Source organism: Mchenga conophoros, linkage group LG20 (genome assembly GCF_057382185.1).
Source record: "Mchenga conophoros isolate Kocher_MC1m ecotype Shallow Benthic linkage group LG20, M_conophoros_male_GT1.1, whole genome shotgun sequence".
Taxonomy (NCBI): Eukaryota; Metazoa; Chordata; class Actinopteri; order Cichliformes; family Cichlidae; genus Mchenga; species Mchenga conophoros.
The window spans coordinates 19,421,892-19,492,601 of record NC_140545.1 but is presented as its reverse complement, the minus strand read 5'-3'; the positions used below and the strand labels follow the sequence as shown (position 1 = coordinate 19,492,601).

The following is a 70,710-nucleotide window of genomic DNA, read 5'->3' as shown; positions in this document are numbered from 1 at the left end:
TTTTATCAGTCTTTATGGGAAAAACAATTATCTGCAATCAGAAATTAAGACATTTCTGTTAAAGGGCATTTACTTTTTAATCACAGAACACACAAAACACAAACCACAGCTTGAATAATGAAAAACAAAAACTGGATAAGAGCTGAGTATCTCTTCAGCAGACAAATATGCACAAAAAAAAATACGAAGGATATGAAGCCATTTTAACTCAAATTCTAATATTAGAATATTTTAAAACTCTAATTAAGTGGTTTTGATGGTTGAACTTAGCCAAACGGGAAATTAAAAAGTTCTACCACAGGGGTCAAACTCCAGTCTCGTGGTTTAAAGTCATGTGTTTGTGCAACTCACCCAAACAGTTTCATCAAACTGAAAATGTTCAAGTTACTCTAACATAGGCACACACATTGACAAGAGTGAAATGAGACACAAGGTGATATTCTTGGTGGTTTTATGTCATATTAGTATAATGTTGACACAAATGCTACAAAAACATAAGCTCCTTGGCAGAAGTAATAATTTGACTGGCTTTTAATGATTTGTGAAGTAGTTCTGATGCCTGTCCTTCTCATTACATGCACAGTCATTAATAATCAGGCTCCATCTTATCTTAAAGATGCCATAGTACCATATCACTCTCTCTATCAGAATGCTGTTCTAATCTAAGGTCTTTAAAAGTAGAACAGGAGGCAGAGCCTTCAGCTTTAAGGCCCATCTTCTGTGGAAGCACCTCCCAGTTTGGATTTGGGAGACAGACGCCCTCTCTGCTTTTAAGATTAGTCTTAAATCTTTCCTTTTTGACAAAGCATTGGGGCAGGATTGGCTGACCCCAAATCTTTCCTTAGTTATGCAGCACTGTGGGCTTCCCATGATGTGCTGAGTGTTTCTTCTTCTCTCACCATTTTCACTATATTTTATGCACCACTCTGCATTTAATTTTTAGTTATTAATAATTATTAATACCTATTAAAGGCTCTCTTTCACAGCTTGCCTTTGCCCTGGCTTCCTCACTTTACCCCTAGTTGGTTGCCCCTCCTTGAACTAGTTCTGCCAGGGCTTTCTTCTAGTTAAAAGGGAGTTTTCTACAATCATAAGGGGCCCAAAATGTGAAAAGAAAATATTCTTCACACATTCTTCCCACCCAATAAACCAAGACCAGCAGTGATATGTATGTTGATAAAATGTAACCGTATGGCAATTATAGTGCTAGCATTGGAAAATACATTTATTGAACCGAAGGCATTGTGTATTATTGTACCTACAATGATCATTTCCAGGCCCCCAGTTTTATCTTTAGCCTCCACGGAAGTATCTATGCATGATTTACAGTTCATAACAATCCCATGTTTGTGTTTAGTTTACCTTCTTTAGCTCTCCATTAAACCACATTTTTTTTTCTGATTGGCTGCCCCCTGTAAACAGACGCTTTAGCCAGCAGTTGGGTGTGGGGTGCCTAGATAATAGGGATAGCCACTCTTAGTGACATCATACATATCCAAGAGTGGAGACTGGTGTCTGAAACAGAGCAGTCTGAAGCCTGGGATTTTGGTTTATAGGTGTTACTTGCACATACACCATTATTTAATACTTTGGAAATGTTCACTATCAAGGTTCTGAAGTAGGATTTTTTTTCAGTGCACTGATTCCACATTTATGGCTCTCCTAATTTACAGCCCTTACATTTGATAAATGTAACAGATCTGATGGGAATAAAGCCTAATGTGATTAAGAAATGAACCAAATTGTGTTTTATTTGTGTCACAGATGAATCTCAAAAAGCTCCTCTCAGCCTTTTTGTAAACATCATGCAGGTGATGTTGAACATAAAGAAAAGAACAGGCAGCAGCAAATATTTTATATTTTAAACCCTTTTGATAACGGAGAACACGAGAAGCTGCTCTTCTGTGAGGATGAATAATTTGTTCATTTGTTATTATTCATTTATTTAATAACATGCGACTGTCGAGAGCTCTTGTCTTGTCAGTATCAACATAAATAATCAAAGGGCAGCCAGAGTGTTTGGTGTTGAACAGGAAGCCCATTACACTGTAATGAAGAGCCTGCTTATTTTTTCTTATCCATTAATCCTCCCATGTTTGAATGAATTAGTCTCTTAGAAGGTCCTTTAGCAAAAGTACAAAATGCTAGAGAGCCGACTTTATTGCGACATGAAGCTGGAAGACAGGGGATGGGTGAGCACATCTCACACTTTTCAGTACCCTCAAAGCAAAACTTTTGCTTTTGTTTTGTTCTTCAAAGGAGTCTGATGCGCACAGAAATAAACACCCTGGAGGTCTTGAGGTAAATAATATAAATCCATAAACATAACTCAATTTTTTACTGACCTTTAACTTAAAAAAAAAAAAAAGAACAAAAGCTCTTCGTGTTTTTGAACGCGGGCACCAATTTTGTAAGATGAAAAGGGAGCTGAACTTAGCCAAGCTGATACTTGATGTATATGCACACACGTTCAGTTTCGTTAAAGTGTGCAATACAGTACGCAAATATTTACCCCATAACTGCTGTCATAGTAATCTTTCTTACACCATTTATATAATTTCTTTAACTTTTTCAGGATCCAGTTATTTAAGTTGCATCTATAATGTATATGTTTGTTTTTAGCTCAACTTGTGATGCTTTTATTCTGAAGGTTTGAGTAACTCCTGCAAGCAAACAGCAAGCATGAGCATGTTTTGAAAGTCATGCTAATCAAAATGCACTTTAGCAGGATATTTTTAAGAAAACCTTTGATGAATGGACACAAATTTTTGTGCATATGGCCAACAAGAAATTTATTAGTTTTATCTTTGTTATTACTTTAGTAGAATTTCATTTTGCCAGCTGTGTCTTATATTAACATTCTCCATCTTGCTATTGCAGTGCATTTAGTTTTCAGCATTGCTTTTGAGACAAATCTTTGAATAAATCAGTTTGTCTGCCTGTAGTTCAAGAGAACAGTCATTTGACAAAGAGAGCACACCCTCACATTTGGCATTTGACAAGTCCTGTGGGTCTGAGATCTAGCTCCAAGAATATTGGACATATTAAAACAACTTAAACAGCCAACCCTATATGGGATTTACAACCTCATGCATTGAAATGTATCAGTTGAGCCATCAGCTGATGTGTCCTGGCATTTAATTAAAAAATTCATTGAATCTTGTTTTGACTTTATTTTTACTCCTTAATTAATTGTCCCTCCCTTTGACTTATCTCTGTGTTTATGGCTTCATATTCCTGGTTTGTTCTCCCCCACCAAAGGCAGGGAGTGTGGTCAAATTTTGTGTGATTGTAAATGGTAATAAAGGCTCGAGCTGATTTAATTTTGATGAAAATCGGGTCAAGCAACTAGTCCCAATGTTGACCTTGAAATTAAATTTTATAAAGCCATATTGAGAATAATATATGATATGAAAGGGCATGGAGAGAATTATACAACACTATTTTTATTTTTTCAGTACAATTACCTCTCTATTATTCCCTACAATAATACCCTAAACCCACATTGTATGAATATATCTTCAAATCTCAAGTTTTTCTGGCTTATAAAAGCCAAAGACTTCAGTCAGCTCTGCTCCCTCACATGGGTAAAGATAATAAAATATACCATTTAGTATGTAATGCTTTAGTGTCATAAGTCAAAAGTTAGACACTGGCATGTTGTTATAAAAACAGGCTAATGTCAGCATGTTGAAATAAAAACATCATAAAACATTAAAGTTTTAAGATAAGATGAGATAAGATAACCTTTATTAGTCCCACACGTGGGAAATTTGTTTTGTCACAGCAGGAAGTGGACAGTGCAAAAGTTATGAGGCAAAAATTAGAATACAATAAGAATAAATACAGTACACAACTGTACAGAATAGAATAAAATAAATATACAATAAGATAAAAATAGAATACAAATACAAATACTATATACAACTGAGTAAAAATACAACGATGACAGAAAGGATTATTGCACTTAGTATTATTGCATATGTATGGATGTGTGTGCTTGATCAGTTAAAGTCTTTATTATGGAGTCTGACAGCAGTGGGGAGGAAAGACCTGCGAAATCTCTCCGTCCCACACCGTGGGTGCCGCAGTCTCCCACTGAAGGAGCTGCTCAGTGCTGTCACAGTCTGCTGCATGGGGTGGGAGATGTTGTCCAACAGGGGGAGTTGTCTTCTCTGGCTGCTTTTGTTATAGTAACTGAGTTTCCTTGTGAGTCTTCTGTGCTTTTACTTCCTTTATCTGAGTTTACTCCTTTGTGAGTGGTTGTTTGGCTTTAATTTTTTTCCAACCGAGCCCTGTTCCTACATCTGTATCACTGTGTAATTAGTCCTCCATGTATACAGTCTTGTCTTTTCCTTTGTCATATTTTCTGTTTTCCCTTTGGAATTCCACTTTTTTAAATAATAATAATAATAATAATAATAATAATAATAATAATAATAATAATAATAATAATAACAATAATAATAATAATAATAATAATAATAATGTTTAAATTCTTTTTTTTGTTTACTTTTCCTTGTATGAACAGATTGAGTACTCAATAGGACTCGTAAAAATTTTCAGTGTGATATTTTGCACTGCTTTTTACATCAAACAAATACACAGGCTGAATCTTTCCCTCATCTCTGCAGCTCAAATAAAATTCATACTGCTTGGATATATACACTGAAAGAATATATCATATATCCCCCTGTGAGTTTTCCTACCATGTGATGAGCCTCTCAGAATCAGGGTCTGATTAGCATCAGAGACCTGACTGAATGTGGAGGTTGTGGGTGAGGTTGCTATGAGACGGCCTGAACTTCATTCCTGGACTATAGATTAAAGTAATGATGGGTAAGAAGTATGCAGCTGTATCGCAGCTGTACTGTTTGTTCATGTTTACAGGAGCTGAACAACTCTTTGTGTTTGTCTGTGAAACCCTCTTCCTTCCATCTATGACTGTATCATAATCACAGTCAACATGTTTAAGTTGTGCTTTAATTTAATGCCCTCACTTGTTTTAGATCAAATTCTTCCAAAACTGGCTTCACGGATTTACTGGAACTGGTACATTACAACACATTTCACTGCACCTGTGGCAGGCAGTGGCCATTTCATTATAATGTTACCAGATACTGATACATATATAGATACTGTTGGTAAAATAAAATACTAAAATAGTGATGAAAAGTACCTACAGTTAGGAAAATTTGTTGAATTATGTAGAACCTTTGGTATGACTTACCGTATTAAGTAACACACAATAAGACACATAAATGTTACTACAGTAGATGCCAGATGTTACAAGTCTGTGACTTTTATTGCAGTCCTCTTGAACCAGGGGTTTGGTGAAGGTTGAAGTAGAATAATGCTTAATTTGAAATATCACAATTGTGTCCATTTATTGAGTCATTTGCCTATCGAGAGCCTACAGAGAGAGGTTTGGAACCAACGCAAACATACTCATGTGCAGTCTTCCAAACTCACAACTTCACAGCGAAGGGAGTGGAAGCAGGTTTACCAGGAAAGGAAGAAGTGAAAAGAACAGTCATTGACTGAAGTGAATCATTTTCACTCAGTTTCACTTCATCTTTTTGTATATTATAAGATGGTGTGAAAAAAATTTGCATCCCTTCCAGATTTCTTTTTTTTCTGCATGTTTGTCACACAGGTTTCAGATCAAACTCATTTTAATATCACACAAACATAATCCATGTAAATACAAAATGCAGTTTTAAATGATGATTTCATTTATTGTTTATTTTTCATTTATTGTCTGGCTCTATGTGAAAATAGAATATGTAATCAAGCATTTGTGATAACTGGTAATGAGTTTTTTTTAACATCACTAGGAACAAATTCTAGCCTTGTTTGCAGAGTTGCTTTAATTAAGCCACACTGGATGGTTTTTGAAAGTATGAACAGCTTGTTTTTGGACAATCTGATTTATGTCCAGACTTTAACTACAACGCTTTCACCTGGGATGTTTCATAACATTTTGCTGCTGCATAACAAACAAGTATGGTTGGGGCACAAAGTGATGTCTGGACATTCTTCTTCAATATTTTCTGGTAGAGAGCAGAATTTATGGCTCCATTTGTTACAGCAAATCATGCAGAACCTGAACAACCCCAATCCATCACACTACCACTATTGTGGGTTTTTTTTATTGTTTATGTGATGTTCTTTTTGCAAAATGTTAGATTTACGTCTGATTTAATGGGACACAAACCTTCCCAAAAGTTAAATTTTTGTCTGATCACAACAGAATATTTTCCCAAATAATCAAGATGCTTTTTGGAAAATATGAGTCTAAACAATAAAAGGTGAATCAAATGGACCATTATGGCAAGGCTGGGATGGTCAATTTGGTAAAGTAAATCCGTTGGGCATCTTTCTTTGCCTTTAGACAATAATTCTGATGGCAAAAGAGCCAAACGGGACAGGCAAAAAAAAGAAAAGAAAAAAGAAAAAAAAAAGTATCTCATATATGTTTGCAAAAGGTTTAAACTGAAAAAGACCCAATTACTTTTTTTTAAATTGACATTTAGGAATCACTGTACAATACCATCAACTTCAACAATTTGTCACTACGTGCATTTTTCTTTTTTCTGTATTTAAACAACTAAAATATCCATACAAAAGGAATGAAAGAAGAAAAAAAGAGGAAAGAAAGAAAAAAAATATGAGTCTTTGTGTTATTTTTGGTCAGCAGTGGTTTTTACTGGGGAACTCTCCCATGGTCTCTTTCTTATTGTTAAATCATGAAAGCTTACCTTAAAGTTACAGTGTGTAAAATCTCACCACTAGATGTCAGTAGATATAAAATGCATGTTCACGTCTGTTTATTCTGGAGGAACCTGTAAAACTTGGTAAAAAGAAATCCGATATGAGTCAGTGACACTCACGTCTGTCTGATGACAGCAATACTGAGGTTAGTTGTTGAGGATCCTCTAAACGTTTCCCTTACTCAGGTTAGCTTTCACTAATATTTTAAAAAATTTAAAGAATACAGAAAAATACGTAATCAGGAAGGAGGTAAATTTTTCACAGCATTGTAACGTCACTCTCCTCCACAGCTCGCTGATGGACCAAGAAGAGCATACGCATCTCTGCAGGTACATACATTAGATACACATTTCAAAGCTGCCCATGGAGTAGTAGCAACATGCTACCACTACTGAACCATCATTTTTATGATATGAATTTTTATTACAAGTCACCAGCTGCACATATGGCCCAGGTTGTCGACCCCAAGCAAAGAAATACAACAAGAATGACCACTTGACTGTTGGTCTCCAGCTATCTGTGTCTGCAATGGAGTATAATCAAGACTTGATAGAACAAATCTGCTGAAGAGGTCAATGTGAAGAGCTGTGGAGCATGTGGGAGGACAGAGGTCTGATGGAAAAGGCAGAGTGGCTGAAGCTGAGCTGGAGAAGGTTTGCTTGGATGGTTTGTAAAGACGAACTGATTTGGTATAAACAGCAGACACTAAAGCCTTGATTATACTCAACTGCCGACATGGACAGCTGTAGACCTGAATCCCGAGTAGACTTTCCTCTCATACTTCCTTCTTCACTTGAAGTTCGCTTGAAGTCTGCTGCCTGGGGTGCATGTTTAAGTGATACACTACAGCATAAATTCTCTGTAGCCAAGTCCAGAGGATCACAAAAAAAAGAAAAAAGGCACACAGATCATCATCTGATGGGGAAATTTACATCACTTGCACCTGAGTGGACAAGAGTGGAACGAAGCGGACTCGCCGTCATGGAAAGTGTGATCGAAACTTAAGTGCAAACTAAATTGCATCAGAACAAGAGGCCTGGCATGGCTATCAGTAAAGTAGTGAAAACAATGTAGTAGAGAAGAGCTCAAAAACCAGGGTAGCTTTTCTGCATGATGATGAGTAGGTGAGTCACAGGTGTGCATACTGATTAAGAGGAACTTTGAGAGCAGGACATCAGGATGCCAGACTACCATACACAAGAGGATGAATAGTGTATTCCTGGGCTGTGGTCAAATGGTTAATTTTGCATATGAACCTTCCTCAAATGAGTGAATCAACCTGGAAATATCTGAACAGCAGCCATAACAACAACTAGTTTTAATGTCTTTTTTTTTCACTTCATGCCATAACCTGATGACTTGGGCTGGACCTTGAATAACAACATATGTTAAATCTGCAACATTAGGTAGCCAATGATAAAATCTGCTTCTAATTAGGGGCATTTCCAAGATTTGTTTTAAATGCAGTGACATGGGAGGTGTCTGACAACCTTTTGCAGGCTCAAGAGAAATCAGAAAATTTACATTCATGCATAAAATCCAATAAAATTTCCTGAAAACTGGTTGAAAATTCACACATCTTTTTTGTACAGTTCGGGTGAGGTTTGACACACCATCCAAACCCCACCCTTAGCCCCGCCCCCTTTAAATAAGGTACTCTGTAAGCTCTACGACTATCAAAATGATCCGAGTGAATTCAGTTAGAATCAGGTCTGTCTGTTGCTTTATTGCCAGCCTTCAGGGTTAAGATTAATGACTTTTACTTCAGACACAGAGAGCCATTATAAAGGTATGAGTCACATTTGATCATGAGCAGCTAATCAGTGTGACAAGCATTTCATTTCACTTTACAGGCTAGATATTCCCCTTTCTTTAAAAATCAAACCTGTGTAGGAAATTCATGACTATCACCGATTCTCTTTTATTTGATCTGCATGAAACAACACAGTATTAACACGTTGGGCAAAGTATCTACAAAGATCTTTGTGTGATCTTTCTGTAGTTTTACCACTGCAATAATAATAATAGATTGCATTTATATAGCGCTTTTCAGGACCCCTCAAAGCGCTTTACAATACCACTATTCATTCACTTGCTCTCACATTCATACACTGGTGAAGGTAAGCTACAGACTGACAGAAGTGAGGCTGCCATATTGCGCCATCGGCCCCTCACCAGTAGGCAAAGTGTCTTGCCCAAGGACACAACAACCGAGACTGTCCGAGCCGGGGCTCAAACCAGCAACCTTCCAATTACAAGTCGAACACCCAACTCTTGAGCCACGATCGCCCAACTGCAGATGTACATTAATAAGCAGCTTTGTAAGAGTCTGGTCTGAGCAATGCTGGTGCCTTTTCCTCATGAGCTGTCTTTTTGATGATTTCCTTTGAGATTAAAGACAAATGTTTAGAAATTGTAAGACTTTTTTTTACTGCCTTCAAAAAAAAAGAAAATTATATGACGTATATGATGTTTTTTTTAACATGTCTGAAGATGTGCATTAATATGTGAAGATACAGATGTGGCATTGAACATGGCACACTATGAAAGCATACAGAATGCTTCAGTTGATGTGCTTTCACCATGATTGAGTAGAAACATTTCAGTGTTGATTAACGGTATTTAAGGTGTTGTAATGTGAACTTTAATGAGACCCTGCTGTATGTTCATATTTATGTTTGAGACAATATTATTGCGTGAATTTATACATAAAATTCTAAAGCACACACAAACGTGAGTGAAGCAGGTCATTTAACCTAGATAAGAATTTCAGAATCAGAATCAGAATCAGAATACTTTATTGATCCCTGGGGGAAATTATTTTTTGTTACAGTGCTCCATTTTAAACCAACATTAAGACAAGACAGACACTAACTAACACTAACACTAACTAAGAATAGTACAATATATACATATATATACATACATACATACATAAGTCACTTATAAATAAATAGTTGGAAAAGAAACATGTGTAGTTGTAGCAGCAAACAGTGTGTTAAGTGGATGCGTTGTACAGGGAGATGGCCACAGGCAGGAATGATTTCCTGTGTCGTTCAGTGGTGCTTTTCGGTAATCTCAGTCTCTCACTGAACGAGCTCCTGTGACTGACCAACATGTCATGGAGTGGGTGGGAGGTGTTATCCAACATTGGTATTTTAAAGGTAAATTAAAATATGCAGTAGTTTGTCTTGTAAGTGCATCCGCAGTTCTGCCTAATGCTGCTTCACGTGAATATCCATCAGACAGACAATGTTTTCAACCAGCTGACAACATGTACTTTTACTGATTCCCTGCAGTATCAAATAAAAACTGTCCATAAATACCTGTATATCAAATAAAACATGACAAATCACAATAATGAAATCCATATATATACACACAGGAAACATTCTGTTTGTATGTGCAATATCTGTGATGATTCAACTGAAAGGTAGATGTTTGCGATTTAGTGGTGTCTGGATGTGCAGGGTGTTGTGCTGTGGAGTCTGATGGCTGATGGCACCGAGGATCCCCCTGAGCGCATTAAGACACTTGTCTGGATGAGTCTGCAGCCAAAGATGCTCCTGAGCTGTCTCAGCTCGGCTACAGAGGATCAGAGGATGGATATTCTTCAAACAGAGCGGTCACGCATACTCTGTCAGTGTCACCGCCACTACCAAAGTAGATCCATGATGTCCACATTTATACCTAAAACTGTCTGATAGTGTTAGACCTACACAAAAAAGCTGTGTGTTGATGTAGTGTTGATGAGCTATTATTATTTGAAGTGTTAAATAGGTTCTAGTGTTCTTATATATAATTAAACAAATACTGGTTTTCTATTAAAATGTGTGAACACTGATAATAAAGTTTGAAAATGATTTATACTCATGATTTAGGTAAAATAATAGTTGAATATTTTCTTTATTTTTTTTTCAGGACATTTTGGGGCCTGAGGCAACAACGCAGAGCGCATAGAAATTACAAAAGTAGGCCAAACTAAGTAATGTTGCATCTAAGGGTGTATTGTTGTTGCCTGATGGACAAAAAAAAGCAGTTAGCCTTTGGAACAGTACAATAAAGTGTATGACAGCATTAGATACTGATGAATATCACATGCAAAAGAAGAGTGGAGTCGTCAAATCACATCCAGAATCAAATTATATATGCTTTTTGACCACAGCTTTTTGTCTGCCAAAATTCATACAACCAGTAAAAGCTAGTTCTAATGGGTGTTCAAAGCACTCCGGGTACAAACACCGCTCTCTGAGAAACAGTCAACCCGGATCAATACATCTTGCATTGCAATCAGAACAGTCTTAAAAAACACACACTCACTCTGAAGTTTTTATGAATCGATTGATTGTATTTTTTTTTTCCTTTGGGACCAACAGAAACATCAGTAGAGTGCTATAAATGAATATTTTATATGTGCCTTGAGGGGAGAATTTTTCACTACAATTCTTCTCTTACCTGTATCGCTGCTTTTTACTCTTCACTGTTGCCAAATATTGCTCACGGGGAATTTTTTAAATCACTGGGTTTTTCTCATATCTTGAACAGCAGTTACCTTGCAGTGTAAATTTCCTGAAAAGACTTTTGTTTTTATTTTATATTATGGTTTGTAATCAAAGAATAGAAGTCTGCTTTAATGCAAATAAGCCAACATTATCATGAGTGTGCAATTTGCTGACATATGTGAATCCTTATATGGAGGCTATAATTATTATTCCTTATACTAAAGCAATACTTGTTATTCTGTCACTGATAAATTCAAAAAGTGTGAAAAAAGAATCGAGCTGAAAATGTAGAGGTACTGAACTGAACAGTACTGAACAGGCCGATCACAATATTTGTGGACTACATCAATGAGGCAGTTCATTACTCAGTAACTCAATGGAGAAGCTAACTTTTTAAACTACAAGTTACATTAGTTTTGCATTGCCCCTTAAAATGGTCTGAAGTGCATTTTCTCAAAAATACCAGTTAGTGATGTAAACCTGAGGTTATAGTCTCACATCTACACAAATCCTTGTCCAAATTAGGACATGCATACACTCTTTCTCTTAGTTTTTATGTATGAACACAAAACTTGATGATGGCTTGAACCCAACAGAGTTCAGTGAATGTTTTTGCAGATGCTACAAGGGTAGATGAGTATATGGAGGATCTCAGGAGAGCTGGTGCTAATGGGGGTGGGCGGGAAAGAAAAAAAACATCTATCATGTGGCACATGAGAATGAACAGTAGTGGCTGGGTTATAGCAGAAGCCTTGAGGCAGAATTGAGGTGCAGATGAACCAGGTGTTTGTTCCCCAACAATGAGACCTTAAACATAACAAACTACATTACAAACACAGATCACTACATGTGGCATCTGGTTTCAGCAGCCCCTGCTGCTAATATGCAGCTTTTCATAGACAGCTACACATTAACCTGCAAGTCAAACCAATGTTTGTTAAACTTTATTACTTAACATCAGCCTAAAAAATTTGTAATCAATAATATAATATAAGTTTTTATTGTCATTGCCATTACAAAATTTGCTGTGTACACGAAAAACAATATTTCCACACACCCACACGCTCATGCTGGAAAAACAATACATGCAAATAACAATTAGACATCCTCACATGCTTGTGTAATCACGCCAAATACCAATATGTCACACCCATTTCCACACTTACACATAAATCACCCACCTCTGTCTACGATAACTGCAAAGTACTCTGATAGGAGCATCAAATCCTGTGCTGTAAAAATAAAATAATAAATACGACTATTGCACCTGATGTCTACAGGTTATTGCACACGGATACGACATGACATGCAATACTGCACATACTGTTACGAAGCTGTTACACCTGAGCCTGACCAGTGTGATGTAAATGTTATAGTCAGTGGTGTAGTCCTGAGATTATTAAGATGCGGATGCTTGTAAAGTGCTGAGCGCTCTTAGCAAGAAGTGTCTTCTCGATGTCAGACAAAGTCATCACCTTAGCCTACAGGTTATCATTTAAAATAAAAGTTTGTATACCTAGTTTATTGCTGCGTTAATTACACTTTGTGCCACCTGGGACCTTTAAAACATGTTCAGGATATCTGGGAATCTTAGACTGAACACCTTAAGGAGTAAACTAAAATCCAGTATTCTTACAGATTACTTTAGGTATCTCTTAACTTCTATTCTATGTCTTATTCATCAGTACAAGATGGGAAGCTATGGCACTAAATACAAATTGCAGTTGTGGCTTTGCTGACATTTGATTATAAAAGTCACGGTAGCTCAACGGTGGCTCAAGGTAAAAATGTCTGATTAATCAACCACTCTGAGAGGAACAGAATGACAAAGGTGCAAAACAGCAATCAATACCTGGTGAGACATTTCACTCAAAATTATCATAAATCATAAATGTCAGTTTTGTGGTGGCTCTACAAGACACCAGAATTCAATATCTGGACAACATAAACATCTGTACAAGATTTCCCTTTGGGCGAAAGAAGCCGACAAACCGACCGACAGATCATCAATACCGTCTCTAAAGCTGAACCACTATATCGGCACTGCTAAAAATAAACAACCTTCCATCTTTTATCACCAAGCTCTTTTGTCAGTTTTCATCTAATCTCTCAAGTTTTAAAAAGCATGGTGTTGTTTGATCTGCCAAAGCAGACAAAAGACATATAAGACCAATGAAAGCATGACAAGCTGGTACTGTCCTTATTAGACGTCTCACTGGAGGAACTTAATTCTGAATGACAGCTCCATTTCACTGCCTGTGTCAACCTTATTGCATCTCAGTGTCCCGCAGTTGTATGGCCATGGCTGCTGTCATGATTAATCTGCTCCATCTCCCCTGACATCTGATTTTTGTGCCATAACTCAGCCGCTGACTTGAGGTGAGTGTTTTTTTCACACTCTGCTGTTTCTGCTCGTGTGTCTATAAATAAGACTTTTGCTGCACTGTAAACTGCCCGGAGCAGATCCCTGTTGATTGAGTGCTAACTTACTACTTAATCTCACAGTAAGTACATGCTCTTACTATGCCAGCCTGTGGAGGGAAAATGTAATAACTAAAACGTTATACTCGGCGAGACTGTCTTTTGAAAATAAAGGATTATCCGATTTGACAAGTGTGGCATCTTGTTTGTCTGAATTTGTTGCCTCGGCCCAGTTCTCCCACAGAAATAATGAAATAAACTTGAACTCAGTGGCATCTGAAAGCAGAAGAGACATAAAAATAAACCCACTAACTAGTCGTGCTTGGACTAAAATCCTTCTCTGTATATGTGAAAATGAGCACAGCTTCATTTTGATTTGTTGCCGAAAGCAAAATGAAAATATTATTACTATTTAATAAAGAACCAGTTATGCAGACCAATCTTAGTACTAATGAAAGAATAAAAAATATACTGAGACTATAGCTTCATAATAAGCCTGTGCATACATATCGATGTATACAATTCAGGTTTGATAACAATAAAAAACAGCTAAAATATATCAACTTACTTTCTGCACTTGCCCTACAGCCTTAATTTTTACTTCACTTGACCTCCTCAGTAAAACGCACCTGCTCCCCTACGTCTCACTCTCTTCACTCCCTTTGTTACTGTTTACTTTTTTCCCCCTCTGTCTTATTTTTTTTTATTTTATTTTTTTACAGTACCTTGATTTCTAACTGAAGTATGAAATATTTGCCTTAAATAATTTCCCTGATCATCTTTGCACTGTTCTCATAGATTTCAAGCTGCATCATTGTTATGGTTGATTTTACCTCCAGTGCTGAACTGCCTCCCTTCTCTCTTTCTCCTTCCATTTCGCTCGTGTTGTCAGCACCTCCCCCCTGGAGGCATAGCTTCGACCGGTCTCTTCTGGCTTCCTGGTTGGTACACCTGCAGTTGGTCACTCATCATCTACTTTTTGCAAGATTTTTCTGCCAGTTATGTGGCACTGACTGTGTGTGGCAGCATTTTTTCAGGCCCCCTCGTGGTATTTCCTGTCTACTTTTAAAAGTTTGAAGTGTGTTGTCCTAATATCTCAGATCTTCTTTCAGTGCATCAGACAGTGACCAATGCCTCCAGGCTCCTCTGGTTTGGATATATGTCTGCCCACTCTGCACCTGCCTCCCCTTGGACCGTTCATTCATTCATCCATCCATTCATCCATTCTTTCCCCCTTATCCAACTCAGGGTCACAGGGGCTGGAGCCTATCCCAGCAGCCATAGGGCGAGAGGCAGGGTACACCCGGGACAGGCTGCTAGTCTACTGCAGGGCTAACACATAGAGACAGACAACCATTCACACCTTTGGGTAATTTAGAATTACCAATTAAAGTAAACCCACTAAGTGCATGACTTTAGGAAGGAAGTCAGATTACCTGGACAGAGAACCCAGGTTCACCCACACAGGGAGAACCTGCAAACTCCAAACAGAAAGACATTGGATTAGAAACCAGGACCTTCTTGCTGTCTGCCAACAATGCTAAGCACCATGTTGCTGTGCTTCCCCCTTAGACCATTATTGTGTATTTGTGAATAAAAATTTTAAACTATTCTTTTTTAACTACCGTTTACTTACCTGCCTCACAAATCTTCTTGTTTATGTTTTTTATATTTATGCAGAGCGCCTTTTAAAGGAGACTGTTGTTGTTTTGCTCATATTAAAAATGGCCAAAATTTCAAATAATGAAGCCACTGTCTGTAGTTTAATTTTTTCTACTCTTAGACATCAGTTTGCAGATATCATTAAATGATCATCTATAGCACAGAGCCCTGTCTGAGCGCACGGAAGTCCTACATCTTTCGTTTATCAGGGCAGGTGATAAAAAGAGAGCTGGGTTGAAGGGAAATTGATAAGCGCTAGAATGAATTGTTTCAGGCAGTGGAGTTTTCTGAGAATCATGCAAATGCACACCAGCAGAAAGCACAAAAACAAGGAAGATACAAAGCAGAAAAATAAAACGACAATTCAAAAAATGCACGATAAGTCTGAGAAATCGATAAAGGTAAAAAGGAAAACAGGGCAGGTTAGTCGTCATTAGGCTCAGGTAGGAGAGAAACACAAAGGAAAGCAATGAAAAACAGTGACAGTGATGACAGCACAGACAATCCCAAAGGAGGGAAAGGAACAAAAGCAGACAGTGAAACCAAAACAAGTCAAAAGAAAAAAAACAACCTTCAAAGTAAAACAGGAAGTAGCTAACAAACAAAGAACTATCAATGACCCATGAAGACAAGCCCTGATGACAGAGACAAGGGCACAAGGAGGGCACAAACACAAAGAAAGCAACAAATATAACAGGGAACAAAATACAACGAGCACATGTAGGTCCCCTATGTAGCATGCAGCTTTGAGATAAAACATTAATTTTAGCAATTGCAGTCCAGATGTAGATATGAGCTCAATAAGTTCAATAAGGAAGTTCTCTGGTCATTCATTTACCTGCATTCACGCTGCTCTTTTTTCTGCATTACTTCCTCTTTCCCACGCAGTCAAAGATATATATGTTGTCATCACTCTGGCCCAGTCTTTTTCTCACCTGCGTTCTGGGAGCCAGTCAGCCTCTGTTCCACATAGTTTAAATCTCAATGCTCTCCTGTCATTCTGCCTTTCAGACTTTTACTTCCTGCCTCCTCTACATCTCCACATCATCCTGACCATTTCTGCCACCACCAGCGTCTAAACTCCAGGAGGGTCCTCTTCTATTCCTTGCCATTGTTGGACTCCACTATGCTATGTGGCTTCATTGCAGTCTAATTACCAAATACATTATTACTCTAAATTTCAATAACTCATGCTCAGTTCCTTCAAATCTTGACTTATTGAGATTTGTAGGCATAATGTTGCCTGCATGCTACCACCTTAGTTTAGCATGCTAAGATTCTGATTAGCACTAAAAACAAAGTATAGCTAAAAGTTGTTGTTAAATTTCAACCTCATGGTGGCAGTAGAGGAGAAGCTCAGGGATCACTTAAGTCAGTATGCATCATCCCTTTAAGACCACAAGTACCTTCACAAATTTTAATGCAGGTTCATATTATATATAGCACTAAAACTTTAAAGGCACCCACTTTAACATGGTTAAAACACACACACACATTTAGAATACTGTTTGCAACCCATCATGAAAAGGATTAAATTACATTTTTGTGGGGAGATCCTATGAATAAACACAAATCAGAGCCTAAAACAATATTGTTTTGGTGCAAACTGAATTTAACCTTAATGAAAAGTCACACTGACTGAAATAAACTCTGAACTGTGCTGTGGCTCCAGCAGGATCCTGGGTAGTGAGAGTTGAACTCTCAGCTGGTCCGGCCTTGGACTTGGTAGCAGCTTTGTATTGACGCTGGGGGCAGATGGTCTCTCTCTCTCTCAGAGTCAGGCGTCAGCTGTTCACAAGCACAGATGAGGGACTTACTGCGGTGGACATTGATTTCACACACAGCTCTCAGAGAGAACAACATAAACTTTTGACAAACTATGGACCTCTCTCTTCTTCCCTGGGGTTAACAGCTAATGAGGATATTTTGTTTTTCGCAGAAAGTTTACTTCTACAGTGTGAAGATATGTGGCATTTGAGGTAGGTCACAGAATTTTTAAAATTATGTTTTCATTTAAGAGACTGTGGTTTCTTTATTGTTTGTAGTTATTCTGTTCAGCTCTATAGATAATCATACTGACTGTTTCTGCAATGAAAACAAAACATTTTTTTGTCACTGAATCTCACAAACTAGTAGAAAAATAATTATTTTAGTGGCTTTTCCTGTATTGAAGCTGTGATTTTTTTTTTATGTTTTTAATGTTACAAGGATTATTTAGCTGCTAGAAAATGTGTTTATGCTTTTATCTATATAAGAGGACACAGGAGTTGACAGGAGGATCCCTCACCTGCTAAAGCCCCTATAATTCCATTTGCTGACTGTAGGATCTGCCTGAACAGCTTATAAAGTCTTTACAATAATACACCCTGTAGCTAGACAGCTGCACTGTAAGCCAAGATGAAGAGTGTGTAAACACGATCTATGCAGTTAATAATGAGTGTATAAAATATCTAACAAAATAGTTTTAATTTAGCTGATAAGTAATCCTATTCTGTTTTTCTAGTGGAGGAAAATAGGTTTATGCTTTGCATAAATGTCTCCATCTTTGAGTGAAATGTATACCCCAATTTCACTCAAATTAATCAGGAAATATTTTTCTTTTGAATATTCATAATAACTATCCACAACATTAAAGTGATGCATCGTTAATTATAAGCTACAGTCCTTCTCCAGAATGCAAACTTTTAAATCACTATGTACTTAAAGGGTTTTCTGAATGCAGAACTCATTTGTTTCTGTACTGTTTTAGCTAGTTTTACTTATGCTAGAGGCTAGAGTACATCTATTCCACCATATAGAATATACTGTATTATTGTTGAGCTGTTTTTTTTTCATTATCTTGTGCACTAAACTTAACCATACTTAACCACATGTTCAGGACAATACATACGTATTACAATGGCATCAAGTCACAAGGTCATTTCCTCATCTGTATCCTGTTCTTGAACAAAAGAGAAACTCAAGGGGAACCCCAGTTTCCTCCTTTGGTTCCTGAACAGGGAATTGGACATGGGAAAGAGCAACATCCTCTCATAAATTCACCCAAATATGACTGATGCTTCATTTAAAAACTTTATGATGTCTCATATGGAATGGAAGTTGTGTTTTCATTGGAGAAATTTCCGGGATAGACGAGACTTGATGTTTAATAAATCTCAAGTTAGTGCAGGAAAAAATAGAACTGGGTCTGTGTTTGTCTTTGCTGTAGAAGTCATAAACAGTCTTTTCTTTCTGCAGGTGCACAACAGGAAACAGTTTAGTACATGCTCTTGGTTCAGGAGCTTCCTCTTTCCCTGGATACAAAATGCAGGCCGTTCCAGTTTTGTCCTTTCAATGAGCAAAACAGATTCACGTCCACACCAGCTGCTCACCACCAGAAGTAATAACCCTCCAAGATGGCACTCACTTCACTCTATGTTACTGAGAAACCAGGAGCTGGCTTAAGTGAAGTGGACATATGTACACTTGAGATTAATATGAAGTATGAAGTCATCCCATCTATTGTGTGCTCTGTTTGCCTTTCATTTGGCCTCATCTACTGCTTTTCCGGTACGTAATCATAATGTTATTAACGTCAAATTTAAGGAAAGACTACTTAAATTTTTTACATCTAACTGTCCACTCCGCTTTTAAATGTTTCAAGAGCTCACCTGATGGCTTAAAGCCTCAGTGGCAGGTGTCTGCAGGCTGCCAGGGGTTTAGGGTGGATAAGCCCAAAGCTAGAGAAGGCAGATGGGTAGTCCTGTGTCTGAATTTGACAGAGACAGCATATATGAAGTGCTACCTGTTACACACTCATGGTCTAAAGTTAAAGCTGAAGTCTGCTCCTGTCAGCACTGACAGTGATTTGTTTTTATGTAGAGCTACACAGGGAGAAAATATACTACAGTATTAAAACCAATATTTATTTGGTATTACTGAGAAAATATGCAGAGAAAAATTCAATCAACACAAAAACTGAGTGTGATAAAGAGTGTTGTGTCACAAGGACCTGCAGCCTAAAACATGTGACATTACGCAAACACACATGCTGCCAAAGTCTGTTTTTCCAGTAACACTAACGCACTGTGAGGAAATGTATAACTGTCAATAATTAATAATGGGGAATTTAAAAAAAGCAGTTTTAGTGGTGCAGACAAAGAGAGTGCTGTCATAGTTGTATTCACTTATGCAACTCTGTGGTTAGTGATTGCCATGCACATGCAAGTGGCCTGCCCACAGAGACTCAAAGGACACCAGAATACAAATGAGTCATGTGAAGCATTGGGCAAATGTACAGCAGAATTACACTGCAAACAATGAGCTTTGTCTACTATCATCCACAACCATCCACCCAAAAAAATTCATCAGAAATCTAAAACATTGCCATAACTGTCTTCACCATACGCCTTTCCATATCACAAAATAAATATCTTTTGTATTCATAGACACTAGTAAACATGTCTCTCACTATAACTAAAGGTAACCTGTGGTATTAGCCACAAAACTGTAAAGGAACGAGAGCAATCACTGTAGTCTCCCCACCTGGAGCTGGAGATGAATGCTGGAACAAATTTGTGAATGAAAAGGTATTTTAGTGTGTGAACCATCAGCATCTGCAGAGTCATCCAATCAGCTCTTATTGTTGTGGCTCATATAAGGTAAAAAAAAAATAGTGGACCTAATATTTCATCTACCTTGGATAATACACATTTTTAATCTGTTTTTTACAGATTCTTTTATTGTTTTTGTTTTTGTTTTCTTAAACATCTGTCCTGTCCTTGTAGCAAGCAGAATCATGGTCTGAATGCTTTGTTGTGCCAAACACATCTGCTTTCCCAAGAGGAGCACTATGGGCTCTCTGTAGGCTCCTTTTGTTAATCTTATTGTTTTATTTATTTTATTTTTTATTATTCATGCTATTATCTATGTGGATATTATGCTGAAGCAGAAAGGACATGAAAGATAGAAAAAGAAAAGGAGAGAGAGAGAGAAAAGAGTGGGTATGGGAGGGAGGAAAGCTGGGAAACAGACAGACATGCTGGGTCTCCAACTGCTACATCTAAAACAAAGCACATTTAAAAATCTCACCAAAACTACAATAAAACTAAAATAATATTATTATTATTGCTAAGTTACAGTGCGTCACTTTATTTCTGTTCACACTGCAGCTGTAAGAATGTGACTTTCCCAACTCTGAGACTAATAAAGTTTATTTGATTTTATGAAGAATAAAAACATGTTTGTTTGATGTGTTTTGGGCACAGTTAACAAAAGAATCTTTGCAATGCAATTTTTTACAATTACATAACTGTAACTTTAATATAACAGTTAAGGGGACATAATAAATGACTGAAGTGTGGTGCTTTACATTATTGCATTACTAACAAATAAAATGTAGTTACATTAACACATTACATCCTGCAAAATCCTGAAGAAACATGACAAAAATATTAGGTGATCTAAGCACATAAGCTAAACCTAAAACCTACAAATACAAACCAATATTCCTTAATTGATCCAGTGATGCCTATGCTTTGCCTGCTTATTAATCAGTATTAAAACTAACACTGGAGCTGGTTCTAACCTTCTTTTATTACCCTCCCCCAGGATACCGCTGCTTCAAGATGGTCATGTTCTTCTCAGGCTTCCTGTTAAGCTCGGCAGCCATGCTCCTCTTGTACCATAAAGAACCTGCACTGAGCACCCAGCTGCAGGCAGAGACCAAGGCGGGCATTGGCCTTGGTGTGGCTGTGCTGTGTGGACTGTTGACCATGTTAATGACAACTGTGGGACTCCTCATCAGCGGCTTACTTCTGGGAAGCCTTCTCTCCCTCTCCATCTTGGTGGTTATTGGACAATTTCACAGCCTTACTCCAGTTTGGGTGCCTCTCAGTGTTGTTCTAGGTGCCAGCATGGCCGCTGCTGTCTTTACACTCCAGTGGCAGAAACTATTCAGCATAATCTTCACTTCTGTGTTTGGAGCAACTGCAGTCATGCTGTGTGCAGATTACCTGGTGGGGGCATTTGTATTGCCAGATCAAGTGTATGATATATTTTCTCAAGCTGCTCCACGACCACTCTGCTGGTTTGACTGGGCTGTCACTGGAATCTGTCCTGTTTTGAGTCTCACCGGAGTGCTGGTGCAATGGTGGTTTACTGCCAAAGGAATGTCACACAATGGAAGTAAGTTTAATTCAATCTCTAACTCAAGGCTGTATTCACAACCTCCCTATTTGATGTTGTGTATTCATGTTTTATGTTTTTTTGTTCTCCCCTTTTAATGCATCCAGGTGCACATAAAAAACAGAAGAAATATGCAAAAAAACATGCAAATAAAGAGTCAAGGAGAAGACCTCAGCATCACCGCCAACGGAGGCCTCCACCCCTGAAACGCTATGCTGGGGATGTCCTGGCACCGGTCAGTGGCTGAGATTCAAATGGTTGATGTGCTTTTTGGTTCATATTTTATTTATCCATTCCAGATAATAATAATAACAGATGCCAAGGCACTTGGTTGTTTATCCATATCTACATAAGTCAAAAATGTAAAAAAATCTTTATGTTTTTATTGCTATTTCCTTGAATTATAAGAATCAAGTCAGTAATGTTGTGAAGAGCATTTTTACCAACTCTAAGTCATTAATAAATATTAAACTTAGCTATGTACCTAAAGGATTTAGTTATCCTTTGCTTTATTGCCTCCCACCTTTACTACTGCAACTTCCTGATATACAGTGCAATTTCCCAATTTGCATAGCCTGAAGCAACAATATAGGGCTACCCTCTTGTGGTGTCACCACCCAGAGGAGGGGTCAGACACAATGTGTGTTGGATGGCAATCAAGGGCTGCCAAAGTGCTTCTGGCAAATTGTCAGGCAACTCAAGAGGAGAAAGCAGTATTATACTCAAATGGTGCATAGTGCAGGTGGGAGCTGCAAACTTCAACTCAGCACATAGGCAGTGGAAGGAATACCTCAAGGATCACATCAATCCCATCGACATGGATGGATGAGGGGGCAACTTGGCCATCACTAAGGTGAGGTCACCATGATAGTTAAACCACTCCTTCTTAAGGCACTGGATGTTGTGTGACTGACACCCACAACATGCCTTTGGAAGGTAGAGACAGTGTCTCTGAATTGGCAAACTTGGGTGGTAGTTCCTCTCCTCAAGAAGGGGGACTGGAGAGCATGCTCCAGCGTCATGGGGGATCACACTTCTCAGCATCCCCAGAAAGGTCTTTGCCAGGGTGCTGGAGAGGATAGTCCACCCATAAGTTGTGTCTTGGATCCAGGAGGGGCAATGCAGTTTTAGTCCTGGCCGTGAATTCCCGATTAGCTCTTTGTCCTCTCAAGAATATTCAAGAGTGAGCAGGAGTTTGCCCAATCAGTTTACATTTGTTTTGTGAAGGCAATCGACTTCATCCCTCGGGATATGCTGTGGTGGGCACTTCTTTTTATGGACAGAATTTCTAGGCAAGTGACAGAAGGCTCCCACTTTGGTGGTTTAATGATCTCATCTCTGCTTTTTGAAGATGATGTGGTTCTTTTGGCTTCATCAGATGATGGCCTCCTTTCAGGAGGTGGTTAGGGTAAGAGAGGTCTGGGCTTCTCTGCTACCCCCACGACCCAACCAGGGATAAGCAGTGGAAATGGATGGATGGATGGATTTTATTTATCATTTATTCTTGTTTTTGAATTCTTTTTTTTTAAGTATACAATTGTTTATGTTGCTCTGTTGCTGTTTTATTTATCGTATTTTAATTTAAGTTTTTAGGTAGTTTTGGGTTTTGAAATTGGGTTGCTGGAGACCTTGAATGTAAATACGTTTGCCTGGAAATGATTTGGGTTATCTTCTGTCTCTTTCAAAATATGCTAGATAAATAAAATTGACATGACACAAGTATACATTAGTATTAGCACACTTTTCATACATGAACTGGTAAACAAGGCCCACTGCAGCTTTGTGGAGCACCAGAGTGTTCTAGGTTCTCACTGTGTATAATTTGTCTCCATGGTAAATGGCCAGTTTAACAACAGTGCATCCTCCTTTTGTTTGCCTTGCAGAGTTATCTTCAGAGCCTTCAGGAGCGTCAGATGGGAACCGGCTCCTCTAAAAGCACCGTCAGCACTATCACACACACTCTAATTGACTTTGACTTTGAAACAGGCTCCATGGTGCCTCTGACCACTTCCTCTCCAGTCTTCACAGTTTGATTAACATGGCTTCAAGCAACTATAGGTTACATATGTCTGAGGAATAATTAATCATTTGAATTTTTGACCATCACAAACACCTTTCCACAGTTTCAACTTGTGGTTTGAATCCTTATTACTGGCTTCATCAGATAACAATCAGCATGCTCAGACTGATATGAGGTACTTGGAGATCATCCCCTGAATGATGACAAGACAAATTAATGCAGCCTCAACACAGCATCAGGCCCATGACTACTAAATCCTTTGAGCAGTTTAACTCTCAGATGAGTTCTTTTGTTTCATGCAATATCATTACAATCTTAAACACTCTGCTTATGTCACTGTGTACATACATAGATCAGTAACACATCTAGATTGCACTGAAATGTAATCATTACAGCTACAAAAGATAAATGTGTGCCAGCACATGCAATGAAACCAAGGATATACATAAAACATATAATTCTGAACGGTAGACCAATAAAATGTTGATCAGACAGCTTCACAGTCAGCTGTTTTGGGTATTGTCTTATGTTAAGAGTCATTAAATCAGCAACGTGATGTTTATGCAATCATACCAAAGATAAGAATGTCAGCAGCATCGAAAACACTGATGGTATTAAAACTGTGAAGAGTGTGTTTAGTTGTTTATGAGTTCAAGTTTGAATTTGAAAACCAGATGATGTGTTATTTCATCTTTGAAGGTTACATCCTTATTTTTAAGAGATTAAATAAAACATGCTTTTCCTCTGCTCTGTACTGTTATTAATCCATCTATACTCCTCTGGTGTGTTGTCCTTCTTTGAAGATATCTGTTCTGGAGAGGCTAGATCAAAATTCTCCTATTTGTAGGTCACAAATACATTTGACTCAGAAACTGTATCTCCTCCAAAAAATCATGACTAGGTCACAAAAAAATCCACACGCCTTCTTGGAGTAATTGTACAGCTGTTTTCTGTACACCATTTTGTCACTGCTATAAAAGAAGAATGCAGCTGGCCAGCATTACAGAGCGAGATGTCATTCATGTTTACATTCTCTGACCTTTCACAAACAAGAACCTCTTGTGTCTAAATGTTAAATCCAGTTTTAAAGCTTTTACTTCAGCATTTCTTTAGCATGTTGCATGTTTTGGAATCAGAAGTGACCAAATTTGGACAAATGGGCTGAGTTATCTACTAATATTACCATTAGCTTGATCCGTAAACTGCATGGATGCATCATGCAGACACAGATACCTTATAATTAGTGCTAAGCGAGCCATGTGATTTGGTATATAAATGTATTAAAAATGCTCCAAAAGATACAAACAGATTTGAGAAGTTTTTCAGAGTTGATAATAGACAGCTACCAGCCTTGAAAGTTTAAACAGTTCAAAAAACCTGTAATTATTATGAGGGATTTAATTATAGAGAACAAAGCCATTTTTGTACTAGACTGTAAATATGCCATAGCTAAACTTTGGCCTTTTAACACTGGAGTCTCTGAGTACAGACTCACTTTACGGAGCCAGCCTCAAGTGGTCACTTGAGGAACTGCAGTGTTGACTTCGATTTGCAGTCCCTTCTGGATGTTGCCACTTGGTCAATGCACTTTGTTCTATACAGTTTTATGGTTGTGGGGTTCAGGTTAGCAGAAAAGAAGAAAACAAGAAGTCTATGAACACTATGAAAATGGGTCCAAGATTTCTGGAACATTGTTTTAATTATAATTTAATTTTAATGTATGAATATGTCAGTTTTGTTCTTAACCTTCCCTTTATTCACACTTGTTTAAATGTTAATTCCACTTTTTTCCCACCCTTTGTTTTTTCAGTTAATGTCGCTACTGTTCAGCTATGTTAACTTTGCACTTTACGTGCAAGGATTTAGAATAGAATAGAATAGCCCTTTATTGTCCTTGTACATGCATAATGATATTATGGACATTTTTGTACAGAATGATGTTTATCGTAGCAAAAAACTTCTCCACAGACATTTTAAAAGAAAGTGGAAATGACATTTTTCACATTTTTGAGCCGTTGTCTTCTGTCTGAGTAAATACAGTTTCAATTTTTTTGTTCCTTCTAATTTTCATTTCATTTTGAATTAAAGTTTTCATTTCAGTGTAGCTTCAGCTAGTTTCCGCTGGTTTGCACATTTCACAATTGAGCTTTTTATGGTCTGACGATGTCCAGTTTTAATACAGTCTTTTTTTTTTATGTGGGTGGTATTTGTTAAGGGCAAGTGCTAAGAAGTCCAGAATAGATATTAGAACACAACAGTGTAATCGAAAAATTACGGTCACGGAAAAACACATACAACAAAGTCTTCTGATGTTTCCAATAGAACCACACGGCAGCAAAATTAATTCTTAGTTTTCTGAATGCACAATATAATTTTCAATCAGCCTATTCAAAGTCTGATTTTTATTTCAGTTATTTCAATTGTTCACATCGAGTTGTAGTTTTTAGTTTCATTTTAATTAATTATAATAAACTGGTGCCTAAATAAAAGTGAACACAGAAGTTAGGTATTTGGAAGATCTCCATGTGGTGAAAACCGCCTGCTGATCTTGTTCACGTGTCTGAAGTTGACTTTCTTATCATGTAAAGTGACCTTATCCTTCAAAGACACTGCATGCACAACTACACAGGTGTTTTCCACCTGCTCTGACTTCTTAAGACTCCTGCTTTGTTAAGAGCAGCGTGAGCTTCACAAAAATCTGTTTTGGTTTTATTTGATTCGTTTAGATTTTACCAAGACTCCTTTATCTGGCATTTGTGGCCAGACGTTAAAAAGGGCACCCTAACAACATTTGATATAACTCATATAATATACTGACATAATGTACACATACAGCAATAAAATGCAACCGGGGGAAGGCTACAGAGAAGTATTCCTCACGTGTTCTGTGATTAATGTCCTCTCCTCTGTTATCCTGGTTGATTGGTCTGTTTATTTAATGTTAAAGTGGAAGAGAAGCAGAAGTATGTATAATTAAAGATAACTATTTTAACTAGTTACTAGTTTATTTGTTAGTTTAATTAGGTAAGTGGAAGCTTTAGTATTCCTTTTTTGCTCAACATGACAGGACTGAGAAGCAAATATCATTGCACACACCCACATAACCAATACCCATACTGTGAGCTTGTTTCACTGTTATTAAATCAAGTCATTGTGCAGATAAGGCTAATGTTGAGTCCCCAGTGGCCTCTGGTGGCTCAGTCGTCACACTGCATCCAGCGCAAGGCAGTGTTGAGAGGGTAGGTCTTCTCCACTGCTTGGTAGTTTTGGTTTACACGCCAATACTCGGTGCCTTTAAATATGTATACATAACCATTAGTCCACGTTAGTGCAGCATCAGTGTTGCTGGGCATCCCTTTGAAGAGTTGTCCAACTGGTTTAGGGTATGATTTGAAATCCGTCGGAGCAATTTCATCCCATTGCCAGTATCCAGAGCCCTGAAATAAAGAGCAAATTATTGACTGAGTTCAGATATCAAAAACAACAAAAAGACTGAAAATCATCTTACTTTGAAAAAGATAATCTTCTGGTTCTTATTGAAGTAAAAAGCAGAGTCAATATTTGCAGGGATGTTGGACAAACGTTTGGGGAAGCCCTGGTCAAGTTTGAAGCCTGTGTATCTCCATAATTTGTCTCCTGTGAAAGGATGTTTGCAGAGGAAAGACACTTGAATTCAGAAAACACACCAAACAGAACACACAGCTGGAATTAAACATTCTGAACGCTGCTGATAAAACTACTGAATAAACCTTTCAGAAAGTAGGATTTGCCAGTTCGCGGAGAGTGAACAGCTGCACTGAGACTTCCTGGCAGCTCCTTCCACAGTGCGGAAATCTGGATGGGAGTGTTGTAGTCAGAGTTGGACACTGTCCACACATACTGCCCACTGAAAAAGTATGTCTTACGCAAAGGACCTGCAGGGGCAAAATGTAGGAGAAAAAATATCTTTAGAAGCATCTTCCTGTTTTGTTAAACAAAATACAGAGCAAAGCATATATAAAGGAATTTGTATTAGAGCATCAGAGTCTCTGTACCCAACATAACTGCATCCACAGTGGCCTTGCATGGATTTGGAATAACTCCTCCTGGCCTTGACTGTCCTGGATTTCTAGATTCAGGAATCTTCTCTGGCTTTCCTGAAAAGGGATAGCATTGCAGGTTGCATAAATAGTACTTCAAAGATATATTCATATGGTGCTGTAATAACATTTTGGCAATACCGTATAAAGCTTGGATCCCTTGTATGTCATCTGGATGAAGCTTGAAGTCAGAGCGGTATCCATTGTAAACAGGTCCCATCAGTGCATTGTAGTACTGTGAGTGGCCCAGGCCTAGAGCGTGGCCAATTTCATGAGCTGCTACAATCCTCAGGTTGGAGCCAGAACTCTTCCCTTCTGTCCACAGTTCATCCTCATCGAAGTGCACAATGCCAGACTCGGGGGCATCAGCATGCGCTAAAACACGGCCTAAAGATGAAGCAAGGATTCTAATTAAATACCAGAAGTCACTCAGATCACAAAACTTTGGAGTTTCTTTGTTCATATGCTGGTCCTACCTCGGCCATCAAAGGGTACTGGACACGTCTTGTCTTTTCTGTGAAATGAGATTTTGATGTCTGCTCTTCCTTGATCCAACTCTCTGAACCTTAAAGGTGACACATCACTCCAGTACTTAAAAGCATTCTGGATGGCCATGCGAGTCTTTCCCTGACCCAGATCAGGAGTGTAATTGTAAATGCGGTACGTCAGCATTTTCTTACGCCAGTAACCTGTGAAATTATAATTCAAAATCCTTTATATGCACATAAACTACACATTAAAAATCCAATATGTATACCGTTACCCACCCAGGACTCGATATTTGAGAGATTTGTTATCGAAAGAATCCTCGAGGCCACATCGAGGTTTATTCATCATTGCCAGCGTGGCTAAATCCAGTTTTCCTGATACCTGCAGGTTGGTCACTTTCTGAAACATTCTGACATTAAAAAAAAAGTTTGAACTTTCAATTGAAATGAAGTCTAAATAGTAAATGAGGACAATGTAAACTGATAAGATGGTTAACCTTAAAGCTTCCGCCATTTGCTCATGTGAATAATCTTGAACTTTACTGTCCAGTGGGATGTGCAGGTAGCCATACTTCTTTAAGTAAACCTAAAAGAATGGCAGACAGTGTGAGGGATATTAAATTATTGATCTCTACTAAACAGATTAAAACAATTGTTCTTTCTTTTTTGACATGTTACTTGACTATTTTTGGTCACTGAAACTAAATAATCTCAGCATGGGTGAGGTGAGGTTGACTGAATATAGATGCTCCATTACCAGCTGAGGAATTACTTCCATTTGTGCCAATTATATAGAGATCTGGCCTTACAGTGACATTGGTGAGCTTAAGACAATTAAAAATCCAGTTTCTGCTGATCTCTGTGGAAGTAATGTTAAAACTGGACAGCAGTGCATGCTCCAAGTATTTCTATTTTAATTCTCAGCGAATTGTATGCAAATTCTAGACTCGGAGACTGTGATTTTTACATTAATATTTTAGATTATATTCCAGCAGATCCAGCTTGTTTTGTATTTTCTTACCATGGCTTCTGTGGTATCTTTTCTGCTCAGGGCGATAGATGAAGCTGTTATCAACAAAACAAGAAGCACCATTAACTCCAGTCTGTATTCCATTTTCCAGTTTGGGTCTTTTTCCATTACTAGATAGAAAAAACAACAACTTTGAATCCAATGCGGCAAGTTGATCTTTTCAACTGATAAATAAGCTGTGTGTCTTTCCAAACATCATTTTATCCATCTTCTCTGTGTTCGTTCTTCTATAACTGTGTCAAAGTTGGTGTCTTAGTATTTATACTGTCAAGTGTCTGTTCAGGACCTGCCTCGAAACCACATAATAAATATTTACAAGGAATGTGATGTGTCGACTGCAAAACACCAACACATATTTCAGATGTTAACCACCTGATCACGCCTTCTGACACCATCATTTAGAGCCATTTGTCTTGAAGGGTGTAAGAATAACTTCAGAGTAATGTTGTTTACGTCAAAGGAAGCAAATAAATTAAGAATGAACTTTTTTTAGAACGTGGATGAGCTGCCCACTACCTAATAAAGGTGCCGTCTTGCGACTAGTTATGTCATTGTGGTGGAAGACAAGCACTTTCTTGATTTTTAATTAAGCTGTATTACTTTATAACGGATGTCTGTGGTAGATGTAACAGAAATGCTACCGAGTTGCTCACATGTGATTCATGTTTGTGAAATCTGCACTTTATTCCACAATATCTGAGCGTTCTTTATCCTGTGGTTGCCGTATAAAAAACAACAACAAACCACACATCCTCAATGAGACAACAGCTAATTATATTGTTCTCAAAGTAGGAGCCCATTCAAGCAAAAACAATGACACCCCCGTGTAACCATTGCTACAAATCGTGTCTGAGACAGAGTACGCCTCCTCCTCTGCTGTTTCATTGTGGAATAAAGGCTCATAAAAACCGAGACGGCAAAACTCCTGGGGTTTAAAACATTTACATCTCCTGGTGAGACCATCCCTGATTCCTCACCAAGAAAGAGAATTTTTATCTAGCCTCTCTGGCTCTTTAAGGCATAAGCTTTGTCATTGATTGACTAATTCTAATGGAGGAAAGCAAACATATTAAAGTGGATCTATCATGATTTTCTTGTATGCACCATCAAGATGGTGGATGCCTCTATTAAACACAAAGTTTAAAAAATGAGATCAGTGTTATTGTGTGGTTAATAGCTTACATACACGCATCATGGGCATGAATGTCAGGGCAATTTGGGGTTTTTACTGATTTGTTTGAACTGCTTTTTCCAGGGTGGATGATTGTGCAGCATACACCTTTTCTTTAATCCAAGTGGGGTCAAAAGTATACATCCAAACTGTCACCGTCAGATGAGAGGACACTCATTAGGATATTCATGAACAACACAGGAACCACCAAGGCTCAAACCTCCAATCACACATCTGGACCCATCTGGCCGCAATGACTTGGAATGGATAAAGCAGGCAAACATTAAGCTTCTGAAATGGCCTTCGCAAAGCCCTGATCTCAATCTTACTGAAAATTTGTGGACTTTGAAAAAAGCCAAGTCTGTGTCAGGAAGCCAACCAATTTAAAAGAACTCTGTCAACTCTGCCAATAAGATTAGTCAAATATCAGCCAGAATTATACCAAAGTTTGTTGATGGCTACCAAAAGCATTTGGTTGAGGTGCAACTTGCTAAGGGACATTTAGTCAATTACTAGAGCAAGTTTTATGTAAATATCTGAGCCTGTATGTTGTATACTTGTGTACCCTGTGTGGATTAAAGAAAACCCAAAATAAATCCAAACTTGCACACCTAATTGTATGCTGTACGATCATTCCAACCTGGAAAAAGAACGGGTTAAAGAAATCTTTAAAAGCCCCAAATTACTATGGCATTCATGTCATATGAACATTTGGCCACAACTGTACAGGTAATCCCTGTGAGCCTGCCCAGGTTTCAGACTGGAAAACAGCTACCAGTATAGACATTCAAACATATTAATAATAAAGATAGCCTATATAGGGACTTTCCTGCTTATATCAAATACTGGACAATCGTCAGAACGATGACTTTGAAGTTTTTATAAGTGGGGTTTAATTTATTTAAGCTTTAGGTACATTTTTATCAAATGACTAAACATAACAGAAGAATATATCGACTTAAGTTAATACAGACCCCTTTGCCTTGACTACATGTGGATGACTCATTCTTACTTTATGTTACATCCCAGCGGTCCATTTTGAGCCAGAAAAAAAATTAATATAACATCCTCATCAGGACCACTCATCCCTCAAATATAGGCTATCAACAATTCTACAACAGCACACTTTTTTTTTGTTAGTTTTGACCCTATGCCAAACCCTTTGCATGAAAGGGGTAGTCCAAATTTGTCTGGCCTGTCCAGCATTAAGTGTCTCTGTCCTGGTGTTCCTGGTGGCTCTCTAGATCACTCAATGTGCTTCCTACCCTCTGTATTTTTTAATGGGTTTTTTTTTTCATATTAAAGCAAATGTTACTCAAAAGGATTAATCAGTGTATTTGTTTCAGCTGCTCCCGTCAAGGCTCACTATGGCATATCATCTATGCACTTAGTGTAATGGTAGCAAAGCTGCACAAAGGCATACAAGGAGTAGAGGAACATGTCAAAGACATGGCTCATGAGTCTGTTTGTAAAGTGCTGGAACAGCAATGGAGCTCTTTGGATACATTTTTGTTTTTTCAATAGGAAGAGGGCCATGTGACACATCAAACTTATTGGTAATGTCACAAGAAAAACAATGGTGTGCTCGGTTTCAACGTAACTTTATTTTTTCATGAGTTATTTACAAGTTTCTGACCACTTATAAAATGTCTTCAATGTGCTGCCCATTGTGTTGGATTGTCAATGCAACCCTCTTCTCCAACTCTTCACACACTGATAACAACACCGCAGGAGAAATGCCAACACAGGCATCCAGTATCCGTAGTTTCAGGTGCTGCACATCTCGTATCTTCACACCATAGACAATTGCCTTCAGATGACCCCAAAGATAAAAGTCTAAGGTGGTCAGGAGACATTCAACTGGCCCACGACGACCAATCCACTTTCCAGGAAACTGTTCATCTAGGAATGCTCGGACCTGGCACCCATAATGTGGTGGTGCACCATCTTGCTGGAAAAACTCAATATCCAGTGGCCTTGAGGTTTCCATTGATGAAGAATGGACCCACTATCGTTGTACCCCATATACCACACCAAACCATCACTTTTGTTGTTCCAACAGTCTTGGAGGGATCCATCCAATGTGGGTTAGTGTCAGACCGATAGCGGTGGTTTTGTTTGTCAACTTCACCATTCACATAAAAGTTTGCCTCATCACTGAACAAAATCTTCTGCCTGAACTGAGGGTCCTGTTCCAGTTTTTGTTTTGCCCATTCTGCAAATTCTGGGGCCGATCTGGGTCATCCTCGTTGAGATGCTGCAGTAGCTGGAGTTGTAAGGTTGCCATTTGTGAGTAGCTAATATCCACAGAAGGGATGTTCGACTAATGCCACTCTCCAGTGACATGCGGCGAGTGCTACGCTGTGGGCTCTTGCTGAATGAAGCTAGGACAGCCACTGATGTTTCTTCATTAGTGACAGTTTTCTTGCTTCCACATTTTGGCAAATCCAACACTGAACCAGTTTCATGAAACTTAGCAAGCAGTTTGCTAACTGTAGTATGGGAGATGGGTGGTCTCGTAGGGTGTCTTGCATTGAAATCTGCTGCAATGACCCGGTTACTGCGTTCACCAGATATCAACACAATTTCGATCCGCTCCTCACGTGTTAACCTCTTCGACATGTCAATGGCTGTGAACAAAGAGAAACTTGTAAATAACTCATGAAAGAATAAAGTTACGTTGAAACCACGAGCACCATTGTTTTTCTTGTGACATTACCAATAAGTTTGATGTGTCACATGGCCCTCTTACTATTGAAAAAACAAAAGTTGTATCAAGATGGCCGACTTCTAAATGTAATTTATAGATAAAAACAAAAATATAGATCATCACCCCTAGTCTTATTTTCTGAGCAAGTAAATGCTTTTTAAAACATATTCCACTTTAAAAACACAAAAGCACTTTACACAGCTTGTATTTTAATAAAAGTAGTGACTGTGAAGACTCAACATTAGTGAGACTACAAGAGGGCATCCAACCATTGACAAGAATGTTAATTTCCAAAACAGAAAGGTTAACAAACCAGATTTTCTTTGACAAAAAAATTATTTTTTCCATGTTTATTTTTTTCTGTAAATGAGTCCTCGTGATGTGATGAAAAGTACAAAACGGAGAGGACAGACACGCACAAAACAATTCACAATTATCCGTTTAAACATATTTATGGATGAAGAACCTCTCCTGTACAAGTATATGAGGAATCACAATGTTATTTATCAGAATCTATAAAACAACCTTGTCCGTGGTTAAGATGCGACACCTGCTATGCAGACGGTGCTGGGGCTGTGTTCACTTCCCAAGTTCATAACAAATATCAAATAGGTACAATATGTTTAATGGAATCTATGATCACAAAAGCTGCAAGGGTCCCTTCTTGTGTGTAGTTTGTACGTTGAGTTCATCCAACTCTTCTGCTGTCTTTTATTGCTTCAGGAATCCTGCTCCAGCTGCTCTAATTCCTCTTGTAAGGCCTTTGCCCGACCCAGCTTCTCCAACTGATCCTTTGTTGGCTGTTTTATTTCCCCTGAGTCCACTTTCTGCTGCAACTCCTCAACCTGTCGCAGCTTCTTTTTTACGTTTTTGATCTTCTTAGCCTTTTCAGCCGCCGCTGCTGAAGAGTCAATGGAAGAAGCCGCAGAAACAGGCGCCGCCGTCTTGTTTGCAGACTTGTCGCTCTCTGAAATGGACACATTCTCGACAGCGTTGCTCACCGACTCCACGTCCGCATCTCCATCCTGGCCCTGCTGCTGCTGCTGTTTTCGTTTTTCCTTACGTTTCATGTTGCGTTTGGCAGACTTTGAGAGACCAGCTGTGTCACTGTCCCCACACCCGGGGATCTTCTGCTGCTGCTGTTGTGTTGGTTGTGCTGCATCAGTTGGGTTCAAACCAGGGGGCAGATCTGGTTTACTCTTAAAAAACTTGACATACTTGTTTTCATACCTAAAGCAAGAGAAATGCAATTTAAATAATAGTATATGAGTAATTTTTATTAACGATGCAGCCCTACAAATGCACAAAAAGAAAGTGTGTACACTGTAGGGAAAGAAGAAGGGCGCTTACACAGGGACTTCTTCCTGGGGCACATAACCGTCCTTCACTCGCCTCGGCTTCCTCCAGGTTCCATCAGGTCGCTGAGTAGCAGCGATGTATTTCCCTGAAGCGAAACAGGCAAAGCATTTTAGAGATGACATACACCTTTGTGCAGGAGTGACCTGAAAATGTCTACTGCTTCTATTCTCACTGGATATTTTCCATGTTTTCCCAGAAAGGCAACACTGATGATTTAAAAGAAAGACTTGGACAGTGTGAGATTCCTGCAGCCCCAAGGCCCCGACCAACTACATGTATTAACTGTGAATCTTACGTTAATACAGTGCTTTTTATGGATTTCCATACATTTTAGGCATTTTAAAACCCATAAAATGTGATACTAACATGTTCCTACTTTGCAAGATTATTTTAGCAAATCTCAAAAGTCCACCATAAACCAAGGAGCTAACTCTAACTTTAAAGGTCTCTAACAAATCCTTATGCTAAGAGAGGAAAATAAAGACATTTTCAGCTGCATTTACTTTTTCCCCAATTTGTGGACTCTAAATTGGTTTGCATTGTTCGGTTCAGTTCAAAGTTACATACCAAACTTTGGACAGCTTAATACAAATAAGCACACTGCAAGTCATTATATTTTTGAGTGCATGGAAAAAATGTTTCAAAAGGCACTAATACCACAAACAAAGCCAAGGTCTAAGCAGTGAACCATGAAGCCTAGTAAAAAATAAACAGGTGACTTATAGCAATATACATTCCCTTTAATGTGTTTAATATGTGCATCCAAGACAACAACTTGATGTAGCTGAAAATAAAGAAAAGAACATTAACCAGTCAACTTAGTTTACAAGTATGTGCATAGAATACATTCTTCATGTCACATTGTGAACCACTTAAAAAGTTGTACACATATCAATCGAACGACCCCACAGTCACAGAAACTTCACACCAAAACACAACACATGCAGAATCATTACAGTGAGCAAGTGTGAAAGTGGCTTTACTGCAGATCATCTCAACAACAGTGCTAGAGTTTTCTTTAAATGCAGGGACATATTTAGTTTATTGCACACAGAGGTAAAACTTGTTTAAGGACTGTTATAAGGTTTACACACCACTAGATGTCACTGTGCTTGTTTGGAAAATAAGTGAATAACAAATCAAATTTATCTGCTTTTATTAATTCACAACTCTCCGTTATTTTTAACAATTGTACAGTCAAAAAATGTTTTTTATTTACTACAGATGTTCTTTGGATTAAATTACAGCCTCTAAACGGACTTAATACAGTGACAGTCTAAGACAACATCAGCTTAATTCACGGCATCAGCAGCGTTAGCTCTAGCTGTTGCGGCCACTAACAGATTATCCCTCTACACGGAATTTAAAGTCAAATATCCAGATGTTTTCCTAAGCACCATGGAAATGTGTGTCTGACACCTATAAGCGTTATGTTAAACGGTGATTTAACTCTAATAACTAAAAAGTGCGCCTGGAGTGTTTAGCAACACGCTAACTAGCTTTACGGAAGACTTAGCCATTTTTAGTTACTAGCATTAGCTAGCTGCAACATAGAAAACCTTCAGTTGGCGGTGTCGGGGAACTATAAACGATGAATGCTGCAAAGGCGAAAGACGGGCTATCTCTCCCCTGTAGCTGTAAGATTTAAAATGTAAGATACATTTTCTTTGAGACAAAGGTCTGGCACATGCATCAGCCTTACCAGATTCATCTGTCACATAGGGGGTTGCCATTTTGGTGTAGTGAGCTACTCCGCTCCCCTCGCTCTGGATTACTATCTATCGGTAATGGTGTACCCAAAGGTCCCCTCCTTTACCTCGCTCACTCACAGCACCACACTTACAGCTTTTTAAACATCTGCTTTAAAGTTATTTCGCCGCTCGATGTGTGCCCGATCATGACAGCACATGTGTATGGCTGTTAAAGAGGCTGGCGGGCGGTGCAAGGTAACACAACGAGCGTACCCTATTCTTCGACTTCGGAAATGACGACGTGGATTCTGGGTTGCCAGGTTTGGACAGTATGCGTATTGTTCTCACGTTAATAAAAAAATACAAAAAGAAAAGTCGTGTTAAATTTGTTAGTTCTTAAAAACCTCCCTTCTTTCTATTCCAAATGCTATTTTTTTCTTCTTTCTGTATTTTTTGGAAGTCTGTCCTTTGGAGATAAATCTAATCAGAATCAGAATCAGAATCAGAAAGGGGTTTATTGCCAAATGTTGAGCAGGTTTACAACATTAGGAAATTGCTGCGGTGCTTCAGTGCAAACATAGTGTAATAAATAACACTTAAATAGTGTCATAAATAGCACTTAAATAGACATGAAAAAATAAAAGTAGGGATAAGAATTAAAAGTGCTACGTAGAAAGATATGTGCATGAGCTATACATGAGATATATACATGAGAATAAGAATTAAGAGTGCTACGTAGAAAGATATATACATGAGTGCAGGTGGTGATCAGTGCCAAACATGGAATGATGCAGTGACACAGCGTAGGGTCATGTGTTAGTGGTGGGAACAGTCATATGGTTATTGTTCATGTGTCCAACAGCAGAGGGGAAGAAATTGCTGTCAATATCAATTTGATTAAAAAAAAAACCTTCTCTATTTTCTCTCTATTGAACTAACAAAGATCCAGATTATACTTTCCAGTATGTACTCGTGCTGTTTTTTTGTTGCCCGATCTTGTACACTTAATCTTTTTTAAACCAAAAGAATAACTCCTTTTGAAAAGCTGTTAAACGATAACAGATTGATATTACATTGATAGATTATTAAACATTTGTATGGCAGAGCTGCCATAAATTAGTCAATTGTTCACTTCGTTGATTAAAAGAAAAGTAATTTGCAATAGTTCTGAGTTATTTTCATGCAAAGTATAAAAATATTCATTTTCAGCACAAATACCATTTCACTATGTATTATTCTGTAACTGTTAGAGAGCCAGACACAATTGGAATTTATTAGCTCAGGTAACAATGAATTGCTTCATCCACTGATGGAAAGGACCCTGGATGTGCCTGTAAAACTTTTAATTATTCTTCTATTTATTTTGTTTACTATTTTATTATGTTGTTTTGACATAAGCCTGGGCATCAAGTGTAATTACAATGTACTGGGGGAAATTAGTCTGAAATATTTTAAAGTTTCACTTTGAATTTTGCACTTTTTCTTAAATGCATTGTTCTTAATTATTTTGAATAATAACCAAAAAATGCATGAGTTTATTCACTAATGCAGTTCCATGCAGCTGTAAAAAGAATTGCGGTAAAAAATTAAAAAATAAATTTTATATATATATATATATATATATATATATATATATATATATATATATATATATATACTAAAACTAACCTAAAAACTAAATGTACTAGCGAAAAAGTAAACTCAATGAAACTATATATACTCATAAAATGAGTAAAGTTCAAACACAGGAAATGTGCGTTTGTTGACTCTACATGTGAGTTAACTACTAGTTAATACTTTTTTGTCTGACTGTAATATCAGGGTCTTTAGGGTCCACACGACTGCTCTGCATGTCGTGCAAGACACTCACGTTAACCTAACCCTACTAACTGCATGTATGTGGATAGGGGGGGAGCTAGAGTACCCGAAGAAAGCATGCAGTCTACGCAGAAAGGCGCTTGGCACATGATGGATGGTGGAACTCAGGACCTTCTTGTTGTGAGGCAACAGTGCTAACCACCTCGCTAAATATAGATAATAACTCAGCATTTTTATTTACAAAGGAAATCCTACATAAAAAAGTAAAACCAAATATTCTTGTAGAACAAAAACTAAATTTAAGAAAGCTAGTCGATCTTGCAAAAAAAAAAAAAAGCAAAGCGAAATAATACAAACAATCCTAACTACAGTAACTATGCTGTAGCACATTTCACATCCTGTTTGAATGTTATAAGGGGCGTTCTTTCAATCCAATCTGGCAACCCGAAGTAGTCTGGTCGAGGAAAATATTGCCCACAGCAAGACTACTTGGCATTAAAGACGGCTGGTGGTAGGAGCTGCGGACACTCGTTTCCAGAAGCTACTGTTCACTTGCTGCCGCCAACAAGTACGTATTCGTGATTTTTAGATCATATTTTTGTGCTATTAGACTGAAAAAACATGCTTTAACAACAGCGGAGTATTTAACGCTAAAGTTAAGCAGCCGAGTGATGGCTAGACTTACAGCACAAACCCGACTAATAAAAGCCAAGCGGTCTGCTAGCTGCGCGCTAACGTTAGCCAAAGCGGCATCCAGAGGACCCTCCAGAGAGGGGTTGTTTGTCTGATGTGCTGTATTTAGCTATGCATACATTCTCCGTGTTTTTTTTGGGGAGCTAATTTAATGCGACAGAGATTTTTTTTGCGGTCAGCGAGGCAGAGCCTTGCAGAGATGCTATAAACGTTAGGTAATGTTAGCACGCTAACGGTAACGTAACCTCCGGACTTCAGCCAAATACGTGCAGTGAGCTGCTCTCTGATGAAAGACTGGACCGAGACCCCCATTGTGCAAGTTGCTTTCAGTCAAGAGTTTGCAAAAATGCGTAGATATTCATTAAAAGCGAACAAATAAAACAGTGACATTACATAACAGGCTGAATTGAGCGGATCGTTCCGCTACAATAAACGCGAAGTTCGGGGTTTTTTTTATGGCCGATCTTTGTCGTGAAGGTCCTTTCACAAAAGATTGGGATGTTTTTGGGGGTTGTGGGGAAGCCTTTCCGCTTCTGTAGCGATCCTTATTACTCAGGCTTTGAGCTGGAATATAATGCAAGATGCTAGTTAAGATGCAGCAACGGATGAGGGGGTATTTATCTCTCTCCCTGATTAGCCAGTTACACTTAACGTCTTATAATTAAAGGAGGTAGTCTAGGTTTTCTAGTCATGCCCGACAGGTTTAATTAACTGTGAACCTAGCGATCACTGGCTTCTCTGGCAGCAATTCAACAGAGATTAAATTACAGCAAAGAAGAAAAAATAAAAAATAAAAAAACAAAACTACCTGGTGATTGGATTGTGTGTGTGTTGTTTATCAGTGCTTTTCCTCTTAAATCTGCCACACACGCATGTACCTTCCTTGAAGCCCAAACTTTTTTACGTCATGAGTGCTGTGTTGGCATTTTCTTCTTAATGGCATCACTCAACAGGAGTGCACCTGGCATTCTTGAACGCTGGAGAACCATCCCTCTTGATAAACACAGTACATCTCGGTGCCTTTGCATGAGTGGCTTGTGCAGTGTCACTTGTTGATCGTGCGTGTATATGTGAGTTTGACGTCTGTAAAGGTGTGGTGGAACTGGGACTATGGCATGCCAAGTCCTAATCAAGAGGGTGTTGGCTTCTACAGCCTTTTAAGTTTCCGTTTCTGGTGAACCAGGATCAGAAAGGGAAACCTATAAGCTACAAATAGCTGGTCCATAAAACTGGATCCAGACTACTGGAGGTCTGACTGAAGCAATTTTAAGGCTAGAGTGGGCATAATTAAATAAAGTTCACATAAAGCAGCAGTGAGACGGGCAAGAGAATGTGTCTGCTATATTGATTACTAAGCATGATGACTGTAAAATTTCCAAGAGTGTAATAGGGATTTGCAGATGCTTTTTTTTTTTCCCCACAATGAAGAAATTGCAAAATTGTACTTTCGGTAGTTTTGTCTAAATTAAGAACCCATGTCATTATACCAAAACCAAACCTTATGTAATTTCTGACATCACCGACTCTTATTCTTCCTGTTTAATTTCCAGTAAAGAAAATAAGTTGTAAAAGTGTCCAAAGGTATTTTAAAAAAGAAAAGGAGAAAAAAGTCATTTTAGACTTCAGACCCAGTGTAGCCGTCATAGAGACTGCCAGAAAACTTAGAATATTCAAAGTAGTTTTAAATCACACACACAATTTTTTTTTTTTTTTTTTAAATACACTTTCAGATATTTGCACACAGTTGTCACCAGCCCAATCAAACGCTGCACACTGCAACACCATTGCCAGCACAGCATTATCACCCACCACTCCTGTAGACAACCGAGAAAAAGGAAATACCCCTAAAAATGTGTTAATCTGAAACCCTGCTAAACTTTTCTTCCCAACTATATGCAGCTTTTCTGCCAAGGACAATATGAACTGCAGATTTTTATTTATTTATTTTTCTTGAGGACTCTCCGCCAGACAGACAATTTATTGAAATCTGTTTTTCATTCATATTTCATAGCCAGAGGAAATGGATTTAGTTTGCATTCTTTTTTTTTTTTTTTTTCTTTTTCTCAAATCATCGAAAAGGGAATGGTGGTATCTGCATTTTTACTTGGTACAGCATGACCACAGTTGGGGTTTCCTTTTATTTTTTTTAATGTATTTTATTATTCCTACATTTAGATACTGACACGAAACCACTTCTTTATCACTAGTTCTGAGTTGTTCTTTTTCTTTCATTCCACAGATTTAGTGAGGGTAGAGAAAAGGGGAAAACTTAAATCTTTGACTGAATGGTGACGGTCTGGATCTGAACCTTGTTCTTCCAACCCTTCTGCCAGCTCTGAGCTTCATTGCGCTCTTCCCTACCGAAAGCAACTCCAACTGAAAGTTTTGTCACATTTGGACCTGTTAGCTCTGCATCAGCTTGAATATATTTGAAGGAGTATACACTGTAGAAAATAAACAGCAGAGATTTTCTTGGATACTTCTGTGTGACAACATGGCAAAGAAAAACAGCCAAAAAGGTAAGGGTTAAGACAAAATATGTAATGTAATTTATTTTAAAGTACTTGGAAAGTTCTTGATTTAATCACATATCTTTATAGTTTTCTTCCAAGGAACCAGACTTTGTTATTTATTTTAAAGTGGTTTTCAGGAATAGCTCTCCAGGTTTTCTGAAGGTCTTTCAAACTTTTTCTTTGGACAATGACTGCTTTTTCACCCGTTTTCAGTTAAGTCTTTCTACCTGACAATTTTCAGAGGAATGATGTGTTTGTTTTTCAAGCCACTTAACACTGTCATATGAATCAAGCATTAAAAGGTGCTTATCTGAAAGGAGGAACCAGTGTTGTGTCCACATATACCAGAAAAGGTTTGCAAAGAACCAATTTTATATTGCATCTTTAGGAACTTTTTTTTACTAGCAGCCTGTTGCAAAAGCACATCATTTGTTCCCATTGTTTAGTTCAGTCCTTGAAAAATGCCAAGGATAACACATTTAAGATGTTTTTTTCACCACCGAGGTGATTTTGTGCTATTAGCTTAAACCTTGGCATATCTCAGGAGTGTTCTTCTTTTAAAATATTTTTTTTTTTTTTGAAAATGAGGAAACTTGAGAAGCAGATGTCAAAAGAACTGGGAGGCATTAAAAAAAATCTATCTACAGCAGATGAACAGTGTCAACGACAGAAATGGTCTCAGTAAAAGGGTGGCTGTTAAGAAGCCATTCTTAAGGAAGGAAAATGGCAGAGAAACAGCTGATGTATAGCAAATTACACGTCTTATAGACTGATGAATTCAAATTTGAAAGTTTTGGTTCAAATAATCATCATTAGCCATCTGTAAAACACAATTGAGGTTCTGTAACGTTTTGGGGCTACATTTCAGCCAGTGGTGTTGGGGACCTTTTCAAAATTGGACTTACGAATGCAGAAAAGTACAATCAGTTTTTGAAACGTCATACGATGCCGTCTGGAAAGCATCTGATTGGTAGTAGCTTCATTCTTCAGCAACACAATGATCAAAGATGTTGTTAATGCTGTAAAAAGGATACCTGGATACAAAAACAACCCCAGACCTCAACATTATTGAAGCAGTGTGGAATCTATTTGATAGAGAATTGATCACAACATCCAGACAAGAGCTTTGTCTTTCATGAAGCCTGGAGAACTATTCCTGAAGATGACTTAAAAAAACAAAAACAAACCTTCTCTAAAAGAGTTCAGACTGTGTTACACAATAAAGGTGGTCATGCTAGTGCTGACTTTCTCTCAATACGATATAGCCTTTATACTGCATTTCCATGTACCCGTTTCAACGAATTGCTATGTCCATTTCCCTAGCAAAAGGGACACGAAAGATGGTGCAATACTTTTGCACAATACTGTATCTCTATATGGTGCACAAGAATTGAGTTACAGATGGGTCACAGCAATAAATTATTCAACAAATAAATGTATGCATGATTGTTTTCAGCTAGAATCTAATGGAGTTGTCCTGAAAGTACGTGCAGATGGCTGTACTTTTACAGCGAATTGGAGCTGTGGATATTTACAGTGACATTAACCTACTTCCATGCATGAGAAAAACAACTTTTACAAGGGCTCAGCAGTTTCCTCCCTCTTGTGTCTTTCAATGGCTAGAGATTAACTGTGGACTTCACTCTGACTCTTCGCATTCAGCTGAAGGCCTTTTGTTTATCATTTTAAAGATTAGTGTCATCTGACCTTACAGGAAGAGATCTCATTTTACCTTGACTCAGCTGCTTGTCTCAGTGAGCCAGATTTATTCTCCTCCTGCTAGAAGAAACTCTGAAGTTTTTCCTTCTTGAAAGAATGTCTTTTTGGATGCTATCATTGGTTATTAGTCATTAAAATGAGATCCGTGTTCCAGACAGTTCAGGCACAGATGTGATGAAGTCTTCTTTTTTCTTTTTTTTAAGCGCTTCCTTTGTGCTTGTATCTGAAGTAGTTGTGCTTAAATAACACATCGTTCCACCTCCACAGTCCTGTGAGGCTGGCATCTTCATTTTTCATATTTGTTTATTTGCATACAGGAAGCAAAATCTATTTTCTCAATTTCATATGTAAATATTTTGTTTTTTATCATGTAGATTAACATGTCACGTCACATGTCTGTTTCACAATAATAATTCTGCTGCTGTAACCTGATTAGTATATTTATAAAGGTGGCCAGCAACTTTGTTTTTTTTTTTGTTTTTTTTGTTTTTTTTCCAGGAAATCTCTAAAGATGTCTGCTGGTGGTTTTGTTTTGCAAATGATGCTCTACAGAGGTTTGCAAGTACAATTGAAGGGTTAAATGGACAATGCAGTTGAGTTTCTACTATATTTTTCCAGATACATCCGGAGTGGTGTTTGATACCCGTTCAAAAATGGTCATGTCCCAGGGTGGAACGGCTGAGAGGATGAAGGAGAAGGTAAGAAATTTACACACTCCTCAGGAGTAGTGCTGCAATTTTCTTTCTTTTTTTTTTCCTTTTTGTTTCCTTTTTGTTTTTTGTTTTTTGGAGGCCTTAATCTGAAACATCAAATTGCAAAATATTTGTTCTCATTTGTGGATATGGCTGTAGATGGAATTAAGATTAGAATGAAATTATAGAAGAATCACAAAATACATTCAAGAGATTACACGAGGTTTTAAATTGCTGAAATTGCGTCTTTTTTTTCTTTCTTCAGCAAAAATCGGCACAATAATTGAACACAGTTATGAGCTTTATATTAATTTAAAGATAATGTACACTGCATAAAAGCTCAACTGAAACAAAATGCAAATACCTGAGTAAACAGATATCTGTAGACCTGCATGTGAGTCAGTGCTATGAGCTTGACGTCACTGTCTTGCAGTAGATCAAAAATAGCATGTCAGCATTGATAAATAGAACTGATAACATTGGAGGCATGATTTTGATGGATTGTACTATCTCAAACTAGTTCTCTATTCCCATCTCTAACCATTGGATTCTTATCTGCTGCCAAAGTTGGACGCTTCTAAAGCTTGACATTCAGTTTCATTTACTGTGAGATGTGTACAGCAGGTTCCTGGAAAGTAGCTTTTTGGCGACAGTAAACATGAGAGGGCAAATTGTCAGAGCATGATTTATGTTGAAGTAGAGCAAAAATCAGATTCACCAGCTTAACAGATATCTTATCTTGAAAAATGAGAGCTATATAGGTATGTATCACTTAATCCCATGCCAGGAAGCATCTTTAAAGCTGTTAAACTATAATTTAACAGTTCTGGGGAGTTTTATATAGGATCCCAAAAATTATTTTACATTTTTGTTAAATTAAATGGTGAAAAGCAAAAATATTTCATTAAAGCGTCCGATAGATACACTCACTGGCCACTTGGTAGTCCCTACTTTAATTCTTTGTGGTATTGGTTCAGCAAGGTGCTGGAAACATTCCTTACAGGTTTTGGTCCATATCAGCATGATGGCATCAGACAGATTCTGGTGTTTGTTTAGATTTAGATCCATGATTGCGTTATGCTGACTGTGGAGGCTTTTTGAGTGCAGTGAACTAATTGTCACGTTGAAGAAACCAGTTTCAGATGATTTCAGGAACCATTCACCACACTTCTCCTAAGTCACCTTTCTTCCTCATTCTGATGCTCAGCTTAAACTTCAACAGGTTGTCTTGACCTTGTCTACATGCATCATATGCTTGTCTGATTATATAGTTGCATTAACAGTCGAATTTTCGAACCAGTCGAACAGTTGTATTGACTAAAGTTGCCATGGAGTGTCATTCTTTCACTGACCAAAATGAAAGCTTTGTATATTTCTACATTAATAGTGTATTATTAAGAGTATGCATTCATGTCCTACAGCCACTTCTTACTTAAAGTGTATTTTCAGTAAATGTTTGAGGGCCCTTATGCTTGTCAGTGCTAATGTTCACTATGCTTCACAGATCAGTGCTGTCAGGGCGGTTGTCCCCAACAAAAGCAACAATGAGATTGTGCTGGTGTTACAGCATTTTGAGAACTGCGTCGATAAGGCCGTGCAGGCTTTTTTAGAAGGTATGAGGACACCAAATCTCTGAAAGTTACTGTGATGTTGTGTGACTGGATATTTCTGTAAAAGTGAATTTGTAATTTGGTATTTAATGGAGCTTACTTCACTCACTCCACAAGTAGAGTTGTGTTTACATACACAGGTCGTGGGCATGAATTTCACTGTAATTCTGTGCCTTTAATGATTTCTTTGAACTGTCCTGTAATTACAGTGTACATGTTAACATGTACACTGAACTTTTTTTTTTTTGTCTTTAACCTTAAATTGTTTTCACCATCATGCCTGCCATGCTTTGCATTCTGTAGTTGCGTATCATTTGCATGCCTTTGGTTTGGCAGGTTTAATTATAGCAAAGGAGCGTTGTGTCTCTACGTCAGACTACTCTTTTGTTTCCTTAGTTAGCCGTGTCTAAACAACGCCTCGAGGCATTCATATGTTCAGATGGTATTACAAGATTTTCAATCTGCCATGTGTCAGCGTGTACCTTCGTCATCATTGTTTGGTTTACACCGCAGGCAGTGCAGCTGAGATCCTGAAGGAGTGGAATGTCACTGGAAAAAAGAAGGTGAGAACCACAAAGCCTACGTCTTAAACATCTCTTTGTTGAGTTGGCATATTTATGTCACTGTTTCTTAGTAAAAGACTTAGTTTCAAATCATTGATGACATTTTAATCTGCTCTCATTGGTTCTAAAATGCATGGATTTGTTTAGTAAATTCTTCTGCCAAAAGCTTAATTTTCATTTAAATCAAAGCTTTCTCTTTTCTGCATGCACTGAATTAGTTGATATCACTGCACTGATACTAAAAAGATGATAAAAAAAAAAAAAAAAAGAAGGCTAACACTGATATCCTACTGTTCAGCCCAAGAAGAAAAAGAAGCCCAAACCTCAGCCAGAAGCCCCAGCAGAACCTGCTCCACCTGAGGCCACATCGCCCGAAGAGGGCAAGGACGAGCTGAATGGCTTTCATGCCAACGGCTCAGTAATGGACGGAGAGTCTCTTGATTCGCTGAGTGAACACTTGGACTCTGCCTCCCTGGATGCAGCCGAGCTGGACTCTGAACCTGCTACATCCGAAACCACCGGTAAATGCAACTGTTCGGCTAAAATGTGATGGATGGATAGAGTAATTTATGGCCATGCAAATTGCTGCTCTTACAACCTGAACCTTATTTGACCCTTTAAAGTAAATCTGTTCCTGGACAAATATTTTTGTTATATGACTTAACTGCAGGAAGGTTACCTTAAGTGAGCCAAGGACACAGTGTGAAAGTCTCATTAGATTTTTATCAATGAAACTTAGATTAGAGCAGAGCCTGTTGCTACATGCTGGTAAAGAGTTATTTATTACTTAACTTGAAGAAATTAATTTGGTGTTATCTATTCAAAATCAAAGTTCAGTGGGGAAGTGTGTACTTGTAATCTTAGTGGTTTAAAAATGTCCTCCTGAAATGTGTGACTAGGCAGTTTTTTTGTGGGGGGAGTTAACTTTTAAAGTGAACCACATGGTCTGCTGACTTAGCCTGAGTGGGCAACTTGCTATTTTATTTTATTTATGATTTAGCCACAAGCTCTTCAGGCCCATTTGACTGTTTCCGTGTGCTGGTCGTTGGTACAAATGCAAATAAATCTTAAAGAGAGAATTCTTAATCAAATTATATCCAGAGGTCTTTCAGTGTGCTTTGGTGAATGCCATCCCTCATTTCCCTTCATAAGAGTTGCATGCAACCAAAGCATGCTCAAATGCTGTCAGAAACCAGTGCAGCAAGTGCTACAAGCGTACTACAAATAGAAAATACCAAGAACCTTGTCCCTAATAGATTCTGCTTCTTCACATGAGGGTAGTTTTATAATTATTTACTTTGTGTCCTGACAAGTACTTTGTTTTCTCACAGGTGCAGAAGCAGAAAGTCAAGGTAGTGCTCCAAGTCCCACCTCTCAGCCAGGAGGAAGAAATCACCAGGCTCCCAGAGGCAATAAGTCACGACAAAGGCCAAACTCAAATTCACATCATCCCCCTGCCTCATTAGCATCTAACACAGATGAGCAAGGATCATCAGGAGTAAAGAAGATGGGTTAGACATGGCTCTTATTTCCAGAAGCCCATTTTATTCTATCCATATTGTTTCTTTGTGCCTCACAACCAAGGGCAAAGGTAACATGAAAACAAATGTGTCATAGCCCCAAAACTCTTGCTTAACTTTTCCTTATTCTCTCCTTCTCAGCTTCCAACATTGATCGCTCTGTGAAGGACCTGCAGAGATGTACTGCATCACTGACTCGCTACAGGATGGTGGTCAAGGAGGAGATGGACTCCTCAGTAAAGAGGATGAAGCAGACATTTGCTGAACTACAGAGCTGGTATGGGAATTCATTTTAAATCTGCCTGTTGTCATACAGTTGATGTTGAAGTAAAATTGTTTTTTCATTTAACAATCAAAAAGTATATTGATATTATATTGACAATATTCTGTGCTGTTAATAGTATATTTATAAACACTACTTCCAAATAACATAAAATCATAAAGCTAGTCTGCAGGTCTCTACAGATGTCTCAGGTAGTTTGATCTAAAATTAATGTCTGAAGTTGTAAAAACACTGCTTTTAATTTTGTGTGAACTTCTTTAAACTTTGTCTTGCTAAACAGGACCCACAGTGGGGTTTTTTGTTGGGTTTTTTTTTTTTTAAGTAAGTGAGTAGAAACAAATCAGGAAATAATTGTCACTCCTGTGACAGTGTCAACAAGCCTCTATATTCGTAAGACAACCCTGAAATAATTTAGAATCTTTGAGTCTAAATAGACCGTGACGAGAGATGCATTAAGAAGAAAATTGTTTCAGAAAAGCAAAGAAGAATGTAAAAATAGATCTTTGTTCCAATTTGATTTCTCAGATTTGTGTTGCATGTTCACTAAAGCAGTTCAGACATTATTGCATTTTTATAGGTGCTGCTCAGTTACCTTTGTCCTTCTTGGTGGTGCAACTTTGCATAATAGTAAAAGAGGTCCATGTGTTGAACCTTGGATTGCTTTCATAGAGCCTCTGGTGTGTGCAGAAAAAAAGACTGATTTAGAACACTTTATTAAAGATAATAACAAACTAAATATTTTACATATTATTTCATTGTAGTAATTTGTCTTTAATCCCTGGATTTACACTTGCAGTTGAATTTTTTTTTTTTTTTTTCACATTAGGCATACAGTTCATGTTAACTGGATTTACAAACCAGTTTAATTGTCCAGTTTTAGTGGTTTGTCTACTTTAGGGTGTTCTTTAAATGGCTTACAAACTTCATAGGTACTGCTGGTCTGAGCAAGAAGAAAAATCCATGCCCGTTAAGCCCCTAATAATTCATCTGGATAAGATGACTGTCGTGATCATTCTCATGAGACTTTAGTAAATGCTGAAGTAGCTGGCAGTAGATTATGAGCTCACTAATAACTAATTGGTTGAAGATTATCTGGGTTTAGTCCAAGCTGGCAATTACAGAGTATCGTCTACAAAACCTCAGGTTATTAGGTCTAACTCGGCAAAGCAAAAAGATTAACTGAAACATTTGCACGTTGATAAAGTGTATTCCTTATAAATTCTCATAGAGCGCAGCCATTGTTCATCTTTCAAAAGCTGAAACCTGATGCTGTGGTTGACTGTGAGGATATCCATTCAGCTCCACTCTTGGCTCCAGACCACTGCTGCCACTGACTTATAAAACTTTTAACAGTTATTCACTTTTACAAAGATAAAAGACAGATCGGTTTGTTATTGTTCAACACCTACAACTCTTAAGAGGCTCTTACTTCAATTCCGTGCCTAAGACTTCCACTTCTGTGAAACACTCATGAAAAAAAATTTTGTTTTATTGTCAGTAAACTAGAAGATTGTATTGAGGCAGCCGGTACAAAAGCAGGTAGTTGGTTATTGTCGAAAATGGATGATAAGCACCGCTGTGTCGTATTTCAGCTTTTTAGAAAGAAAAGCTACATTGTGGCTTTCTTTTATTTGTAATCTGTGAACAACCATCAGCTGAGAAACAAAACTGAAGCGGTATAATTAGATTTACAAGTGTGGACAAGAATTTTAATTTCCATATTTGCTTTGTGCGTTTTATTATGAGTAATGATGATACCATCTATCATCATTACTCAGACACTCAAAGTTTGCCATGGGTGTAGTCTAATTCTCGTTAGTATCTCACAGCAACCTTTGAGGCATACAAGATGGCCATCTACGTAACGGCTGACTCTGTAATGCTACAGAGAACGGAGCGAGATGTCCTGAGTGTAAAGCTCAAACTCCAGTAAATGTGTTATCCCATCAAGACTGAAGCGTTTATGCCAGCAGTTGTGTTCTCAGGTTCGGGTTATTTGTTGTCTAGCAAGATTACTCAGTCATGAACAGATTTACATGGATATTTTCTCAGAGGTGGAGCTTTGTCCAGTTTAGAAGTAATCAACTTTTGGAGTCTGGATCCAGGAATTTTGGAAACTATTCTTCACCATGAGAGGAGTCAAAATTGTGCATTTCCTTTGGTGTCTCTATAAATGTATGCTGAATTAAAGTGATAAAAATAATCATTATTGATGTTCTTAAAATATTAAACTAATCAATATTCCAATATCCTTCTGGCTTAATTTGTGCATGGTGTGGAGGAATTTTCAGCCTTGGCAGAAGTCTGCTGTCCCCAGTGGTCTTATTGTTTAACCATATTGGTATTTTGCTGCAATATTAGTGCAAAGTCGGCATGCACAATCTTGTTTTAGAGAAGATTCTAGAAAGTTTACCCTCTTTTCTTTATTTTTCTAGTTTAATGGACAGAGAGGTGACTCTGCTGGCAGAAATGGACAAAGTGAAAGCTGATGCCAGTAAGTATTGTATTTTCCAGTATGCTTGTCACATACCACCCTGCAGCTGCTTGTGTTCTTCTCATGATATGATCACCTGACTCAAAGGCCCCAAGACTCTGACCTAAATCACTTCTGGAGGTTGTAAAAGAAATCTTATGGAACAGCAAGTCCCAGTTTCTTCTAAACTGCAGTGTTGCCTTAAGGTCCTGATACACCTAGAGCGTGCGTACGTGCGTGCGTGTGTACGTACAATGTAGGCCTCATATTTGTACAACTAGGCCATTCTCTCTTATTCTGTCCTCTCAGTGTAGAGTGTTGTGTGTTCCAGGCCTGGAAAAAGTGAATAGTGTCAGGTGTCAAGGGAGACTCAATGCTGTCTTTGTGCAAGGCGTGTGGTGAATTGAGAGAAAAGCAAAGAAACTCTAGTCCTCATCCGATGTTACAAAAGCCAGGTTTTCTCAAAAGTTACTTTACTCTAAGAATCTCTTCCTTCAGGAGAAAGTGATACAACTGATAATATATATGTATATTTATTTTAGATTATATGTTTCAAATAGAGAAAAAAATAAGTATTTGTTAAACCTCTTTCCTGGCTGTGGGACTGTATCAGTAGTGCTAAGGACCAGTGGGTACTTCAAATGTCCTCTTTAAGATTAGTCTGAGTGGGACATGTCATGTGCTTGTTGAAAACACAGGTGTATGATTGTTGCTTTTACAGCCGTGATTGGACACTAAGGAAGGAGAGGAAAAGACTTGTATCAATTGACTAAGTAGCGAGAGCAAGCTAGAAAGGATTGGGAAAGGTTAAAGTGATTAAGGATAGAGATTGAAATGTGCTAACAAGTGAGCAGACTATGTTGAGAAGATGGAAGGACTTTGAAGACCTTCTGAATGAAGAAAATGATGGAGGAAAGTTGGGTAAGGGAGTTCAGATGAGAATGAAGTGAGGACAGCCAAGAAGATGATGATGAGTGGAAAGAAAGCTGGATCAGGCAATATACCTGTGGAGGCATGGAGATATTTAGGAGAAAGGGGCTATGGAGTTAGTAGATGATGATGATGATGATGATGATATTAGTAGTAGTAGTATTAAGTAGGTTAACAGAATCTTGGAGAGTGAGAGCATGCCTGAGGAATGGAACTGTACTGGTACTGATTTTCAAGAACAAGGGTGATGTGCAGAACAGTAATAACTACAGAGGGATAAAACTGGTGAGCCATACCACAGAGATGTGGGAAGGAATTTTTTAAGCTAGATTAAGTAGGCTAGTGACAATTAACAAGGAGCAGTATGGCTTCATCCTGAGAAAGGCCAGTGCAGATGCAATGTTTGCACTGTCTTTTTGGATCTAAAGAAAGCTGGTGAGGTGGAGGTGGAAGAGAGCCTGGAGAGGTGTGGGTATGTGTTTTCAGCCTATGCTTTGGAGAAAAGAGAAATGAAAGTTATTAGATGTAGTTAAGATACAATGAGCAGAGGTGGACAAGTTTAAGTACCTGTACTAGTCATTCAAAGCAATGAACAGGGTGGACTGGATGGAGTAGGTGGAGAAGAATGTCAGAGGTGATTTGTGACAGAAGTATAGCAGAAAGTGAAGGAGAATGTTAACAAGATGGTAGTGAACACCTGCTGATAGCACTAACCAGTGGCAGCGTGTAAGATTTTCACTGATGGTGACCACCAGGTTGGGCAGATTGAGCAGTTTAGAGAGAAAATTTAAAAAAGCAAGGCTAAGATAGTTTAAGCATGTTCAGAGGAGGGATAATAGATATATTGGGGGGGAAAGGATGTTCAATATGGAGCTGCCAAACAATAGAAAAAGAGACTGTACTGAGAAATTTTGTGTTTGGTGAAGATATGAAGAGATGACATGTCTTCAGAGGTATGTTATTTTTCTCACAGAAGAGAATGCTGGGGGTGGGATGTGCGCAGATGGTCCGTTGTGGTGACCGATAAAGGGAACAGTTGATCAAATAAGAAGCTGTATTAGTGCAGAAGCTCAGAGATTTAGACCAGCGTTTATGTAGAGTGAGTGGAGATGCGAGTGGTGACGCCTATTGTTAAAGACAGTATTGCAGGTGAATACTGCCATACCTCAGCACCAGTATGAATGGAGTCAGGGTTGTGGTGAGGTCACAGTTGGCAGCCATCATAATGGGCCCTCAACTGAAATCTTTGTCATTTTCTTTGAACTGGGGACCAATTGCATATTTCTGCAGGGCAACCCATTATTCTAGTTTGAGCTTCATATTTTGTTCTTTGATTCTAGTAGAGCAGCTTTGGATGAGTCATTGTTCATTATCATCCCTTTTGTCTTATACTGGGCCCTGGTGCTGTCTCTCAGGTTATCATTACCTGAAACAACCTGTTTTAGTTCCCATCCCTTCCTCTTTAAGATGCTGTTCTTTTGATTGGCTGCATTTCACAAACTGACGGAGTGATGAGTATTTAGATGAAACTGAAAGATTACGAGACCTCTTTATTTTAAACTTAAGCAAAAGAAGAGGGTCGATTTTGAATGTATTTTTACTTTTTGAAGAAAGGAAATTCTGTCTTGTCTTTGCTTCCTAACACACAGGACAGTTTGTCTTTAAGAGAAGGCACAGTTTTTAAAGTAGTGGGTGGCCTCAGACTTATTTTGTCTGCCAAATTTCCAAATTGGCTGCTGGACGTGTCTCACAGTGAGCGCTAATGCAGCCAACTTTGGACTGACTAACTGAAATGTTCCTCCTAATTTAAAGTTTAGAGTTTAACAGCTCAGAATCACTTTAGGTGCAGCTCTGTTTTTAAACTTTTGCTTAAATGTGTGGAAGACATAATACAGGCAGACATTTGACTGCATAATAAAAACCCTCCTTAAATTCTTTCACATCTGTTCATATTTTTGCTGCTACGTTTCAGTGATGATCTTGGACGCCCGGCAGAAGAGAGCCGAGGAGCTCCGGCGGCTGACAGATAAGTCGGCATCCATGTCAGAGGAGCAGCTGACTGAACTGCGTGCAGACATCAAGGTACCTGCACAGCACAGCTGCTCCACTTTGATGCTGTCTTTCAGCATCAAAGTGGTGTTTTATTTCATAACCGACTGAATGGGAAATTGGTGTTTATTTTTAATTAATCTACAACTCAAGGCAGATTCTCCTACTTATGCTTACAAAAGTAGAGATGAAAACAACAAATTTTGAGACACAACGTGGGTGGGTTTTTTCCCTGACTTTTATTTATTTATGTTTTTATTTGCAGCACTTTGTGAGCGAGCGTAAATACGATGAGGACCTTGGAAAAGCTCTAAGATTTACATTTGATCTTGAACCGCTGAAGACGAGCATTGCAGGGTTTGGATCAGGTACAGTATCAAAGTCATCTCATTTATTTCTCTTACTGACCTGTGTTCAGCTATGCCTCACGCTCGACTGGGACACACCTTTCCTTAAATCACAAAATACAAGACCAGCAGGCTAGAAATGACTAAAGCAGTAATTATTATGATATGGCAAGCATGCAGTACTGAATGAGCAGAGCGCTATTTTTATGGTTGGAAACTATAGTGGAGCAATAAGGAAGCTTTGATAATATTGTTAGCAGCTCTGTTTATTAATTAACCTCTGAAGAGGAGGATGTCAAGTTGGCTGTTATGAGGGAGAAAGAGGTTTGTTCGTGTTCTTTTTTTCTTTCTTGGTCTCTGCATACTCGGACTGGTCTGCAGAAGCTGCTGTCCCATCATGTCAGACATTTGGTTTATTTGTATTTTGACCGTGACTGTGCTAATCAGAGCACTCTTTAAGCAGTCTTATCTGACTCTAAAATCTTAACCCAAAAATTGTGATTTCATGCTATTTAAGGTTCTGAGAATGCCTCTAATGTAGATCTGTCTAAAACAAGTTTTTAACACTTTATTTTATGCAATTAGCACACTTTTTTTCTGCTTGGTGAGAAAGGTTGCTTGGTTTACCATTTTTGACCATAGCCTATATTTAACAGAGGGACGTAGACACCATGACTTCACGTACAGGTTTTGGATTTCACCTTTTGAAGACTCAACTTGGTGTTTTTGCTACTGCCGTGTTTTGTGCTGTCAGAATTTGCCATATTTAGACCATTGGTACAGTGTTAAGTTGTCACCTTAGAGCCCAGTCACACAGGCCTGTGCAAGACCAGATGGTGACCACCTGACAACCTCTGGTAACTAGGAAACGTATTGCCTAACTTGCTGGCAAGTGGTTGCTGTTGGTGGGTGAAATTAGTCAGAAAGAGGTGCTGCACTGAAACCACCTCGTGACCACTTTGGTTGCTAGCAGTTTGTTGCAGTTTCACTGTGCAAATTGCAGTTTTTTGTAATTTGTATAACGTCTGTAAAATGCTCTACAACTACTCACCAAGTGGTAGTGAAACTTTAAGAAGTGCAACAGCTGAATGTTCTCCCCAGAGAAAAGCAAAGGTTTCTCCTTATGAAACGTCTAGTTTGGAGATAAGGCAAAACTTTTACTTTGAAGGTGAATGCTGCTGTTTCTTTAATCACATTGCACTTTTTCCAAGTTTTACTACAGCTCAGTGAAAAGTTTACAGCGTTTGCAGACAAGCTGGAAATCCATCATGGCAATCTACTAGCAACCGAAATCATAGTAACCAGATTTCTGGTGAAGCCTCCTCTTTGCAACTGTTTTCACCAATTGGTAACCACTCTCTAATTTGTTAAGAATGCACTTTTCTTTCCCTAGTAAGCAGTGGTCACTTGGGGTCACTGACCATTCATGCCTCTGTGACTGATGACTAAGGCTTGTAAAAGCTTTGTTAACAAGTTGTATTCATAAACTGTACAAGTGCAATGCACTGGGACAGATCATTCATGATGTTCGATGTTCATTAGTGTTACAGAAATATAAATACTAGAATTTCACTCACCAAAATTAAGGCATAAACTTGTGGGAGGGTTTTTTTTTTTTTTTTTTTTTATAAACCTCACAGCAAGCCATATTAATAATTAGATAAGGCATTAAAGTACTCCAAAAAACAAACACAGTGGAGTGGTCCAGTTCAGTGACTGTCACTGGCATAGGTGAGGCCTATTAGCTGCAATTTCCTGTTTTAAGACACACCTGTAAATGTAAGTCTCAACAGTTAGAAAAAAATGAGTCACTTTAAATATCTTTTCAAAAGGAAAACTATTAATAGATCCCAAATAGTTTCTATAACAGGGTGTAAATGTGTTTTTTGATGCTGCCATTGACTTAGTTTTAAGTAACCATTAGAGGAAATGTAGATTTTGGCACTTCTGCATTTGCTTCATCTTTGAGCCCCAGAGGTTTCCGCTGAGTGTTGACTCACTATGTCGATTTTCTCACAGTTTACCACCCACGTACAGGCTACTCAAACCGATCCCGCTGTAGCTCCACATCATCTTCTGTCGCCAGCCCCACCCTGCCGGAGACGCCTGCTCCTACCCAGATCCAGAGCAACCACCCAAGTGAAACCCGTCCTCCACCAGCCAAACAGGTCAGCTGGAAAGCTGTAGTTTGTCAGACATTAGACCAAATGCTGGTTTACTTCACTGACAAACTTTAAACTCTCCCCCTCAGATTTTCCAAGGAAACAGGCGTACCTTCCACGGACAAGGTTATCACACAGGTGGTCAGCGGTATAACGGTGGTTCCTACAATGCTGGTCGTGCAAACCACCGCCATCAGAATGATGGTGCCTCCTCTGGGCCTACATCACAGCACTCTAACAACTCAAGAGGTCCCTCGCATTCCTCCACATCCTCTCACAACCAAGACCGACCCTCTCACAATGGGCTTCCCCAAAGGGTTCCACGAACACATGGTCCTTGACATTTAAAAAAAAAAACAAAAAATCACAAGCTCAATCAAACCCATCAACTAACCCTTGAACTCCTCCTTCTCTCCACATACCCTTCCCCAACCCTTCACCTCCTCCCCACCTACTAACTCCTTTTAATGAAGAATAGAATACAAGTTTACATATTTCTGTCAGTTGAGCTGTAGTGCCGCCTCGCCACATCAATCAATTCATCCTTCAAACTTGAAAAGCGCTCACTGTTCTATAATCGCTCTTCCTCTTTCTTTTCTCGCTCCTGATGACGGTTAACAGTTTCTATCTTTAGGCCCCTTTTGAGAGATCTTACTGTCATGCTATTGTCAGTCTCTGATATTAGTTTTAGCAGTTAAAGCAGACTGCCAGAGACTGACATGATTACCTGCAACAATTTGTGCACTATTGAAGTTGAACTCTTAGTACTTTTTCTATTTTTACTGTGGCTTTGTCAGCTCTCTGATTCGAACCTCAGATCTTATTATTCTGCTTGTCTCCCAGAACCATTTCAATGCCTTCACCACGGAAAGCGTTGTGAAAGTGTAAAAGCAGTTCTAGCATTAGCTGGGACTTCTGAAGAGTAGACATGCAATCAACACTACAAACTGTCATTAATCATTGCAAGGTAAAGAAAAAAGAGACATATCAAACTGTAATCCAGAGCTTTTTGTACGGCTGCTACAAACTGTAGGGAACTTGTTAACGCTAGGACTTGGCTGTATTAAGAGTAACACTGTGGACACAGATGGTTACCCTTTTGAAAGGAGTAGTTTAACATTTGTCAGTGCGCTTTCCCTCACTCTTTGCTCTGAGTTGCATAAGTAGATTAACACACGTGTACACTAAATATGAATCTGGCAGCTGATTAGATTAGCTTGGTGTGAAGGCTGCAGAAGGAGAGTAACTGCGTTGGCTGTCTTAATGTGGCAAACTGCACCTCTAAATTCACTAATTCACACAATCTTTTCTGGGGTTTTGCACAAAACTGGGATTTTTCTGGGGGGTTAAGTTTGAGGCTAGCTGTTACTCATTTCTGGCTTTAATGCTGAACTGATTGGCTGCTGCTTGTAGTTCCTTATTTAATGTAAGCACAAGTGTGTTATCTACCTCCTCATCTGACTGCATGGAGGTGATAAGTGCCTATCCCAGTGTCAAATGTCAAACTACTCCTTTTTAATATTGCCTAAGGCAGTGATGTATCGCCCTCCCACTGGCCGCCGGAGTTATCATGTGTGCTGTTTTTTGTTTTTTCTTAGCTAGCTGTCCATTGTTTTATAACAAAGAGGGCTCATTACCTTTTGTAGAATAATGTTAAATATGTAAAAACTCTCAACAAAGGCAAAGTCCTTTGTGGTGCACATGCTTTTTCATAGTTCTGAACATTTATTCACAGGCCGTTTGTTCTTTGTGTTTTTCTTGTTATATGCACACGAATGGCATATTAATGTCGTGCTTGCCTTTAGTCACAGACTTCACATTTGCCTTTCTAGAAACATGGATGTCTGCATCATGATGGCTTTGTAAACAGACGGTACTCATAGAGCAGATATGTGATTTATGAATATGTGCAAAAACAAAGTGTAGGATCTATTCTTCCCCTTCTCCTGCCTGACTGATATAGATATCAGCCATTCACTGATTTATGGATATTGGCATGTATGCTGTGTGATACAGAAACTTTTTTTTTTTTTTTTTTTTTTATAAACAACATAATGCAGAAAAAAGATGCTTGGGGTACTAGAATTAAAAGTTTGTCCAGCAGTGTGACTCCATTGTTTACAAAACTCTCAGCAGTGCCTGCTGCACCACTGAGAAGATGGAGGTGTGGAGTCGAGAAGTGTCTCCACATTAAGTTACGACCTAGTTTGTGAAATACATTACTGGAAACTTAATAATGACCCCTGTATTTTCAATTTCAGTAGATCCCATATTTTGTGTGTGTGTGTGTGGGGGGGGTATTGGCTGATATGTCGATATCTAGCGTCAGTTGGCTCTTCTTTTTATGTCCACTCTGTGCATCTATGGAAGTAAAATTGAGTAAACTGATGAATGCATTAGAGGGTTGTATTGATTTCTTAGATCTTTTTTTTTTTTTTTTTTTCCTGCCAAGTAGCTGCTGCTGTTGGGGCTCAATCTCATCGTAGTGTCCAGTTTGTGAACAAAAGGCTGGCGAGTACCTCGTCGCTCATCCTTCGACACTACCCGTTTCGAAGTCGTTCTCTCACAGTGGGCTCTTAGTTTGGGACATGGACCCCCTGGTGATTCCTCCTCTTATAATCCTGTAGTTAATGTACATATGAAAGGCTGTAGTGGAAAATCGGTTGTTACATTATTGCTGCATCTTCTTCATAACATATTGTCTTCCTTTGAGCAGATTTTTTATTTTTTTTTTTTTTTTAAAGGGGGGTTTTTGGTTCTTAAGAGTTTCTGGGCATATGGAGCTTTTTTTTCCTGCCCCATTGAGATTAACACTCTTTACGTAGTTAAATTAGTGAGTATTTGTGTAGAAAAGAATGCAAACTGGTTTCTGAACTTTGGTAAATGTTTTCTAGCTTGTCTTGAAAGGATGATTTAGCGTTATGGGAAATGAGCTTTTAGCTTGTTACAGTAAGACAAAACTATCTGGAACAATGAGTTAGCTTGGTCTGGCATCAAGCCAGGAATTGGGTAGATTCCTTTCACATTAAACGGGCCCAGATTGTGGGGTTTTTTTGTTGTTGTTTTGTTTTCCCTCCTAACATTTTTTTTCTTTTAAGACAGCTGCTTCAGAAAGAGAAAAAACTAGCAGTTTTTGCTTTTCATGCCAGGTGCTTCTTTTTTTTCTTTTTTTTTTACTTTTATTACAGCATTAAGGTTGCTTCTGTGTCTTTTCAATGATATTTCCATTCTTGCTCCTTGGGACCACTGGGTGGAAAAATAAACAACCACTGCAACTGTGGCCCTGTGCAGCAGCAGTAGTTGCAATGAGTGTTTCCAGTTTTCTGGTCTCAGGAGGGCAGTAATGAACCACCCGTCTGTTTAAAAGCAGCTCTCAGGTGTTGTGGTTTGTTTTTGGGGTTTTTTTGTGTCTTTTTTCTTTTGTTGTGGTTTGGGTTTTATTGTTTTGGGGGGGGGGGGGTTTGTTTTATTTTTACTTGTATCCATCCTAGACTACAGTAAAAAACTTTTCATTTCCAATGTAACTAAATTGTCTGCTAAGCACCTCAATAACAGAAGTCACAGCTGCATAGAGCTGCAGTAACAGAGTCACTGGATGCATCTGTCACACTGCTTGTGAGCTATCCTATTGCAGCTGTGTAAAGTAACAAACTAGAATCGTTAAATGCAGTAAAGTTATGAATCTAAAGTTATTGTTTTTTACAAATGTTGTAAATCTTTAATTCGGGAACAAATTCACCCCTTTTGAATATGGTTCTCTGGCACGCAGCCTGACCCTGCAAAATAGTCACATGTAAATTTAAAAAAAAAAAAATCTTCAAAACATTTAATGTGATTTATGGGCGTCGGATGTGCTGATTAGGTGCATTGTGTTACAGCTGGATAAAGCCAGACTGGCCTATGCTAAGCAAAGCTAACCCTGTTCAGATAGGCAATTGCTCTTCTCATCCAAACTTGCTGGACACTCCATAAGACGGCGAGCGCATTTCCCAAAATGTTTCCTTTTAAGTGCATGCACAGCTGGTAGGGGGGTTATATCATCACAAAGATCTGTATAGACTGAAGTTGTACCAAAATCTGAGCCAGCTCATCGACGGGCTGCGGTATGAAGTGATTTAAAGCTGCAGGACAAATGCTAAACAATTCATTAATTATCTCATCTGCAAAGTTGTTTGCCTTCCTTCAACCACCCTTTGTTTTACATTCCTAACTGTAGGGATATTAAGTTATCGCCAAAGAAACTATCGTCCTGTGCAACTTTTCTGCCTGTTTTTTTTCCCTTCTTTTCCTCTGCCTGTAAAGAATTCCCACTGGGATAAATCAAACAATTCACATTCTTTTTTTTTTTTTTCAATCCTTTATTTGTTTCCTTACTGTATATACATATATGTAGGTATATAATTTGTGCTCACATAGGGCATTTTGTATGTGATATTCATATTAGGCCTAATGGAGGTTAAAACATAAAGTTCATTAATTTCTTCCAGTAAACCCTTTGTCCATCTTCTCAAAAACCTTTCTGAGACAACTGTAAACTCAAGTGCCTTTTTCTCTTTTCCCACTGATTTATCAAAGTCCCCTCCACCAGAGTATGGACCAAAGACATCAACCGTCCCCAACTACCCAGCCCTCTTTCTCCCTCTCTCACTGAATGGCACACTTTCCATTTACTACAAATAAACAGTTTGCAATACTGAGTGTGTATGCTTTGTTTTTTGTTTTTTGTTTTTTTTTTTTAATTTATAGAGTTGCATTATAGAGTTTTCCATTACTCTGTCTAACCAGACCAGGACCTTGTGGCTTAGATTTCATGACTTCATAAGAAAAAGAAAAAACCATACCCAAGGATATCATGGTGTACATCTAACACCCTTCACATGCTACAAGCTGTTAATCCCTTAAATATGTACCATTAAATCTACAAGAGTGACAAAAGTTGAAGAATAATGTTCCCTACTCCTTTGTTGGTAAATATGGACAGTACGGATGGCAAACAGATAAATGACATCTCCATGCAGTACCAGAAACATCCGGTAGAGGGAACCGTTACATTCAGAATAAATAGACATGATTTGGGAAGGTTTGAGAGTCATTGTGTGATAACTGAGAGCCGTGACCCGAGTATCCTGAGCTGATATCTGAAGGGCACTTATGCCGAATTAGTGAGAGGGTAACTTAAAGAGAGTTTTAAAAAGCTGCACGTCTTCTGGCTTCCTTCAATGTTATTCACTTTCTCCTCTTGCCTTAGCAGTGCAGGTTTTTCTCCTTCAATTTCATCAACACTTTGTCTGCAGTAAAGGTATTTCCTTATCTACAAAAATTGGGGTTAAAGGTATGAAGATTGTGTTGCGAGACCACATGGCTGGTTCCAAATTATTCAGATTTCCTGTGTGATATACTAAAGATTATTTTTTTTAAACAAGTCAAAGGTTTCCACGCAAATGTAAGTGAAATAAAAATATTGTAGTAGTGAATGAGACATGCAGTAGCAACGATAGCATAATGCCAGAAATGGTATACGCATTGCAACAGATTCAAAGGTGGATGGTGAAAAGAACAAACTAAATTAATTGTTAAATTTAAATGATTCTCTGAACATCCATGGATTATAGTTTCAATCTATTTTAATCAAGATTTTCATGGATTCGTGCACATTCTCCACTTCCTGGTATCAAACAACAAACATTTTACAGTGCTCAGGATGACTTCATCTACATGCAACAATTTTGACTTTTTTTTTTTTTTTTAAACAAAAATGCTTCAAATTCATATTTTGAATGATCACTTTCCCCCCCTGTAAACCTCTCTGATATAAAAAGCTTACATTTAGATATGATAAAAACAACTGAGTCACTGACTCAAAGCAAATAACTATAAAATATGATACAAAATAAGCAGCCCGAGCATCTTCAGGTCATGGTGTTGCTCACAGTCCCATCACAGAGGGAAGCACAGCAGCACCCGTGGATGGAAGGAGAGTGCATTCAGTCCACTCAGACGGACTATCTCATGTCCGAATCTGGGACTTTCCAGTTCAACTGGAAGCCTTTGTCGTAGACTTCGTAGAGCACTTTCGTCACGTAATGATTCCCTCCTTCCTGATACAGCTCCAGGTACTTCCTGTAAAGCTTCAGGGCCGTGCATGAGTCCTCCGTGCTGTCGTGGGTTTCTCCCTGGATGATGAGGCCTGTGGACATGAAAAAAAGGTCAGGAATGATTAAAATGAAAGTGTTCAGCTTCAGATTACAGTGTGGATATGAGGAATTGACACGTACTCTTTAGTGCATGAACTCAAAAAAGCCTCTAAATACTTTGTTGTTCAGATTTAATTCCAAGATGGGTTTGATGACAACTAAAACATCATGAACTATACTGACTTCGGTAACATGAGCGGATTATTCAGTTTACATATTTGGATCCTAATCCCTCTCACTGTAATAATGTGATTTAATTCGATTAAAGACTCATATTTGGATTATTTGGATTTGATTTTGTTTTTTTTGTTTCTACTAACTTACCAAGAAAATACCAAGCAAGGAATTTCAGAGAAATCATCCTCTTGTAGGGCAATCGGAAGAGGTCGACGGTGTCGATAACTTGATCTTTGGGAACCTTAAGAAACAGAAAATAAAAAACATTAAAATCAAAGCACATCTATAAAAAAACATCTCTAAACTATATGAACTAATTTGAAATATATAACAGATGAAATAACGTACCACTAAATTAATGACACGAAAGTCATTCTGCAGGCCGTGGCCGACGAAGCGAACTCCTGCATTGATGAGGAAGCGTAGCTTCAGGTAGGTCGACTTCAGCGTGGTCACGTGCTTAGAGGATACTGTGGCATCCAGGTCTCCAGGTTTGATTCCAGAGTATTTTGTCAAATAGTCGACCACCTGGAAGAACAAATTGACAAGTTAGCGGGTGGATCCTTGAAACATTATATATTCATTCTTTTAGGTCATCGTGGTCTTTTCTCTCTGCAGCTTCTCACCTGCTCCTGAGTGGAGATGTAGTCATCGATGAAGGGGACCCCCTCGTTGGGTCCCTGACCCCTTACACAGGTGATCCTGGCCACAGACATCTGACTGGGCGTGATGGTCGATTTGGTGCCGTCGCTATGCAGCACTGCTTCCTCCTGCAAACGCACACATTCAGGGGTCAATTTTGTTTTAAATACTTGAGTCAGATTAGCTGAACTACTGAAAATATGTATTAGGAATATTTAAAATTGTTTTTGATCCTATATTATAATTAATGATGGTATCATAGCCAGACTTACCTCACTGAGCTTTACAAACTCAGCGTCCAGCCCCACCAGGTCACCAGCCTGCGGCATCTCACTGACTGTGAGTGGGATGAAAGTGGCGTCTGTCTTGCTCTGCTTCTGAGTCCGATATAAGTCGGATTTGACTTCAGACTGATTGTGCTGACACTCACTGCGGAGGTCGTATTTGGTGTGGTAGTTTCTCTTGGCGTAACACAGGATGGCTGGCACTTTCCAGCTCACATCAAACTGTGCAGCCTCAGTCTGAAAACAAAAGGAGAAACATTTTTAAATGACTGCACACATTAAAGTTAGCATGAATAAACAAGCAGGAATCTTATCTAGGATCCTTACCTGCTCAATCGGCTCAATGAGGAAGTCATTGAAGAGGTACCACTGCTGGCGAGAGACTCCCTGAAATAATAAAATCATTTTGAATGTTAAAAATGAAACTTTTTGTAGTCAGCAGATGTCAAATTTTCTTATCTAAGCGTCGCTCACCTCTTTTCTTTGATGGTAGGTCTCACCCACTTTGATGTGTGCGACCAGATTACCACCCGCGCCAGTGTCCAGGATGTGCGGCACCGTGGCCACCAAGTCATACAGAGAAGCTCCCTCCGCCTGTTCAGCAGCACTTAACTAGTAACAGAAAGTGCAAATAATTGTAAGATAAACTTTTTCATTTCACAACAGTTGAGAAATTCATGTGTTACAGAAACAAAAACACTAAAACCAACCTATAGTTCAATATCTACAGATTAGTGTAATAATGTTTTAAAAATATTGCTCCTGGAAATATGGTTTTAATCTTGAAGTGAAATTTTAACTTGGTGATGAAAAGTTACTCAATTATTTCTTCAAGTGCAAAGATCAGCTGAAAATCTAAAGTCCTCACCTCCTCGCCCTCAGGCCAGCTGCTGATCTCCAGTCTCTGACTTTTGCTGAGGGACATCTTGAGAGTGGCGGGGATCCACACGTGACGCTGATCCTGATCTGTCTTCTGCATGGATTTGTTGAAGGTGTACTATAAAAACAGAAACATGGGCAATCATGTAAATAATGAACAGATAAATCAGTTTCTTTGTTTCTTTTAACTGTATTTAAACACGGTGAATCAGTGGCTTACCTCGGCCTGAACCTTCCAGAATTCGGCCTCTTTGCTGCTGTTCACCTCACAGTTTATCACCAAAACATCTGGGAGACATCGAATGTTGCGTGTCTGCACCTACAGTGTAACACAAAGAAATGATTACCCTGCACAACAGGTAACAATCAACCATAAATGAATTGTCATTATGAGTGAATGAAAGCTGTAACTCACTGTGGGCTGATACTTGTCACAGTTTCCACACCATGTGTGAGATCTCTGCTGCAGGCAGATGCTTTTCTTCAGGATCTCAGCAAAGTCGTGCTCCTTTATTCTTTCTCCTGAAGTGTCAAAGTACAATGAATATCAGTGTATACATCAAATCAAGCAGATATTTCCCTCTGCTCATTCAAAAACTAAATTCATTCAAACCATTATATAATCATTAATAGTTCAAGTTTCAAAGACAGAGTAATTCACAGTCACAGATATCCATGCTCTCAGTGCTCTCAGACTCACCTTGAGAGTCAGGGTAATGCATGTTGAACAGCAACATGAGGGAGGAGTAGACTGTTTCTATGCCACAGAGACACGGGCTGCGGTTCTCAACTTCAGAACAAAACAGCTCTCTAATGACAGAGTCGCCAGGGGAGCCCAGAGAACTGCAACACAAACACAAATCAGTTTCAGAAACCAGAAGGAAAACTCTGCATTTATAAACAAACATAATGATAAGACTGGGACAGTGTCCAGTAAGAATGCAGGTCAACAACGATGTGTTTTACCTGCTCCTGGTCGTCCTGTAGGCCCGTGGATCCTCCTGCTCCTGTGTCTCCTGGAAGAGCTGGTAGAGGATGAAGTGATTCCATCTCTGGATTAAGCGACCTAGCTTGACTGTTCCTGTCGTCTCCTCATAGTTTGAGAGGATCAGGCCCATCTCTTTGGCTTCAGGGACGTTTCGAAGTGCTCTGAGGAAGTTGCTGGCCTTAAGGAAGAAGACATTAGAGGTTACTTTGGGCAGTCACAACAAAATGAGATTTCAAAGTAAGAGCCTTGTAATCCCCAACAGATTGAAAAAAAAGAAAGAAAGAAACTTACCTGACATGGATCTCCTTGTGACAAATCCAACATGTGGAAGAGGAAGCCGAGTTCACAAGCCAAACAAAACTCCTTGTGGCACAAATGATTCTGAACAAGGCAGCGAACTGGCTCCAGGAAGTATAACACCTAAGATGCAAACATAAAAGACCCATGGAACATTTGACAAATTGTCTCATATTAAAAATTAAATGTACACATTGTGAATCTTCAGCTTCTTACCTGGATCATGCAGTTACAGTAGGCGTTGGGAATCTGCGGCTCCAGGCCAGCAAACAACGTCCTGTTGTAATGTTTGAAGTCAAAATCTTCCCGTCCACGTTTAGAGTATTTAATTGTCACCTGAAGCACAACAAACACATCTTCGTCACATGTTTGGGAAATCAAAGCTTGTACCAACACTCTAGAAATTGTTACATCTTAAAATTAACTGTATCTCTATGAACACCAGGGTGAAACGTAGCAAGTCCAACCTTTCTGTACTTTTCGGGAACAATGTGAAGGAGCGGCTCTTCATCACTCTCTGTTGGAGATTCAGGGATGTGGTTGTAATAACCAGGTGACCCTTCTTTATTTGCAGGGACCTGCAAACAACAAACAGGAAAAAAAACTTAAAATACACCACGTGGAGATGGGTTTAACTTTTTTTGTAAATTTATTACAATATTGTAAAAATGATAGTTTAAAAGAGAAACAAGTTTTTTTTTACATACCTGGTTACAGGGGCAGGCAGAAGGATTTTCCACATAACTGTTGAAGCCAACAGTTTCAATAGTTTGTGGGATTTCTGGGTCCATCCCAGGAACCCACCTGTTGAAAAGAAACATGTTTTAGATGGAAACCTTTAATGGGAACTACGTGAGACTCTAACCATTTATATCAACTGGGGAAGACTCGACATTATCTTACAAACTTTTATTGAATCTGAAAACAATATGTATGAACGCTCTAATGCAAACTCTTCAGTCTCGTTAGTGATTGTGTTACCTTGAGCTGGGTGTAGCCTGGGCAGTGGGGATGGGAGAGCAGGGCTGCAGGTTATGATTCCAGGCCAGCTGAGGCTGTGCATCCACAACGCAGGGCTCTCTGGAGTAGACGTTAAACATAACGTCCCGAGTATCGGACCAGAGACGCACACATCCCCCCGAATCTCCAAAGGCTAAGGCTTGTTTGCTGGATGAGACCTCAAAACTTGTGAGACAGTGGCCGTTTGTGTTGACGTGGAAAATATCCGCCATGTTGGCGAGGCCAGTGGGCTCACAGAACTGACACTCACCTGGAAAAAGACACAGAATGCAGGCAGTTATAGCAAAGCCACAAATCACACAAAGAAATTGTGTGTCACATTTATTGGCCAAACATAGTAAGACTATGCTACAGAAAACTGGACTAAAGAATCCTGAAGCCAGCTTCATACCTGTCTGTGAGATGATTGCGAGCCGTGACGTGTAGGTAGGAAGGAAGCGCACAAAGAATGGATCCACATGCACCCAAAGGGGGGTTGCAGCTCGCATCATGCGGAGGTCATACACCATCAGGAAACGTTCATTCAGCCCTCGGCTGGAGAACCCACTCACAGCCAAAAGGTTTCCATGAACATCAAAGTCTGACAGGCCGCCAGGAAATGCGTCAAACTTTTGTGTCCTAAATGTGCGCAAGTCTCGAAGGGTCACCTGTTATCAGCAGAGGGTCAGTGTTAGAGAGATATAAACCAAACCTCATCAAACTGATCCAATCAGGGGATACTTACTTTGCCAGAAGGGTGCCCAAAGACGAAGAAATGATTGGTCTGACGCATTAGTGTCACTCCAGGTGCCTCCACTGTGAACTGGAAGGACAATCAAGACAGCAGACAGTCAGACACTCGCTGTGAAGTCAGTTGTATGATGTGCCAGTGGTGTAAGCATAGATAGTTGTGGATTTTGATAAACATAAGCCTGGTGTCTTACTTTTTGAGTTTCTTGAAGTGTGTTCATGTCAATTTCAACCACATAGTTTTGTAATCCCCCCATGAGCAGCATGTTATCAGTCATGAGGAGACTGTGCATATCAGCTCCTTTCTCCATCCTGCAAAGCACCAAAAATGGCCATTAATTCAATAACATAAGGAATAATTTCACAGCTTCAGATCATCAACAGTCAATGTAACACTTACCGATAATCAAACATGACGAGGCCTCCACGAGTGTAACATCTGAGGTTGCACTCAGAAAGGAACAGCACGCCTGTTTCCAAACTCTGTATGTGTCTGATGGCATCAGTTGCGTGCACTTGGAAAGAAGAGTAGTGTGCCATCGTAGGTCCAAGGAAGGATTTTACATGACCCTAAGAGAAGAGCACAAATATTATTACAGAGTGCAACGTTTAAGGTGAATGTAGAAGAAACAAACTCTGCTGAAGCATCATTTTGGCTCTTACCGTGTAGTTTCCCATCCAGAGCATTTCCTGCTGCTGGTCAAAATGTGTTGCAGTGACAGGGATGCCAGCTTCTGAAACTTTACTGTGCAGCTCAGAAAAAATCCCCTTCCTTACGTGCACAGGTTTAGGAACGGTCACAGCCAGCTCCTGTGTGTACACGCCCATGTCTTGGTGGAGGTTTGGATTCAGATATGAGTTCATGGAGGGTTCCAGTCCCCCAGGAGTCCACCGAGGAGAGCAGTGAGGAGTCCAGTGAGGAGAGTTCATAGTCCTGTGATGGTTGGCCCAGTATTCACCTAATCTTGTGCTGAGAGCTTCAAAAATCTTCTTGAGTTCAGCTAAATCAGCCTGCAGAGGAACTGGAACTTCTGTAAATAGTAGTGGAGAGAGCCGGGTATTTAACCTCCACTGGGATTCAAGGCGGTCCTAAGAGTCGTTGACTGTCCCTGTATTCAACGTTAGGCTCACAGGTTTTAGGGTCTGAATCAAGGTGGGTGTGGCTGAGTTTACATGAATACAGGTGTGAATTCTTTGGGAGACGTGGGCATCATATCATCATTAAGCCCACATTAAGGTGTCAGAGGGGGGTTGACCCAGTTTTTGCCTGAGCGTATTGTTTCTGAATTGCACCAAGATAATGAGTTTGATCAGACTGGGAGGACCTCGTTTAGCACGCTTAATCCACACCTTGATTAACAGCCGTCGTCAACATGTCGTCAAAAGCACCAAATTCCTTGGTGTCCGAGATGCACCAGATGTTGAGTTTGATTCTTCTGAGCTTCTCCAACAAATCTGCTGCATGTCGGACGACAGTTATGTTACACATATTGTAACAAACTAACCATGATTTAGTCAATTAAGTGGTCCTTTAGCATGACTGTTGTTAAAATTCACTGGATTAATGTCAGAGTTCAGTCTTGATCCTGTGTATCCAGGTAGTTGTTCTGAAGTGGTGATCAAAAAGTTGTGGAAATGGATCCATATAGATGAAAAAGATTATCATCAGTGGTGAATTCAACATTTCAGTAACAATTAAAATAAAAATTTACTGGATTAATCTCAGAGTTCAACATTGATTAAATAAAATTAAAGTTTTAAACTTTACAGGTTTTATTTTCTCATCCAATTAATGAAAAATACAACTTTTGGTTTAGTCCTAGCTGAAACCATATAATCCAAATTTGATGCCCTCATTGGTTGAGTCAGTTCAATTGAAGCTGATAGTTGACTGTTGATTAAAGATAGTTTCAGCTATTGTCTGTTATCTGTTTCCGTGGTATTGATTAATCTTGGAATGGTGATTGTTTGGTTTTAATTAACAAAGGACCATCAGCACTTATCCAAACTGCATTTGTGTGAATAAAATAAATGACAACCAACATTCAAAAACACAAAAATTAGCATTTTTATTGATTTCATCATGTTCCTGTTTCCATCAGTGGTTTATTCAACAAACTAGTTATAACAAGTTTATGATCTTACAATAAAGACACTTAAGTCATTTTCCTCAGCCTGTGCTTTTCTGGGTCAACTTCCTGTTTCATGTTTGACCCACTCACCTGTGTCACAGCAATAGAACATGAAAATTTAAGCTTTTTAACTTTTTTAGCAAAGAATTTAACTCATCGGGCGAGGAAATAAACCCTGTGTAGCCTTAATTCAGCTTTTAACATGTTTAGTGTTACTAACAAAGAAAAGATCCACAGACATGATTTGGGCCGAAACAAAAGAAAAAGTCTTTTATGGGGCAGGGTTGTTGGAGACCAGGCGGGGCTCATTTATGATTCACACCTTGATACCAGCTTGAAACCTGTGACCCTAAAAAACAAAGACAAGCTCAACGACTCTCAGGACCACACCAACCATAAAATTAAACAACAGTTTGTCCCATTTTTGGAAAACATCTTTTGCTCCTGGAGTAAAATAAAACAAATACTATAAAGATTAGTTTCATGTGGTTTGAGCGACTTCCTGTATCTGTCCTTGTGGCAGCAGAGTTAGAGAAAGTGTGCAGCAGATTAGTTTGAGTTTCAAACACAATTTTTCTAAATGTTGAAAAATCCTGAATATTTAAATACTGTTTAAGTCTTCTCTGATCTTTTATCTGACTTACACTGCAGCTGCCATCTTGTTTTTAAAAATGACTGCCCTCCAGGAAAAATATAATACATATATTTGTATTACATGAACATTGCCAAGTAATTTACTGGCTAATAACTTATATTTATCAATTACATTTAGTACATTTAGGACCTCTGAAGGGTAACATCCTCTAGTGTCTCAAAAATGTTTTTACTTGCTGGTTTGACACAACCTGAGCTGTGATCTGATGAATGTTAACATTCAGTTCAACCTTTATCCCATTTATCTACATTATATTTCATCCATATGCACAATGAAACAAATTGTTTATACATTTCTCATTTTACTCAGCTTTTCAATCAGGTCCCAATCAGATATTCTTTCATTGATGTTTTGAATATGAGAGAGGGATCGAAATAATAATGATCGAAAGGTTGCGCTCCCGCTCTGTCTCTCTGTTTCTGCTCTTCAGGAATAATTCTGATCAGTTATGGAACAGCAAAACTGAGCTGAACTTGTCGGTCTTGCATTCACTGTAATGTACGGTTATGTTGGTTGTTGCTGTAGTTTCCCTGCTTTGTTGTTCTCTTCTTGCATGTTTTTCCCCTGGCAGGTGATCCAGTTAATTTTAGTGTCTTTTCTCTCTGTTCCATCTATTTTCTTTCCATCTCCTTTGTGGAGCCTCTTCCCAACTTCTCTCGTCTTTCTCTTCCTTGTCCACCGGTCCTGTCTGTTTAGATTGTAGTAATTTAAAATAAAATAAAATAAATAATAAAGATCGAAAAAGCTATAATAATAATAATAATAATAATAATAATAATAATAATAATAATAATAATAATAATAAAAACAAGATCCATTCGCGCAGGTACATTGCTACACGCGCAACTTAAGTTGGTGATTTGGCGTCAGTCCCAACCATTTCTAACAGACGAGCTCATCCTTATAGAAAACCGTGTTGATTCTCCTGCAGCATCCTCTGATTTATCTGAACTGTCACACTGTTTTCAGAGAGAATCTTTTATAAAACTTCTTACACTCTTGTGTGTGTACGCCGCTGCTTTGCGCTGCGTTTAGCTGGGAATTGCTGAAATTAAATGTTTACATCTTTGTATATGAATCACATGAATTAGCGCACTGTACATCACCCAAAGAAATTTCCACTCACACGGGTAAATTCATCATAAAACTAACATTGCACCTCTTCGGGTAACCACGAAAGCAGCTTTGTGAGCCAAAAGAGGTTTTTGCGTTGCGCGGACTGATACTAAATCTGGACCTGGATATCAGCTTCACACCAGCCATTCGTAG

At 38.7% G+C, this 70,710-nt stretch overlaps 5 protein-coding genes across 5 annotated transcripts; 2 read left to right on the top strand and 3 right to left on the bottom strand.

Annotated features, from left to right (window-relative positions):
* Nucleotides 1-17,120: 17,120 nt before the first annotated feature.
* Nucleotides 17,121-26,109, top strand: LOC146550640 (transmembrane protein 198-like). The gene is made up of 5 exons (XM_085260024.1): nucleotides 17,121-17,338; nucleotides 18,597-18,908; nucleotides 20,949-21,524; nucleotides 21,632-21,759; nucleotides 23,408-26,109. Exons 2-5 carry the CDS (start codon nucleotides 18,755-18,757, stop codon nucleotides 23,555-23,557), a joined length of 1,008 nt encoding a protein of 335 aa, XP_085116150.1. The 5' UTR covers nucleotides 17,121-17,338; nucleotides 18,597-18,754; the 3' UTR covers nucleotides 23,558-26,109.
* On the bottom strand, nucleotides 25,406-29,353 carry LOC146550639 (matrix metalloproteinase-19-like). Its single transcript, XM_085260023.1, has 9 exons — nucleotides 29,133-29,353; nucleotides 28,609-28,697; nucleotides 28,391-28,521; nucleotides 28,100-28,312; nucleotides 27,765-28,010; nucleotides 27,579-27,680; nucleotides 27,294-27,458; nucleotides 27,053-27,180; nucleotides 25,406-26,981 (listed from the first exon to the last, which is right to left on the bottom strand). Exons 1-9 carry the CDS (start codon nucleotides 29,247-29,249, stop codon nucleotides 26,742-26,744), a joined length of 1,431 nt encoding a protein of 476 aa, XP_085116149.1. The 5' UTR covers nucleotides 29,250-29,353; the 3' UTR covers nucleotides 25,406-26,741.
* A 3,858-nt stretch (nucleotides 29,354-33,211) lies between these two features.
* pym1 (PYM homolog 1, exon junction complex associated factor) lies at nucleotides 33,212-36,356 on the bottom strand. Its single transcript, XM_085260403.1, has 3 exons — nucleotides 36,084-36,356; nucleotides 34,373-34,466; nucleotides 33,212-34,252 (listed from the first exon to the last, which is right to left on the bottom strand). Exons 1-3 carry the CDS (start codon nucleotides 36,112-36,114, stop codon nucleotides 33,742-33,744), a joined length of 636 nt encoding a protein of 211 aa, XP_085116529.1. The 5' UTR covers nucleotides 36,115-36,356; the 3' UTR covers nucleotides 33,212-33,741.
* Nucleotides 36,357-38,311: 1,955 nt separating this feature from the next.
* On the top strand, nucleotides 38,312-60,137 carry spats2 (spermatogenesis associated serine rich 2). Its single transcript, XM_085259662.1, has 13 exons — nucleotides 38,312-38,458; nucleotides 40,823-41,102; nucleotides 43,434-43,513; nucleotides 45,012-45,120; nucleotides 45,631-45,680; nucleotides 45,979-46,201; nucleotides 47,012-47,191; nucleotides 47,342-47,477; nucleotides 49,919-49,977; nucleotides 52,859-52,968; nucleotides 53,201-53,303; nucleotides 55,302-55,450; nucleotides 55,534-60,137. The coding sequence occupies exons 2-13, from the start codon at nucleotides 41,078-41,080 to the stop codon at nucleotides 55,783-55,785; spliced, it is 1,476 nt and encodes a 491-aa protein (XP_085115788.1). The 5' UTR covers nucleotides 38,312-38,458; nucleotides 40,823-41,077; the 3' UTR covers nucleotides 55,786-60,137.
* A 1,309-nt stretch (nucleotides 60,138-61,446) lies between these two features.
* LOC146550636 (PAN2-PAN3 deadenylation complex catalytic subunit PAN2-like) lies at nucleotides 61,447-68,143 on the bottom strand. Its single transcript, XM_085259967.1, has 23 exons — nucleotides 68,005-68,143; nucleotides 67,318-67,685; nucleotides 67,055-67,224; nucleotides 66,849-66,966; nucleotides 66,650-66,727; nucleotides 66,317-66,572; nucleotides 65,887-66,175; nucleotides 65,613-65,709; nucleotides 65,373-65,483; nucleotides 65,122-65,241; nucleotides 64,900-65,028; nucleotides 64,587-64,786; nucleotides 64,321-64,463; nucleotides 64,036-64,142; nucleotides 63,841-63,939; nucleotides 63,610-63,738; nucleotides 63,216-63,353; nucleotides 63,069-63,128; nucleotides 62,730-62,978; nucleotides 62,442-62,585; nucleotides 62,164-62,343; nucleotides 61,963-62,056; nucleotides 61,447-61,631 (listed from the first exon to the last, which is right to left on the bottom strand). Exons 1-23 carry the CDS (start codon nucleotides 68,141-68,143, stop codon nucleotides 61,447-61,449), a joined length of 3,603 nt encoding a protein of 1,200 aa, XP_085116093.1.
* Nucleotides 68,144-70,710: the final 2,567 nt, after the last annotated feature.

Coding starts and splice junctions, on each gene's coding strand:
- pym1 (XM_085260403.1), bottom strand. CDS start 36,114: ATGGCAACCCCCTATGTGACAGATGAATCTG. Junction 34,467..36,083: donor CTATGTGACAGATGAATCTG/GTAAGGCTGATG, acceptor GTTTCGCTTCAG/GGAAATACATCGCTGCTACT. Junction 34,253..34,372: donor CCCCAGGAAGAAGTCCCTGT/GTAAGCGCCCTT, acceptor CTCTTGCTTTAG/GTATGAAAACAAGTATGTCA.
- spats2 (XM_085259662.1), top strand. CDS start 41,078: ATGGCAAAGAAAAACAGCCAAAAAG. Junction 47,478..49,918: donor TTTGCTGAACTACAGAGCTG/GTATGGGAATTC, acceptor TTATTTTTCTAG/TTTAATGGACAGAGAGGTGA. Junction 49,978..52,858: donor CAAAGTGAAAGCTGATGCCA/GTAAGTATTGTA, acceptor GCTACGTTTCAG/TGATGATCTTGGACGCCCGG.
- LOC146550636 (XM_085259967.1), bottom strand. CDS start 68,143: ATGTGTAACATAACTGTCGTCCGACATGCAGCAGATTTGTTGGAGAAG. Junction 65,484..65,612: donor CTGCCTGCCCCTGTAACCAG/GTATGTAAAAAA, acceptor TGTTGTTTGCAG/GTCCCTGCAAATAAAGAAGG. Junction 64,787..64,899: donor CACAAGGAGATCCATGTCAG/GTAAGTTTCTTT, acceptor TTCTTCCTTAAG/GCCAGCAACTTCCTCAGAGC.
- LOC146550639 (XM_085260023.1), bottom strand. CDS start 29,249: ATGGAAAAAGACCCAAACTGGAAAATGGAATACAGACTGGAGTTAATG. Junction 28,313..28,390: donor TCTCAAATATCGAGTCCTGG/GTGGGTAACGGT, acceptor ATAATTTCACAG/GTTACTGGCGTAAGAAAATG. Junction 27,681..27,764: donor AGGGATCCAAGCTTTATACG/GTATTGCCAAAA, acceptor ATCCCTTTTCAG/GAAAGCCAGAGAAGATTCCT.
- LOC146550640 (XM_085260024.1), top strand. CDS start 18,755: ATGGCACTCACTTCACTCTATGTTACTGAGAAACCAGGAGCTGGCTTA. Junction 18,909..20,948: donor CCTCATCTACTGCTTTTCCG/GTACGTAATCAT, acceptor ACCCTCCCCCAG/GATACCGCTGCTTCAAGATG. Junction 21,760..23,407: donor CTGGGGATGTCCTGGCACCG/GTCAGTGGCTGA, acceptor TTTGCCTTGCAG/AGTTATCTTCAGAGCCTTCA.